This window comes from Thunnus thynnus, chromosome 12, assembly GCF_963924715.1.
Source record: "Thunnus thynnus chromosome 12, fThuThy2.1, whole genome shotgun sequence".
NCBI classification, from domain to species: Eukaryota; Metazoa; Chordata; class Actinopteri; order Scombriformes; family Scombridae; genus Thunnus; species Thunnus thynnus.
In genome coordinates this window covers 32844548-32916636 of record NC_089528.1, presented here as the reverse complement: position 1 = coordinate 32916636, position 72089 = coordinate 32844548, and the positions used below count along the sequence as shown (strand labels likewise).

Sequence of the window (72089 nt, the reverse complement as noted above, 5' to 3'; positions counted from 1 at the left end):
TCAATAAGTTATTTATAAAGATTTGTTTAAACTTACTTAATGTTGCACATGTTGTCATTTCTTCACTACAGTTGCTCTATAGATTAACTCTCTTTGTTGTGATACAGTGAAGTTTTGCATTTGTCTTCACTAATTGTTTTTTGAACATACATCTTCCTCTGAAATCATATTTACTTTCCCTCATTTGAAGCAGCCTTTGGATAATGTTTGTTTGGTAACTGCTGATATTTTTTACTCTGTACATGATTTGAATAGTTTTGAAATCAACCAGGTCCTTAAATATCAGTGCATTTAGTTTGATGAAGAGTTTGTTGGTTTGTTGGTTCTCTGTTAGTGGTTTTATTTATGATTCTTATGGCTCTTTATTGGAGGATGATAATGGGATCCGTGTTTGTTTTGTATGTGTTCCCCCACACGTCCACACAGTCGGTAATGTATGAGAGTATGAAGGAACAGTACAAGGTGTATAGTGATGGTTGATTTAGAAGATCTTTGACTTTGTATAATATTTCAGCTGACTTTGATATTTTTGCTTTAATATAATTTATTTGTGGCTTCCATAATAATTTATTGTCTATTTTTACTCCAAGAAATTGATTTGTACATCATTTATCATGAGTTTCTTGCATGAGTTAATTGAATGATTCCCAAATATAAATTTTGCTTTGCTTAAATTTTGTGTTATTTTATTTGAATCAAACCATCTCTTCAGTTTCTTCAGTTCATTTCCTACTGTATCCAAAAGTTGTTCCAAGTTATCCCCACAGCAGAGTAAGTTTGTATCATCTACAAATAAAAGTGTTCTGGAAACCTCACATATATTATTAATGTACAAAATAAACAGCAATGGTCCCAACACTGAGCCTTGGGGAACCCCACACTTAACCTTCAGTGGTTGTGATTCAACATGATTAATTTGGAAATATTGACTCCTATTCTCTAGGTAACTGGTTAGCCAAGAAAGTGCTACTCCTCTGATTCCGTATTTTTGAAGTTTCATTAATAATAAGTCGTGGTCAACTGTGTGAAATGCTTTTTTCAGATCTAGGAATACTCCTACAGCATATTCTATATTTTCTATAGCAGTTATTATCTCCTCCACAATGTCCATGAGTGCATATGAAGTAGTCCTATTGTTTCTAAATCCATATTATTGATCATACAGTATATTGTGTTTTGTGATAAAGTCGTCTAATCTCGAATAAAATATTTTTTCCAATATTTTAGATAATTGTGAAAGCAAAGAAACAGGTCTGTAATATGAGAGTATGTGTCTATCTCCAGCCTTATATATGGGTATGACTTTAGCCGTTTTCATTTTACTCTGAAAAACACCATCAAACATAAAGTGACGTAAAATGGTGTTGAAAAACAAACCTGAAGTTACTCATCAGGTTGAAAAGTGAATGTAATGAAAATATGAGAATGTTTGTTTCATACTGTCAGTTTTTATCATGATCTGTTTCCATTAGACATTCAACAAGGGTGTCTGCTGCCTCCACTGTTTGAACTACGAGTGTGAATGAGATATGGTCACTGACTTCATGTTGTCTTCAGGTATTGTTTAATACTTAACTAGAATAACTGTGACCTTCTATCAGCAACACTCTCAGCAGACCACAGCAGGAGGACGAGCCGGAGAACATTAAAGCTTCATGAAGAAACACAAATGATGCTGCACATGAAAATCTGACATTCCAACAGGACCCAGTTATATTGTTGTGTTGTCATATTTCTATATGAACCCAGGCGCAAAAGAGTGCAAAACCTTCTTTATTTTGAGGCTCGTGTAGGCAAAAAACAAAACTGGCCGAGCTTAACAGAATACAAGACACGACTGGAATAGAAGAGACTCAACAATACAGAACAAACAAAGGATCCAACAAAGACTGAACAGAAAACCAGGACTTAAAAACTAACTGAACTAACGAGGAGACGAGGTGCAGGTGGGGAGATGGGTGGAGAAGCTCAGGAGAGGGGAGTGAGGTGACAAAACAGGAGAACAAACAGGGAGCTGATTGGCTGGAGAAACACAGAGCAGGGCAGGTGAGAGGAGGAACACACAAGGGAAACACAGAGCAAACCAAAACCAGAACACACAACACTCAAACCACAACCCAGCATAAACCAAACCGTCTCAGAACACATAAACCCAGGTCCACAACACCACAATCCAACCAAGAATGCAAGAAAGTCTTTCAACAAGCTAAACCAAATGATCCAAAGGACCAGGCAACATAAGTGTAACACAGTAAAACACAAAGAACACAAAGAGTCCCAAACCGTGAGTCCATGACAGAAAATCCTGAATATATTTTAATAAACACAGTAAAATATTGGTTGTTTTGCTAAAATAAAACTTCTTAAGAATAAATGAATTAAAAGAAAAGAGAGAAAACAAGAGATAAAAACAGTCAAAACATGTGTTTGATTGTTTGCTGGATGTTTTAGTGGATCATCAGAGTTTCCAGAGTTGAAGGTGGAGGAAGTGTAACTGAGAATAGAAATATCAGTTAGACTTTCTGTACAGTTTGCAGTTTGGACTTTTTGACTTGTCAGAAAGTTGTTTCTCTACAGATTGATTGTAGTGAATTTTCTGCAGATTCCTCCTTCAGTCTGACCTTCTTGGATGATGATGACTGCAGCATCACTGTCATTTCTAAAGCTTCCATCAGCCTGAATGTAAACAGACCACAGCAAGAGGAGGAGCTACACAACTGAATATGAAAGGCTTCATTTGGAACTGAAGAGATACTGTGTTCTTTCTATTGTTCATTCACTACAAGTCAAATAATGTTACTTCATTTCATTTGGATGATGATGCTCACTTTTCATACTGGTAAGTACTCAGGACACCAATCAGCATGTAACAAGAGATGATAGACATCATTCAATAAACAATTATTAACTTTTTCTTTTTTTTTTTTTTTTTTACAACTAAACTTATTTTAAAGACAATTCATCATTTTGAAAATAGAAATTTTTAGGTAAAATATATATTTGTTGTTTTCAGGATCCTCTGAGGATTTACTGAAACCATTTAAAGATGTAATGCTGGCTTTGGAAGGAGACAATGTGACTCTCTCCTGCAACTATTCTGGTGTTGTACAAAACCTCTACTGGTATCAACAGAAGTCCAGTTCGTCTCCACAGCTGCTCATCATGGAACATTCAGAGAAAGAAGGGTTGTCTTTGAAACATGAGAGAGAAAGAAAGACATTTCATCTGGAGATCTCCTCTGCTGCAGTGTCTGACTCTGCTGTGTACTACTGTGCTCTGCAGCCCACAGTGACAGGAAACACCAAAACTCTGTACAAAAACCTTTGGAGCAAAGACAACAGAATACTCCTCAACATCCACTAGAGGGAGTCACACACTGTTAAACTTCAGTGGTTTCTTATCAAACAGTCTAGAGTTATTGTGGTGTACTACAGGGTTCAAACTGAGGTCCTCTCATCTTCAATTTACACATTTCCTTTGGGTTAAGATTTGTGGTTTAAAACAATAATTTCAGTTGTTTTTAACTTGATGGTATATTACATTAAAATACAGTCATTATGGCAGCTGGTGTGTTACATGTTAAGTGCTGCTGTTTCAGACTTTCCTACAGTTCAGTGATTCTAGAACTGAGATCCTTCAACTTGTGAAAATTCTGTCAACAAGTTGAAATCAAACCTTGTTCAGCTGTCCATTAATGTGAAGCATATTGCTCATAGTCTGTGTATAATATCTGATGCTGAGCTTTCCTTTCATTATCAGCTGACTTCAGTTGTACAATGATGCAACAATTTTGTCTCTACTGTAGGAGCATAACATCAGGTCCTTTGTGTTTTTGTAAACCCTGAAAAGGTGATCCATCCTTTAAATAATCACAGCTACATGTCTGGAACTCCCTGTATAAAGGGGTCACTAAAAAACATTTCCCTCTTCCAGCTGATATAAAATCATGCTAACAGTCTGTTAACTGTGAGCAGGAATCTTTGGGAAACTCACAGTTTGGGTTGAACATCCACCACAGGTGTCCTCTCTCTCTCTCTCTCTCTCTCTCTCTCTCTCTCTCTCTCTCTCTCTCTCTCTCTCTCTGCTGTTTATCCTTCAAACTGAAACTGGTTCACAGAACCTGAAGGTTTTGGCCCAGAGGACAAATAAGACACATAATGATCACTGATTACTTTTATAAAAACATGAGGCAATTCTCTGCATGTTGACGGTGTTCCTCAGTGACGGCGTATAAATTCAATCTGTGTTTCTCTTGTTGAAGCAAATGTGTGATGTGGACGCTACAGACAATAAACTTTATATCCAACAGGCAGAGTGACATTCAAGAGTTAACAGAATGATGCCATGATGGCTTCTTATCCATATTTTACATTTATTCTCATCATGCATAAAATATTAAATGGCTATACTCAAAGAAAACTAATATCATTTTTCCTCTGAGTGATTTATAAATTAATCAGATAGGTTTCCTCATAATTACTAAATAATTACTACCTCATACACCTATTTCCTTTATCTATTTAATCTCTAATGAAAATTGTCATTTAGTACAAGTCTCCTGACTGAACTGTTACTGAGGATGAAGTGATGATGTGAAAAATATATTTCTGTTATAAACTGAAATTATTTTAATGTAAAATCACTTTTTGTATCCAACATGAGTGAAACATGATTTATATGATGGTGACTGCAGCATCAGAGTTTCCAGAGTTGAAGGTAGAGGAAGAGTAACTGAGAGAAGTGAAAATACAGATCTAAGAGGAGACGGAGAGATTCAGGGAGGAGCTAAGCTGTTACTGAACTATAGAAGAGAGACGAACTTCCATATTCAGCAGAGTTCAATACACAAACCACAAACATTACCTTCATTCAACATGCTGGCATTGGACTATTATGTATTTTCTTTACTGTTTCTAGTCATTCTGACAGGTATGAAAGTTTCTGCATGAAAAAATTCAGTTCCACTTTTGTCTGAATGTGATTCCTTGATCGTGACTTTAACATGTTATAACAGAGAAACATGAAAACATTTTGTATTATGAAAATATTGTACATGTGTTTCTGAGATAATGATTACAGTCTAATCTTTCTCTCCACTGCTGTTTTACTCTAAACAGTTATACGTTCAAATATTAATTTATTATGAACTATTGCATTAAAGTCATCAGTTAGCATCTGTGAAATATAAGAGACCCTCTCTGGAAACTAATGTTTTTAGCATATCACACACTTAAAAACATTTCAACTTATGAATTGAAGAAGTAAATATTTTAATGGAGCAGTATCTGCTGCAAAATAATGATCACATTAATGTCTGAAAACATGTAGATTGAAGCCAAAGTTTATTACGTTCACTGTTCTCACAAAGAAACATTTAAAAATTTAATGAACAAGCTACAAAGTCTGATAATTATCCTTTTATCACCTGATCGTAGTTATATAATATCCTGAAGAGGAAGACAGCAGCAGGAAGAAAAAACAGCTGAGAGCTGAGAGGAGGGAGGAGAAAACCTGAGACTGAAGAACAGAAAAGACACAAACTTTCACTGTGGACTTTAACACAAACACGGTTGGTTTTTAAGATGCTGTCAGTGCACTTTAGTCTGTTTCTGACTTTGTTTCTCGTCACACTGACAGGTAGGTGAGCAGATGAACTACTAAATAATATTTTCTACTATTGACTTTAAAGGAGTTTTACTGATAAACATGAAGTAAAACAGAGTTATCTCTTCCTTTAGGTGTCAGCTGTGAAGAACTCACTCCAGTCAACAATGAAGAGAACAGTTTAGAAGGCAGCACTGTTACTCTGTCCTGTAAATATACTAAAGGAGCTGCTGATTATTTCTTCTGGTATCGACAATATCCAGGAAAAACACCAGAGTTCCTCATCTCTCACACAGTGACAGGGGCTTTACTATCAGATCCAGTATCTAGACTCTCTGTTAATGTCAGTAAAGATAAAACCCAAATGGATCTGCAGATCTCCTCTGCTGCAGTGACAGACTCTGCTCTGTACTACTGTGCTGTGAGGCCCACAGTGACAGCAAACCCACAGTCTCTGTACAAAAACACAAGCTGACACACTGACAAGCTGCTGGAAGCCTTTTTTCCACACTGTTGTACTGAACTTTTTACCTCCACTAGAGGGCCACATTATCAAGTAGGCGGTGCACTACTTCTGCACTGTGTTCAACCATTCTGTCAATAATAACTGCTGCTGTGAAGAGAACAATTCTCAGACTGAATGTTGAACATCAGATAGTTTCTCCTGTTGATTTAAACCTTGTTGTACAGATGGAACATTGGCTGTGGATTATTCTTGCTGCTCTTTTCTTTGGTAGGACAGAAAGCAGAATGTGTTTCCTTTCTCAACAGTTTTTAACACACAACTGATCTATAAGTGCTTTTAATGTCCATCATAGAGGGAACATTTATAACTTTTTTAGAAAAAAAGATGTAGTTCAGTCTGACAGACAGCAGTCAGTAGAAACAGACTATTCTAGATGTGTCAGTGTCTGCTAGGTAACTCTTTAAAGCTGCTGATTGTTCTCCTTTAATCAATCATCTTTATTGATTCATCTCTTCCTCTGCATGTTCTGTTCTTCCCCAGAGTGTAAAGGACAAGACAGCGTGACCCAGCCAACAGGAGATGTCATTGCTGCTGAAGGAGACACAGTTACACTTCCTTGTACATTTAAGACCAGTGACCCAAGTCCATACTTATTCTGGTACAAACAAGAAGTAAATGATTCCCCGAAGTATATGCTGCAGCGTTACATGTCTGGAGGAGGAGATAATGCTGCTGAGTTCCAGGAAGACAGATTTGATGCTACAGTGAACAAACCATCAGTTCCTCTGAAGATCCAGAAGCTGCAGCTGTCTGACTCTGCTGTGTACTACTGTGCTCTGCAGCCCACAGTGACAGGAAACACCAAAACTCTGTACAAAAACCTTTGGAGCAAAGACAACAGAATACTCCACAACATCCACTAGAGGGAGTCACACACTGTTAAACTTCAGTGGTTTCTTATCAAACAGTCTAGATTCTTTTCCCTCATGAGACACAGTTGTGATGAAGAGTTTTACAAATGAATGTCATTTGACATATGAGTCTCCTTCTACTGACTGCAGAGGTGGCTGCATGGCAGAGAGCTGTTTGATTCCAGCTGTGAACATCAGACCAAACACAACTCACAAAACCACTCAACACTTATTCAAACTCAACATTCACTTACAGCATTTCACTTGTGTAACCATGGAAACACTGGCTGGCATTTTACTGTTTTCAGCTCTTGTAGGTACGTATGTTTTTGTCATTGTGTGATATTTTCCAAATGATGGATATTTGACTCTGGAACAGAACTTTAATACAACATGTTTCCTTCACTAGGTAACACCTTGGAAGATGATTTCTATAGAAATCAGTCAAATGAACAGTTGATCAGTTTGTGTCCACAGAGTAACACTGTACAGTTGACATTTTCCACTGTCTTCTCCTCTCAGCCTCATGAACAATGTTAGTCTAATGGCTTCATTTTCTCTACTTTTTCCAGGACTAATAGCTGGAGACACAATCTCTCCTGTACGAGATGAAGTCAGTGGAAGAGAAGGAGAATCTGTCACACTCACATGTACCTATGAGACAAGTGCAGAGGGTGCTGTTTGGCTTTACTGGTACAAACATCATTCTGACCTTCAGGCACCTCAGTTTATACTCAAGAAAGGATCACTGGGCAAAAATCAATATATTCCTGATGAACGATATAAATCCCAAACATCAGCTACATCAACTGAGCTGACCATACAGAGTCTAACCTTGGCAGACACAGCTCTCTACTACTGTGCTGTAGACACACAGTGATAGAAAGTGTAGAGGAGGCTGTACAAAAACCTGAACACAGATATCTGACTACTCTTCAAAGAGGAGGGAAGTGGTATTCAAACCACAGCTTCATATCAGATGGATTCTGCTAATTCCTGTTTTATCAGAGTCACTGTGGTTACAGCTGCTAATGAAACACTGTGGGAGGATTCACATGAGCAGCAAATCCACATCAATGACAAACCAGCTGGATGATGCTTCAAACACAAGACACCATCAAACATAAAGTGACATAAAACTGTGTGTTGAACAAAAACCTGAAGTTACTCGTCGGGTTAAAAAGTGAATGTAATGAAAATATGAGAATGTTTGTTTCATACTGTCAGTTTTTATCATGAGATGTTTCCATTAGACATTCAACAAGGGTGTCTGCTGCCTCCACTGTTTGAACTACGAGTGAATGAGATATGGTCATTGACTACTGAGCATGTGCAGGAACACTATTCTGTTAACAGAGCTTCGCTAGCTTCTTGTGCTACATATCACCATCTATTAACATGGTACTACATTATGAATTTCTTGAAGAATTTCAGTACAAGTTACAGTACATTTCTCAAACAGGTTGTAGCCACTGTAGGTCTTTGGTTATTGGCCATGATTAATGCTTCTTAACTGTTTAAAGTTAACTAGTGTGCAGTGTCTGCTTAACAAACCTGATCTGGATCCAACTGTATGCAATCATTTCAGGTCTAGCTCAAAATGACCTTTTATTTCAAAAAATATTTTGAGTTGTTGGATCTTAGCTCAGATTTCGATACAGTGGATCATGGAGTCCTCAGTGACAGGCTACAACGGTGGGTTGGCCCATCTGTTTCTGATTTAAGCTGGTTTATATCATATTTATCAAATAAACAATTATTTGTGATGGTTGCTAATGATATGTCTGATGCTGCTGTCTTGAGTTATGGAGTGCCTCAAGGGTCTGTTATTGGCCCTATCTTATTTTCTATTCATATACTACTGTTTTAACATATCTTTTCACTTTTATGCAGACGACAAACAGCTGTACATTTCCCTCAGATGTGGCAATTTCAGCAAACTGTCTGATTTAAAGGATTGCCTGGACTCCATGAGAAGCTGGATGTTTAAAAACTTCTTTAACTTTCTTATTCAGTGATGATACAACAGAGGTTTTGATGCACTATTTAACTACATGACTAAATCTTTACTTCAAGATTCAAGATTTAGTTTATTGACATTTTCTTGTGTATTTGCATACACAAAAAACAAAATGCTGTTCCTCCCAGCTCACAGCAATGTAACAACAACAGAGAGAATAAAGATATACTGTGTATGCAAAAATTCTATTTAAAAAAGTACAAAAAGGACAAAAAGTACTGCGAAAGTGCCCTCTAAGGTGCCCGAACAAAGGAGAAAACATGCAGAAGTCCTGTAATGACTGTCTAGTTATGGGTAAATCAGGATGAAATGCTCTATAGAGCCTCTATATGTGACAATCTGGAATGACGTGTCCTCATGGTGCCTTTCAGTGGGAGAAAATGTGATAGTGCCCTGTGCCCTTAAAACAAGAAAATATGATGTGCCCTTTAAATGAAGAGGATGTAACGCAGTGCCCTGTGACGCTGTTGTAATGGACCATATTCACATGGTGGCCATTTTCCTCTGACATCATGCTCAGGGAGGGAAGCTGTCAAGTAAAGCCTGTGTGAGAATGGCGAGATGGTCGCTTGAACTTCATTTTTTATGTGTAAAATTGAACTAATAAGTGTTACATATTTTATTGACAAGGTCAATCAGGGCAAACATCTCACCCATGTCCAGTCCGCTTACTAGTGGCTCCTCCTTTTGTCCAGTGTCCATGGAGGATATAGCAGCCCTGTTAGGACAAATGAAACCCTCCTCAAGCCCACTAGATGTCTTACCAACCACTATGTTTTTAAAGATTTTTGCACAGCCAATATTATAAACCGCTCTCCTCTATCAGGGTGTGTCCCCAGATACTTTAAGCAGGCTATAGTTCAGCCTCTATTAAAGAAATCAAACCCGGACCCCTCCCTGCCAGAGAGCTACAGGTCCATTTCAAAACTCCCTTTCTTTTCCAAAATTTTAGAAAAGACTGTTGAGAAACAACTTGTTCAAACACTGGAATTGCACAGGGTGTTTGATAGATTTCAATCTGGTTTCTGTAAACTGTACTCCACTGAAGCAGCTCTACTTTAGGTCTCAAATGACATTTTAATGCCTGCAGATGCCGGAGACGGTTCTGTTCTAGTACTATTGGACCTTAGCGCAGCGTTCGATACTGTGGACCATCACATTCTGATCCACAGGCTAAATCACCTGGTGGGCATTTCTGGGACTGCATTGGAGTGGTTCTCCTCATATCTCATGGATAGATCTTTGTCAGTCTCTGTAGGTGAATTTGTGTCGGACATGGAAGCTTTGTCATGTGGTGTCCCCCAGGGATCAGTCTTGGGACCCATTTTATTCTCCATATACATGCTGCCACTGGGACAGATCATCAGCTGTTTCAAGAACATCTCCTATCAATTATACACTGATGACATCCAGTTGTACTTTTCATTTAAACCTAATGAGCTTCACAAACTCTCTGTACTTAACAACTGTTTAAACGCAATTAGGAATTGGATGGCAAATAATTTTCTGCAGTTAAATGCAGATAAAACTGAAGTCCTGATCTTTGGCCCTGATACTCTTCAGTCATCAATCAGGCAGAACCTTATCTTCATCTTATCGGTCTTGCCTGCACAATCTTGGTGTAATTTTCGACTAATCCATGGGTTTTGAAGCGCATGTTAAGACGCTAACTCGATCATGTTTCTTTCACCTGAGAAACAGCCAAACTCCGGTCTGTGGTATCAAGAAACGAAATGGAGATGTTAATACATGCTTTTATATCATCACGTTTGGACTACTGTAACTCTCTTTTTACCTGCCTTAATAAATCTTCCATACACTGCTTACAAACTGTCCAAAATGCTGCTGCTAGGCTTTTAACACAATCCAACAGATGGTCACATATAACTCCTATTTTAATCTCATTGCACTGGCTTCTAGTAAATTTTAGAAGTCATTTTAAATATTTGGTGCTCACTTATAGAGCCCTACATGGCTCCACAGTACATTACAGTCCTTCTGCACCCCTACACCACTAGTCGAGCTCTTAGATCCTCCACCCAGGGCTTTCTAAATGTATCTTGTACACACTTTAAGACCCACGGAGATCATGCTAAGCTTTGGAACAGTTTTCCAACAAGCTTAAGGTCCTTGGATAATGTAGACTCCTTTAGTAGTATGTGCTATTTTATCTTAATTTGTCTATTTTATCTGCTCTTCTTGTATATTTTATCTGGTGTCTTTTCTTTTTATTTATTCTGATTGCATTTTATTTTATTTTATTTTATTTCTTTGACTGTGAAGCACTTTGTGACTGGTGTTTGTGAAAGGTGCTATATAAATAAACTTTGTTTGCTCACTTTCTTACAGTCCAGATGAAGTGAAAGCTGAGCGGGAGACATCTACTCTTCCATAGAGTCCAGATGATTCATAAAACCTGAAGCTTCCACAACAACTCCACCATCTTTACATTTGACCTCTGATGGCTGCAGAGGACCAAAATACACTAAACTGTCAATTTACATTCAAGAGGAAATAAATTCTGAGAAGAACTTAAAAAGTCATAAATTGTTCAAATATTCATTCTCAGTTTTCAGCTTTTAAGATGAAAAATATTAAAGGAGCAGCAGCAGGTTCAGGAATATTATTACCTTTTATATGTTGAGGATCAAATTGCGTCTGCACCAGATGTAAAACAGGAAACATTCAATCTCCAGTGATGACTACATACAAGACAAGCTATGCTAGGAAAGGAGAGAGGCACAAACATGTGTTTAGTGTAAAGTTGTCAGTAGGAGGAATAACACAGGGCTGTGAATGAGCTCTGTCACTGTGATCAGACTCCTCCTTTAAATCCACCAACTAGTGTTGATGAAGACTAAACAGAGATCAGAGTCTTCTTTATACTCGCTGTAGCTCAGAGTTACTCAACACTGCAGATATGACGTCTCTGTTCATCTCAGTGTTGCTGGCTGCTATGTGCCTTGGTATGAACACAGCTCTGTTTCTGTCATATCAATCCAACATTGACATGATTCTTTAACAGCTCACTGATACTGTTTGTTGCTGTTTTACAGAATGCAGAGCACAAAAAGACAACGTGCTGCAACCAAAAGGAGATGTGACTGCTGCTGAAGGAGAGGCAGTAACACTTGACTGTCAATATAACAGCAGTGGTACAAATTATTACCTCTTCTGGTACAAACAGGATGGAAACAACAGCCCCAAATTCATCCTGAGCCGCTTTAATATTGGCACAGGAAAAACAGAGGACGAGCTTAAGGAAAGATTTTCATCCACGTTGGATTCAACCTCAAAATCAGTTCCTCTGCAGATCTCCTCTGCTGCAGTGTCTGACTCTGCTGTGTACTACTGTGCTCTGCAGCCCACAGTGACAGGAAACACCAAAACTCTGTACAAAAACCTTTGGAGCAAAGACAACAGAATACTCCACAACATCCACTAGAGGGAGTCACACACTGTTAAACTTCAGTGGTTTCTTATCAAACAGTCTAGATTCTTTTCCCTCATGAGACACAGTTGTGATGAAGAGTTTTACAAATGAATGTCATTTGACATATGAGTCTCCTCCTACTGACTGCAGAGGTGGCTGCATGGCAGAGAGCTGTTTGATTCCAGCTGTGAACATCAGACCAAACACAACTCACAAAACCACTCAACACTTATTCAAACTCAACATTGACTTACAGCACATTTCACTTGTGTAACCATGGAAACACTGGCTGTCATTTCACTGTTTTCAGCTCTTGTAGGTACGTATGTTTTTGTCATTGTGTGATATTTTCCAAATGATGGATATTTGACTCTGGAACAGAACTTTAATACAACATGTTTCCTTCACTAGGTAACACCTTGGAAGATGATTTCTATAGAAATCAGTCAAATGAACAGTTGATCAGTTTGTGTCCACAGAGTAACACTGTACAGTTGACATTTTCCACTGTCTTCTCCTCTCAGCCTCATGAACAATGTTAGTCTAATGGCTTCATTTTCTCTACTTTTTCCAGGACTAATAGCTGGAGACACAATCTCTCCTGAACAAGAACAAGTCAGTGGAAGAGAAGGAGAATCTGTCACACTCACATGTACCTATGAGACAAGTGCAGTGGGTGCTTTGCTTTACTGGTACAAACATCATTCTGACCTTCAGGCACCTCAGTTTATACTCAATAATCTATATATTCCTGATAAACGATATAAATCCAAAAAAACAGCTACATCAACTGAGCTGACCATACAGAGTCTAACCCTGGCAGACACAGCTCTCTACTACTGTGCTGTAGACACACAGTGATAGAAAGTGTAGAAGAGGCTGTACAAAAACCTGAACACAGATATCTGACTACTCTTCAAAGAGGAGGGACGTGGTATTCAAACCACAGCTTCATATCAGATGGATTCTGCTAATTCCTGTTTTATCAGAGTCACTGTGGTTACAGCTGCTAATGAAACACTGTGGGAGGATTCACATGAGCAGCAAATCCACATCAATGACAAACCAGCTGGATGATGCTTCAAACACAAGACACCATCAAACATAAAGTGACATAAAACTGTGTGTTGAACAAAAACCTGAAGTTACTGGTCGGGTTAAAAAGTGAATGTAATGAAAATATGAGAATGTTTGTTTCATACTGTCAGTTTTTATCATGAGCTGTTTCCATTAGACATTCAACAAGGGTGTCTGCTGCCTCCACTGTTTCAACTACGAGTGTGAATGAGATATGGTCACTGACTTCATGTTGTCTTCAGGTATTTACATTTGTTGACATAAGAACTGTCAGTTGTCAGTGTTTTACTATTATCTACCTGATAAAAGTTTTAAGTTATGTAAACCAGGACAGAAAAGACTCAAACTTTCACTGTTTCCAGGTTTTCAAGCCTCTCATGAGCTGTTCTGGATAAGAACGTCAGCAGAAAAGACTGTTACAAGGATGTTTAATATAGAAAAACAGGGAACTCATCTTCATCTTTACCCAAAGTTGTGGGATATTAAATATGTAGATGAAGTATTTCTTACCTTTCCTTCCCTGTTATTAGCGGTGTTCCTCAGGGCTCTGTCTTGGGCCTCCTTCGTTTTATCATTTATCTCTTACCACTTGGCCATATTCTCAGAAAATTTGGAATACAGTTCCGCTGCTATGCAGATGACACCCAGCTCTACCTGTCTACCAAACCTACTTCCACTCTTGCATCCTCTTCCTCTTCCACTTGCCTGCTGGAAAACAAATCCTGGCTTTCACATAATTTCCTCAAACTTAACAGTGATAAAACAGAGATTCTCCTCATGCGTACAAAATGTATTTTATCCAAACTCACCAGTTTTTCACTGACTATTGATTATTCCACAGTCACCCCTTCCCCCCAGGTTAAGAGTCTGGGCGTCATCCTTGACAGCACATTATCCTTTGAGCCACACATCAATAATATCACCCTGTCTGCTGACTTCCACTTACACAATATCTCTCATCTTTGTCTGTCTCTTACATCCAACAGTACTGCCATTCTCACTCATGCTCTGATTACATCCTGTATTGATTACTTCAACTCTATCCTTTCTGGTCTTCCTCACAAGTTCCTCCATAAACTTCAACTTGTTCAAGATTCTGCCGCCTGTATCATTACCAGAACCTCTTCCAAAGAACATTTCACCTCTGTTCTCCAGCAACTATACTGGCTTCCCGTTAAACACCGTATTGACTTTAAGATTCTACTTCTCACCTTCAAGGCCCTTCATAACGTAGCACCTCTGTATCTCTCTGACCTCCTTCACACTTTCACACCCTCCTGTACTCTCAGATCATCCTCTGCCATTCTCCTCACTACACCTCCTGCCTGCTTGACAACCATGAGGTCCAGAGCCTTCAGCTGTGCTGCCCCTCACCTCTGGACCTCTGTCTCCCAGACATACACAACACTGATTCTCTCCCAACCTTAAAATCCCATCTCAAAACGCACCTTTTCAAAGTGGCTTATTCCCTCTGATTGCTTTATTCAAATCAACTTTGCATTGATGATAATTTTATACTTCTATTTACTATTTTAACCCTATTTTGTATGATGCTGCTTTGTTGGATTTATTGATGTTGTTTTCACTGCTGTGTGTTTGTAAGGTTTCCTTGTGGCAGTGGCAGGAAACACCAAAACTCTGTACAAAAACCTTTGGAGCAAAGACAACAGAATACTCCACAACATCCACTAGAGGGAGTCACACACTGTTAAACTTCAGTGGTTTGAATCTTCACATATTTGACTCAGCCCTACAAAAGACTCATCTGTATCCAACATGTGTGAAACCTGGATTATGATGGTGACTGCAGCATCAGTGTCATTTCCACAGTTGAATCACAGAAGTGTAACAGAAGGGATGAATGGGTCCGACTCTTTCTCTCTTGATAAGGATTCCTGTCTCTCAGCTCAGAGTATCTGCTGATGCAGAGCACTGATCCCATAGCAGTGCTCTCTTTCTCCCACATTCAAATCTGTGAACCCCACTGCTTGAAACTCATTGGAACAACTTCAACATGAGGTCACATGAGGTCATGGATTGCTGACGTGACTGAATGAATATAACTGGTAGTGAAAACACTGAAGTATTATAATGACATGGAAGAAGAGACTGTATTACATGTAGATTGGTCTCATCATGGCAGATACTTGATCTGATGAATCACCTGAGTATTACTGCAGATACTGATGTAGTGTGTCAGTGTTTGTCTGTTCAAGGCTCCATTCTGGGGCTTTTTCTCTTCAACATCTACATGCTGCCACTAGCTCAGGTTATGGAAAACAACTAAATATGTTACTAGTTATGCAGATGATACACAAATTTACATAACCATATCACCAGGGGACTATGGTCCAATACAAGCACTGAGTAAGTGCACTGAACAAATCAATGATTGGATGTGCCAGAATTTTCTTCAATTAAACAAATATAAAACTGAAGTAATTGTTTCTGGAGCCAAGGAAGAACGTTTAAAAGTCAGCACTCAGCTTCAATCGATAATGTTAAAAACTACAAACCAAGCCAGAAATCTTGGTGTAGTCATGGACTCAGACCTGAATTTCAACAGCTACATTAAAACAATTACAAAGTCAGACTACTATCACCTGAAGAATATATCAAGAATTAAAGGACTTATGTCTCAGCAGGATTTGGAAAAACTTGTCCATGTATTTATCTTCAGTAGACTCGACTACTGTAACGCTGTCTTCACAGGTCTCCCTAAAAAACAATCAGACAGCTGATTCAGACGGTGCTGCTCGAGTCCTCACTAAGACCAAGAAAGTGGATCAAATCACTCCACTTCTCAGATCTTTACACTGGCTTCCTGTCTGTTAAAGAATTGATGTCAAAATACTGCTGTATGTTTATAAAGCACTGAATGGTTTAGGGCCAAAATACATTTCTGATCTGCTGCTTCATTATGAACCATCCAGACCTCTCAGGTCGTCTGGATCAGGTCTGCTTTCTGTCCCCAGAGTCAAAACTAAACATGGAGAAGCAGCGTTCAGTTTTTATGCTCCAAATATCTGAACAAACTCCCAGAAAACTGCAGATCTGCTGCAACTCTCAGTTCTTTTAAATCACAGCTGAAGACTTTTCTGTTTGACTTTTATTAAACCAAATTTAAGGGTCAATATTTTACACTGCACTGTAACTTTTATTCTCCTGTTTTATCTGTCTTATTCTTTTTTAGCTTCTTTTTATTTCCAAATTTAACACATTTTAATTGTATTTAAATGTCTTTTCACTTGTGTTGCTTTTATATTCTGTCTTGATGCCTTTTATGCTCTATGTAAAGCACTCTGAATTGCCTTGTTGTTGAAATGTGCTACACAAATAAACTTGCCTTTCCTAACAGAGAGAACTATAAATACAGAACTACAAAGAGACGGAGACATTCAGGGAGGAGCTAAACTGTTACTGAACTATAGAAGAGAGACGAACTTCCATATTCAGCAGAGTTCAATACACAAACCACAAACATTATCTTCATTCAACATGCTGGCTTTGCAATACTCCGTATTTTACTTACTATTTCTGGCCATTCTTGCAGGTATGTTGGATTCTGTATTTTATAAAAGTTTAATACTAATAGTATCTGAATGTGATTCATTTACTGAGACTTTAACAACATGTTATAACAGAGTTATCTCTTCCTTTAGGTGTCAGCTGTCAAGAACTCACTCCAGTCAACAATGAAGAGAACAGTTTAGAAGGCAGCACTGTTACTCTGTCCTACAACTACTCCAAACAAGCTGCTGGCACTGATTATTTCTTCTGGTATCGACAATATCCAGGAAAACCACTAGAATTCCTCATCTCTCACACAGGAACGAGGGATCCAATATCAGCTGCAGTACCTAGATTGTCTTTTAATGTGAGTGAAGATAAAACCCAAATGGATCTGCAGATCTCCTCTGCTGCAGTGTCTGACTCTGCTGTGTACTACTGTGCTCTGCAGCCCACAGTGACAGGAAACACCAAAACTCTGTACAAAAACCTTTGGAGCAAAGACAACAGAATACTCCACAACATCCACTAGAGGGAGTCACACACTGTTAAACTTTAAGGATATTAAACAACAAATGTTTGACAGACATGTGTCCTCTCTCTCTCTCTCTCTCTCTCTCTCTCTCTCTCTCTCTCTCTCTCTCTCTCTCTCTCTCTCTCTCTCTGCTGCTGTTTATCCTTCAAACTGAAACTGGTTCACACAACCTGAAGGTTTTTGTCCAGAAATTTTAATTTTTAATTTTAATATAATGAAACTAAAGTTTTACACTCTTGCTAACGGGTGATTTTTGAAATGATGAAGATGTAAACTATTAGTCTGGTTGTTGAAAATGATACATTGGAGTAAGAGAGAGCGCTTTCAACTTTTTATCTTTAGTACTGAAACCTGTCTGTTGTCATGGTTCAGCAGTGATGCCTCTCTGTTGCCATGGTTACTGAGCTCAAAGAGGAAAGTGAAACACTGAAGAGCAGAAATGTGATCAGTCTCTCTCCCTGCAGTGGGTGGAGACGCCCCCACCCTGACTTGTTGCCTAAACCCAACTACACACGGGACTCAGGATGCAAACCCGGGTCTCTGCTGCCAGAGTCCTGCATGTTGTACGCCTGCCATCCACTCCATCCTCCTCCTTCTGACTTCACAGCCATATATACCATACCATCATAAGGATGATACAGTTTAATACTAATGTATGTCAATGTTTAGTTGAGTTTTTTTCCTTCTCAAACACACTACTGGTCGGCTCTTTCATGTGATATCTTTCCATGCAGATAGGTCTGTGAAAATGACTCCCTGTGTGTCTCAAAACCTGCACAAATAAAATATTTGATATTAAGGAAACAGCTTAACCACCTTGATTTTTTTCCCGCCCAAATACCTGACATGTTTCTGTTCCTTAATGATCTTGTTACAACATGTGAGCTGTTGTTACATATGTAATAACCACAGTATATCACCTGTTTTGATGGTTTTGGTTAAAGGTCATCAGCCATACTGAGCCATGGCTCACCAACAGTAGCAGACTGGTATAATCTCTCTTTTCAAAGAGGAAACACTGAGCTCATAATTAATGACAAACATGGGATCATTGTTGAGTTGATGCTAAGAAGCTGTGATGGTAAACTTCATTGATTTCAGAGGAATCTCCCTATAAATAAAACTGTTTGTGTGAGTCCTTTATTTCATTGTTTGAATATAGTTTTAGTTTTGACACACTTAATAAAGTGCGTGTGTGTGTGTGTGTGTGTGTGTTCAGTGAACTGTATCAGTCAGTTTCTGTTCAGTCTGACTGAGGGAGGTTTTTGTACGACGCTTTTTCACTGTGTGAACACATCCCGCCTGTTGATATAGTGAAAACTCTGACAGTAATAAACTGCTGCATCTTCAGCCTGAACTCCACTGATGGTCAGAGTGAAGTCAGAGTTTGATCCACTGCCTGTAAAACGACCTGGAATCCCTGATGCTCGATTATTAGCATCATAAATGAGACGTTTAGGAGTTTCTCCATCTCTCTGTTGGTACCAGGCTAAGAAGTGGTAGATGCTCCCCTCATTGCTCCAACTATAAACATCCTGACTGGTCTTACAGCTGATGGTTGCGGAGCCTCCCAGAGCAGATGTCACTGCTGCAGGCTGAGTCACTGTGACCTGGCCTCTGGACTCTGAGGATACAGAGACAAAAACATAAAGCAGCGTCATGGTTTTGATGGTTTTGTGGGCTTCATTTCAGAGGGACGGATGTTCATAGAGGAGAGGAGTTTGATTCTCTGGACTTTACCTGTGAAGCAGCAGCAGAGGAGAGTCCAGATGAGGACGGAGATCAAAGTCATGTTGTTGATGAGGAGGATTTCTGTGGCTTCTGTTGTGATGAAGGACAGCTGTCAGTCATCCAGTGTTCAACTCTCAGGACTATAAACTCTCCCAGAGCACTGGAGCATGGTGCCGCTGATGCAAAGTGGCTCTCTATGGAAATGCTCTGACTGACTCCAACAGGGACTTGGATTACTCTGATGATGCTGTTTCATCAATGGATCAATCAACTTATCACAGTATTGATTAGGATGTGTCAGTGATTATTTTTATGTGGTTTGGACTTCATGTGTATTGACGACTGTTTTCTTTCAGAATGTATTTTGTTACAGTTAAATTTATTACAACACAAATTTAACATTAATTTAAATTAATACATATGAAATAAAATCACATATTCATAAATTGGCGGCTCTGTGTTGTTGTAAGTTTTCGAGTTATTTCAGTTATTTTACTTCATTTTGGTGAGTTTGTTTGTGTCAAAGTCAGAGAGCCGTGTCTCTCTACACTGAGAGGTTTTTGTACGGCGGCTCAATGAGTTTGTATCACTGTGGTACACATTCGGTGGAGGAACCAGACTGGATGTTGGAAGTAAGTTTCTGCTAAAATATTAAATACTGTATCATCAGTTAAGTTTATAATTTCTACGTCTGAACATTTGTAGTAGATATAAGTTTCCACTGTGCTGATCTAAAACACTTTAAAGTCTCAGTTTTATTGTTTGTTCCTCTTGTGTTTCCTTAAAGTTGAACTCAAAGCAGCTTTACTGAACTTTTTTTGAAATGTTCAAGTTAATTTGTTAAATGTGAACAGCTTGAACTGCAGGACAGAGTAAAAAACAACAATCCTACTTTAAAAATGATTTTAATTTCAGCCTTTAATTCTCTGTTTTAATTTAATAATTTAAATTCAAAGAAGATAAACAATGTGAAATGCTGTGAATCTCTGATCATTTAAAATGTCTCCAGTTGTCTTTTAACCTCAGTCTGAAATCATTTTGACAGTTTTTTGAGGGTTTTTCATTTTTTGAATGTCTCAACATTTTCCGTATATTACGGTGGTCTGTTAGTTTTGACTGATGAATCTGATTAACTGTTGATCTTTTGATAGTTTTGAAAGTAAATATGTTGTTATAAATTCAAACTAAATCATAGATGTCTGAATTATATATTCAAACTTTATGTCCTTATTTGTATATAGTGTATAGTGTAAAATAAAATACATTAAACAGTCATATAAACGACTTAAAGGAGTTTCTGTCAGATGTTTTTTCTGCTCCACCAGTCACTCACTGACACACTGTTTCACTTCCCTCTGAGAAACCTCTCATGCATATCAGCACAGAAAGAGTCCTCATATGGCTCCACCCTCTCACAGTAAAGGTGTCCAAGTGTCTGGTGTTGGATTGACAGCTGTCCTCTAATCTGATTGGTGTCTCCTAGGTGTTGTCTGTCCCACCCTGACGGTGCTGCCCCCCTCCAGCGAGGAGCTGCAGCAGGGGAAGGCCACGCTCATATGTCTGGCCAACAAGGGCTACCCCTCAGACTGGAGTCTGGTCTGGAAGGTGGACGGCAGCAGCAGCAGCGGGGAGGAGAGCAGGAGCCCCGGGGTGCTGCAGAAGGACGGCCGCTACAGCTGGAGCAGCACCCTGAGGCTCCCTGCAGACCAGTGGAGGAAGGTGGGCTCTGTGACCTGTGAGGCCACCCAGGGCTCCCAGACTCCAGTCTCAGAGACACTGAGGAGAGACCAGTGTTCCCAGTCCTGACCTGACTCATTGGGACTCTGCTACTGGTTTTACTCTGCTACTGCTTTCAGTCTGCACTTTGTCTGTTTCTTTCTCTCGTTGCATGTTTCAACATTTAAGTGTTCTGGTTTGCTGTAATGTTGAATGTTTCAAAGTTTTAAAACAATAAAGTTTCATCAAAAATGCAACTGTCAAGGTGTATTTTACAATAAGAGTGACATGTCGTTTGACCTTTTTTCTATTCCATATATAGAATCCATTAGGAGCATTAACTCAGTTAATATACACATCCACAATAGAAACAAGTCAGTCCTTTTTCCCAGATCACCTTTTAATTCCATTGTGTACCATGGAATATGTTCTTCATGTAGCAGTATCATCTCTATTGATGCAAAGGTAATCCACCAATCTAGGGTATCTGTCACCACTAAATATCTGGTTAAAAACATGGATCTTCTTGAAGAGGGACATGTTTTTTTCATTTTCAACATTAGATAGAGAAATCAGGGTATCATCAGCATCATGTGATATAAAATGTCTCTGATCTGAGATTTAAACCAAGTCATAAGTAAGTTCCACTTCAGCGACAGACTGAGAGAAGAAGATAGCACAGTCTCTCTCTCTGTCAGCAGTCTTCACATTATCTTTTTTATTTCTTGCAGTAATATTGATGTGCTTTATATGTTAAAACTATGCAGATCTATACATCAAATCAGTTGTGTCCATATTATTAAAAATATAACCGTTGTTATACTGTATGTTACTATAACTACTGAAAACAGATATATTTCATCCACGCACACAGAATTTGGTTAAAGGTTAAGGTCACAAGGATTTCAGGTGATGATTTTACAAAGAAATAATGCTCCAGGCCTTGCCCGCCACTGGATTCTACTGTATTAGTTTGTTGAGATTACGTGTTGCGATTATTATTCTCCACAATGAATCACAATATGAACTACAAACACACAAAAAATGTTAAAAGTTACAAATATTACTATGCAGTTTAAGAGAGCATGAATCAGTTTGAGATAATAAAGCTTCTGACTTTTTTAAAAGTAGAACAAAGATGAAAAGAGAAGCTTTTACTTCTTTTAAATTTTACTCCCAAATGTATTAATTTATTGATTGTGTTCGGTTACTAACACTGTAATGTTTTGATAACTTGCATTATAAAAATTCCACAAAGAGTAACTTTAAATGTACACTGATGTAAAACATGAACAATATCATCATGCTGAAAGTTTAATGAGTTTTTAGTGTTGGTGTTCTACCATAAACTGTAATTTAATCAAACCTCTAGTGATTAAATCTCTGTGCAGCTTGAGTCAGATCAGTTCCTCTCCAGCTAAGGGAGGTTTTTGTATGATATTGTATCACTGTGTGAACAGAAAACTGTCACACTGCTGAATGTAGTAAAATCCTGAATTTCCTGTAATAAACTCCTGACAGTATTAAACTCCTGTATCTTCAGTCTGAACTCTACTGATGGTCAAAGTGTAGTCAGTCTCATATCCGCTTCTACTAAAATGGTCTGAAACTCCAGACCGATGATTTGTAGCCTGATAAATCAGGAGTTTGGGTCATTCTCCATCTTTTTGAAGGTACCAGATGAGGTAGGCACCAACACTTGAACTGGTTTTACATGTGATAGAGACTTGTGAAACAAAAGCAGTGAACACTCCTGGTATTTAATTTCATATTATTTTCATTTAATTTAGCTTTAAAATTAAAGGAGGAAATTATTACTTCTAATTTTAAATGGTTTCTGAGTGTGTTTACTATTTCAGAGGTTAAAAGCTATATAGCCTTCATACTCTATACCAACTTATATTAGAGTGTGGTATTGTACTGTGTTAAAGGGTTAGTACACTCAATTGTTTGTTACACTGTGGTCTTACAATAAGGTATATTCAAGAGGTATAGGATTTCCAAAGTGACCCAAGCAAAAAACATTAAATTAATCAGAGATAATATAACAAAGGAAATTAGGATAAAGAACTCAGGGCCCCATCTACATAATATAGAGGGTAGACGGGCTACACTCATATTAGAGTAGGTATAATAACAGGGAAATAGTCCTCCTTGTTGGCCGCACAAGAAAGGTCAATTAGTATTATGATTGTTATTAATATTAATTATGATTTTGCAAGAGTATAAGGTCTTTTAAGGTTAAGTGACTAACATGCAAGCACAAGACAATAGAAACAAGTTCACTTTAGTTACATTCACATTTATTACTAATAATAGTACTAAACACTACAACATTTTACAGACAAGACACAAGAGGGAAAGAGAAACTGGTACACAAGGCTATGGCTAGTGAATGATTGAAATGCATGATGCAGAGTTATCTATTGTGTAGTTGGTATGAGAGACCTGATAAACAGATGAGATGACTGTTACCTGAGAAGCAGTGAGTCAAATCAGTGGTACCACAACTGAGTTCTGAATTGTCAATTGAAATGAGAAATCATGAAAGCACCAGGGTTTAAGCAAGTTGGTGAAGGTTTTGTATGAATACTTGCTTGCTCTCTGGGGTGGCTTCTTACGGAGAATCGAGTCTGATGTGCTGGGGTGAGGAGCTGGAGTCTGGATCTTGTAATGATGAGTAAATCGGCCAGTCCGAACTTGAAGGGTTCCCATTGGAAGAGAGCTCCTGCTTTATGCTCTCATGCTCTCCTAGGCTTGACCCTCAACTCATGATTCTAGATTCCAATGGTGGTGGTCTTTTATCCAGATGGTACCATCAGTTCACATTGGGGTGTGAATTGGTCTCTCCATCTTACTGGCTCTTGTAGCTTGAAGGATCAAAGATGGTTTGGGTCAGTGGTCTGGTTTGGTGACCATGCAAGAGATGGGGGTTCATTATCTGATCCTTTCTGTTTGCAGGAGGTGGTTTAGATGATCTGGTCAGTGAGGAGTTTGGGACTCTCACTTATATATTATTGGCCAGCATTCCTGGGGGGTTGAAGACAGAGTTGGTCTGTTGCTTGAGGATTGTGCTGTCTGCCTTCAAAACATGCAGGGACTTTACCCTACATCTTTAAGACTATGTTGACGTCTTCACATGTCCTGTTCGGTCTGATTAGCAGTCTGACAACCAAAGAAATCCAGTGTATGATCATGTATGACACAGAAAAGCTTCAGATCCTCACATTTAAGAAGCTGCAACCATCAAATATTTGGTACTTCTGTTGAAAAAATGGCTGAAATTATTATTTGATTATCAAAATACATGCTGATTAATTTCCTGTTGATTGACTGGTTGATTGATGGCTGCAGATCTATTCCAAACACTGAGGGAGTGTTTGCTGTATGGTATAACACTGAGGCCTCTAGTTTCATGGTGGGAAACTGTTTTAACAGAATCTCCCCTTTGTGCTGGTCCAGCACTGCTTTTTCCACACAGTCCTCCTGAACAACAGAACGCCTCCTGCTGCTTCCATGACACAGAAATATAACGAACATAATCAGTAACAAGTTTTAGTTCAGGCAAGCTGTTCTTTTTCATGCACACAGAAAGACATTTTCTGACATTTTAAATAGTTGGAGCGAGTGTTTGGCCTGAGATAACTGTCAGGAGCTCCAAGTAAATATGATGAGTTTGTCAGGAGGCTGATGGATCTCAGTGTTCAACTCAAACTTAACAGAACTGAAAGCCATGTTAAACTGTGATGAAGTTCATGATGTCATTGATGGTTCAACAACCTATAGAGGTGATTTCCTGGCCCCGCCCACTGAGGTTCAACTCAACCAATGAGATTATTTCTGTCTGCAGAGCAGAAATGTTTGAGGAAGTAAAATCCCAATCAGCTTGATGCTGAGGAGAAGGGCTGTGCAGCAGAGAGGCTGTTTAGTTTCTTCATTCTACTGCAGTGGAAGAACATTGATCATCTGCTTTCTGTTTGGTATCAACAACTCCAAAGACATGTTGCTTTACCTCTTTATACTTTTATCTCACTTTATAGGTGAGTGTTAGAACAGAGATGAAAGTCTCATTTTACCTGATGTATTAACCAGATATCTGTTTTTCATAGCTGGATGATTTTGTGGAAGCTAATTCACAAACAGAAAGAACATGTTGGGTTTTTAATGTATTTAAAAATGATCAAAGATGACAGTAAAAGTCAAGAACCTCTGTTGAGTCTCTTTTAAAATCTCTTGCAGACTAACTGACATGAATGACTCATTTTGCAGCCATGGGTTCCATGAACAGCATAAAGCCAGAAAATACTGAAGAACGTGTTGCAGAGGAAACATCAACCTGACCTGTAAATATGAGGGTTCTATCAGAAATATCCAGTGGTACCGACAATACCAGAGATCCAGACCAGAGTTCCTGCTCTACATCACTGAGGGGGGGATTGATTCATCCAACTGTTTCTGATTTCTCAGCTCACATTAACAAAACAGAGAAAGAGAAACGTGTTGATCTGCAGATCTCCTCTGCTGCAGTGTCTGACTCTGCTGTGTACTACTGTGCTCTGCAGCCCACAGTGACAGGAAACACCAAAACTCTGTACAAAAACCTTTGGAGCAAAGACAACAGAATACTCCACAACATCCACTAGAGGGAGTCACACACTGTTAAACTTCAGTGGTTTCTTATCAAACAGTCTAGATTCTTTTCCCTCATGAGACACAGTTGTGATGAAGAGTTTTACAAATGAATGTCATTTGACATATGAGTCTCCTCCTACTGACTGCAGAGGTGGCTGCATGGCAGAGAGCTGTTTGATTCCAGCTGTGAACATCAGACCAAACACAACTCACAAAACCACTCAACACTTATTCAAACTCAACATTGACTTACAGCACATTTCACTTGTGTAACCATGGAAACACTGGCTGTCATTTCACTGTTTTCAGCTCTTGTAGGTACGTATGTTTTTGTCATTGTGTGATATTTTCCAAATGATGAATATTTGACTCTGGAACAGAACTTTAATACAACATGTTTCCTTCACTAGGTAACACCTTGGAAGATGATTTCTATAGAAATCAGTCAAATGAACAGTTGATCAGTTTGTGTCCACAGAGTAACACTGTACAGTTGACATTTTCCACTGTCTTCTCCTCTCAGCCTCATGAACAATGTTAGTCTAATGGCTTCATTTTCTCTACTTTTTTCAGGACTAATAGCTGGAGACACAATCTCCCCTGAACAAGATGAAGTCAGTGGAAGAGAAGGAGAATCTGTCACACTCACATGTACCTATGATACAACCGAGACTCGTGTTGCCCTTTACTGGTACAAACATCATTCTGACCTTCAGGCACCTCAGTTTATACTCTGGAAAGGAGCAAAATCATGGAGTGATGAAGAATTTATTCCTGATAAACGATATAAATCCAAAACATCAGCTACATCAACTGAGCTGACCATACAGAGTCTAACCCTGGCAGACACAGCTCTCTACTACTGTGCTCTAGACACACAGTGATAGAAAGTGTAGAAGAGGCTGTACAAAAACCTGAACACAGATATCTGACTACTCTTCAAAGAGGAGGGAAGTGGTATTCAAACCACAGCTTCATATCAGATGGATCAAATCCACAACAATGACAAACCAGCTGGATGATGCTTCAAACACAAGACACCATCAAACATAAAGTGACATAAAACTGTGTGTTGAACAAAAACCTGAAGTTACTCGTCGGGTTAAAAAGTGAATGTAATGAAAATATGAGAATGTTTGTTTCATACTGTCAGTTCTTATCATGAGCTGTTTCCATTAGACATTCAACAAGGGTGTCTGCTGCCTCCACTGTTTGAACTATGAGTGTGAATGAGATATGGTCACTGACTACTGAGCATGTGCGAGAATGCTATTCTGTTAACAGAGCTTCGCTAGCTTCTTGTCCTACATATCACTATTAACATGGTAATACTGTTGTATCAAATTGTTGCAGAAAAAGGTACCAGAGCAAAAAACTGTCTTTTGAAAATAAAAAGGGAGTCAGAGGTCCAAGCAGCAAAGTGTTCTTTAATGCCGGCAAAAAAGGGGAGCAATCAGCACTTTTACAACGAACCAAATCGCTCCAAAGGTCTTTTCTTTGGGGCATTGTTTTTATGCCCTTGGGTCAGCTTAGGTCACACCTTATCATCCACCCTCCCTAATTTTTGACCAATTATTATGTTACTTTTATCTCTGTCACTCGTTGTTGGTCAAAACTCTTCAAAACAGGTTTTGAGGTGTTTGAGGATATGTACTGGCATATTCAATTCTACCTGATTATATCCAATTTTTATATAAGTATTGGGAATCATTTTACACCATTATTGCCAAGTTGTCTTCTGGCCTTTTATTTTTTATAAGTTATTCTAGTCATTTTACACCCTTATTTCTTGATCTCCTCCAGAGAGTATTTTTTTAAAAGGTGAGGACTTTAGCAGACCCAAGCAAAGTGACATGTAATACAAACGCACTCAAATTTCTCCAGTGTATGATTATGATTCTTCTACCGTGCCTCTATACGTACAGTGTGATTAAATATGGTTCATGAGATTATAACTACACCAATACAAATTGTATCACACTAGCCCTTATTACTTATAAACTTATAAAATCAATCTGCATAGCTTAATATTGTCTTTAAGCACACCAATGACTTTTAATGAAAATACACCACAATACATTATGAATTTCTTGAAGAATTTCAGTACAAGTTACAGTACATTTCTCAAACAGGTTGTAGCCACTGTAGGTCTTTGGTTATTGGCCATGATTAATGCTTCTTAACTGTTTAAGTTAACTAGTGTGCAGTGTCTGCTTAACAAACCTGATCTGGATCCAACTGTATGCAATCATTTCAGGTCTAGCTCAAAATGACCTTTTATTTCAAAAAATATTTTGAGTTGTTGGATCTTAGCTCAGATTTCGATACAGTGGATCATGGAGTCCTCAGTGACAGGCTACAACGGTGGGTTGGCCCATCTGTTTCTGATTTAAGCTGGTTTATATCATATTTATCAAATAAACAATTATTTGTGATGGTTGCTAATGATATGTCTGATGCTGCTGTCTTGAGTTATGGAGTGCCTCAAGGGTCTGTTATTGGTCCTATCTTATTTTCTATTCATATACTACTGTTTTAACATATCTTTTTACTTTTATGCAGATGACAAACAGCTGTACATTTCCCTCAGATGTGGCAATTTCAGCAAACTGTCTGATTTAAAGGATTGCCTGGACTCTATGAGAAGCTGGATGTTTAAAAACTTTTTTAACTTTCTTATTCAGTGATGATACAATAGAGGTTTTGAGGCACTATTTAACTACATAACTAAATCTTTACTTCAAGATTCAATATTTAGTTTATTGACATTTTCTTGTGTATTTGCATACACAAAAAACAAAATGCTGTTCCTCCCAGCTCACCGCAATGTAACAACAACAGAGAGGATAAAGATATACTGTGCATGCAAAATTTCTATTGAAAAAAATGATAAAAACACATAAATCCCAAGAGAAAAAAACAAAAAACGAATGAGCAGTTAGCAGCACAGTGTATTAAAGTGCATTTAGAGAGAAAAGTACATGTCTCAATTGGATGTAGACAGCTCTTGCATGTCAACGACTGACCAGCACTGATGGGGGAGTTATATAATCCATTATGCTGTCCAGAGAACATTTGGCAACATGATTGTTGTTGTATGACTGGTATGTATAGGTTAGCAGTTAGCCTAGCTTGCACTCATCTGCGCTTGCTTTGGGTCCACTGGGTGCAGCAGACCAAACGCCATCAGCTGATTTAGCTCCCAGCCAGTATTTCTCGAAGCAAAAGTCTTTGTCACAAATGTCCAAAAAAACTGATATAGACATATTATAGACATATTTCCCCTACACTCCACAGGATGTCACAGACGTAGACGTACATGGACAACGATACTGCAAGTCGGAACTACAAGAGGCCACTGCAAACGTTGGTTGTGCCACCATCACACCAGTTCATGGAGAGAGAATACCACCAACAAGGACCCCTTAATTTCTCTTCTTGTCTCTTTCTCTTCTTCACAAAATAACTCTTCTGTTAGCTTCCTCAGTGCAGTTTCTCCTTTGGAATGTAGGTAACAGTAGCAGGTAGCAGTTGACAGCTAGCTAGCTGTTTTGATTTAAAAATATATCTAAAGATGATATTTCCTCTACTGTTAATTAATTTTGTTACCTCTTCTGTAGAGTATCTTCTGAAGAGTATTTGAAGGTTATTTTGCAAAATGTCCCACTTTGTAGGTCCAAGTTTGAGATGTATTCAGGAGCCCATCTCTGGTGCAGCCACTCTCTGAGCTGTGAGAGCAGGGAGGAGGAGATTAAGGGAGGAGCAAAACTGTCACTGAAGTACAGAAAGACACAAACTTTCACTGTGGTGTTTCATACTAAACAACACAGACAGTTTCTTCTTATCTTCAAGATGGTGTCAATGCAATTAAGTCTGTTTTCAACTTTGTTTCTGATCACACTAACAGGTAGGTGACACACTTCATATTTACTTCTATTGATGTTTGATTGAAAACTGAGCATGAAGTTGTATGTATTCATGTTATGAGTCTTTGACAACATGTTATAACAGAGTTATCTCTTCCTTTAGGTGTCAGCTGTCAAGAACTCACTCCAGTCAAAAATGAAGAGAACAGTTTAGAAGGCAGAACTGTTACTCTGTCCTACAAATACTCCAAACAAGCTGCTGGCACTGATAATTTCTTCTGGTATCAACAATATCCAGGAAAACCTCCAGAGTTCCTCATGTACATCTCAGGGCTAAATCAAACGAGACCAGCAGATTCTCTGAAGTCAGAAACAAGATTCTTTACTGATCTGTTTGAAGACAAGCGTGGAGTCAAACTGCAGATCTCCTCTGCTGCAGTGTCTGACTCTGCTATGTACTACTGTGCTCTGCAGCCCACAGTGACAGGAAACACCAAAACTCTGTACAAAAACCTTTGGAGCAAAGACAACAGAATACTCCACAACATCCACTAGAGGGAGTCACACACTGTTAAACTTCAGTGGTTTCTTATCAAACAGTCTAGATTCTTTTCCCTCATGAGACACAGTTGTGATGAAGAGTTTTACAAATGAATGTCATTTGACATATGAGTCTCCTCCTACTGACTGCAGAGGTGGCTGCATGGCAGAGAGCTGTTTGATTCCAGCTGTGAACATCAGACCAAACACAACTCACAAAACCACTCAACACTTATTCAAACTCAACATTGACTTACAGCACATTTCACTTGTGTAACCATGGAAACACTGGCTGTCATTTCACTGTTTTCAGCTCTTGTAGGTACGTATGTTTTTGTCATTGTGTGATATTTTCCAAATGATGGATATTTGACTCTGGAACAGAACTTTAATACAACATGTTTCCTTCACTAGGCAACACCTTGGAAGATGATTTCTATAGAAATCATTCAAATGAACAGTTGATCAGTTTGTGTCCACAGAGTAACACTGTACAGTTGACATTTTCCACTGTCTTCTCCTCTCAGCCTCATGAACAATGTTAGTCTAATGGCTTCATTTTCTCTACTTTTTCCAGGACTAATAGCTGGAGACACAATCTCTCCTGTAAAAGATGAAGTCAGTGGAAGAGAAGGAGAATCTGTCACACTCACATGTACCTATGATACAACTTCTAGCTATCCTTGGCTTTACTGGTACAAACATTCTGACCTTCAGGCACCTCAGTTTATACTCAGGAAAGGAGCAAAATTAGAGAGTGGTGTTGATTATATTCCTAATAAACGATATAAATCCCAAACATCAGCTACATCAACTGAGCTGACCATACAGAGTCTAACCCTGGCAGACACAGCTCTCTACTACTGTGCTCTAGGCACACAGTGATAGAAAGTGTAGAAGAGGCTGTACAAAAACCTGAACACAGATATCTGACTACTCTTCAAAGAGGAGGGAAGTGGTATTCAAACCACAGCTTCATATCAGATGGATTCTGCTAATTCCTGTTTTATCAGAGTCACTGTGGTTACAGCTGCTAATGAAACACTGTGGGAGGATTCACATGAGCAGCAAATCCACATCAATGACAAACCAGCTGGATGATGCTTCAAACACAAGACACCATCAAACATAAAGTGACATAAAACTGTGTGTTGAACAAAAACCTGAAGTTACTCGTCGGGTTAAAAAGTGAATGTAATGAAAATATGAGAATGTTTGTTTCATACTGTCAGTTTTTATCATGAGCTGTTTCCATTAGACAGGCTGTGATACTTTTACTCACAGAATCAACTCTGTGAGGGAAATATTTAATGTTAGGATACAGATAAAATCTAAAAATAAAAACAATTTACCCTGGTTTAATGAAAATTTGTGGAAACTAATGAAATCTAGAGATGCTGCACTAAGGACGGCAATTAAAACTAGAAGTGACACCGACATGCTGATTTATAAAGGTTTAAGGAACAAAGTTATCCAAGAGCTAAGAGAAGCTAAATCTCGTTTTTATCTCAATATTTTGAATGAGGCAAAAGGCAACAGTAAATTGATCTGGAAAAACATCGATGATCTCACAAGGAGGGACAGAAAATTTTAAACTCAAAGTACAGGGAAAGTTAATTGAAGATCATCTTACTGTTGCGTCTGTATATGAGTTAGGAAAAAAATGTATGAAAAGGAAACTGGATATTGTTCCTATAGATGCTACAGGTCAGGTTTTCGAGCTGGTAGAAACTAATGAGTTACAGGTAAACAAAATCATCAGCTCCTTATAAAGCTTTAAATATAGAGATGCTTTCCAATTTGACACCATGTTTGTCAAATCACACAAAGGTATTTTAACTCCCCCTATTGCTCATTTAATTAACTTGTCTTTTAAACACAGCTCCTTTCCTGATGACTGGAAACGTGCCGTTGTCACGCCTGTTTTTAAATCTGGAGACCGCCTTGAAACCAGTAACTACAGACCAGTAAGTATACTGCCAGTACTCTCAAAGGTTGCTGAGAAAGTTGTTATTAAACAACGGACAACATTTCTTAATACAAACATTTTTGGTCTACATTGTATGCAATTTGGCTTTAGAGCAAATCATTCCACTGAAACTGCTACCTTGTACTTAATAGAGCAAATTAAATCAAGACTTGACAAAGGAGGAGTAGTTGCTGCTGTATTTTTAGATCTGCGTAAAGCATTCGACACAGTCAATCATGATGTTTTAATATCAAAACTCTCTAAATGTAACTTCTCATCTAGAGCACTGGCATGGATGTCTTCATATTTATCTAATAGGAGACAATGTGTTAAAGTTGGTGACGCACTGTCCAGTAACATGAAGTGCACAACGGGTGTTCCACAAGGGTCAGTGTTAGGTCCCCTATTATTTAGTCTATATATTGATGATCCCCCTCAACAGTGTCATGATGCAGAGCTACAAATGTATGCAGATGACAACGTTGTGTACACACATGCAAAAACAGCTGAGTTAGCTGCTGCTAAGCTAACGATTGTATTGGAAAGGATCACACACTGGCTTGATCAATCATGTCTGAGTCTAAATGTAAACAAGACAAAGGGTATGTTTTTCTCTAAGACTATGGTACAACCTCCTAACACTGATATTCTCATCAAAGGTGAAAAAATTGACATAGTTACTGATTTTAAATATCTTGGTGTGACACTGGATCCAAATTTAAACTTTGAGAAACATGTTAAAAAAACGGTTTAAACCATAAAGTACAACTTAGCAAATTTTAGACACATTAGAAACTGTCTCTCTTTGGACGCTGCAGATATTTATGCAGCTATGATTCTTTCCCAGATGTCTTATTGATCACATGTTGGGGGCAGGCTGGAGAAACAGCCATAAAACATCTTGAGTCCTTATACAAACAAACTCTAAAAACTCTGGACAAAAAGCCAATGCATTTCCATCACTGTAGGGTTCTGGAGAAATACAATTTACTGAGCTTTGAGAAGTTTAAATTATTCTCAAATTTGTGCCTAGTTTATAAATGTTAAATGGTTTGGCCACCTCCACTATGTGACTTTGTGTTCACTCGCTCAGTAAGTTCTATTAGATCCTCCAGAATATCCTCTACACAAGATTGTACCATTTAATCACACTGCATTTGGACAATCAGCTTTCTCTGTGAAAGCCACAACTCAGTGGAACGTCCTACCTGATGATATGAAGAACTGTAGTTCAATCAATACATTCAAGGCCAAATTAAAAAATCTACTAAAGACCAATCAGCTGTGTGACCATTGAGTCTAAACTCCATCTATGGTCTTCTCATTAGCGCAGGTAGTCTTGCTTTTAATCTGACAAATTTACATTATTAATTTCTGATTGACATTGTGGGTGTATGTGATGTGCTGTGTGTGGCTTTGTATTTTCTATTTGGTATGGTGTATTCTGTGTGTTTTGTTATGTTTTTTTTTTGCTTTGTACTGTTTGTTGATGTGCTGTTGTATGTTTTTTGTCAGGACGAGGGATGCAAATTAGCTTCGAGCTAACTCTGGTGCATCTTCAATGTTTAAAACTGCACACTGTCCCAGTCAATAAATAAATCAATCATTATATGTTGAGGATCAAAGTGAGTCTGCACCAGATGTAAAACAGGAAACATTCAATCTCCAGTGATGACTACATACAAGACAAGCTATGCTAGGAAAGGAGAGAGGCACAAACATGTGTTTAGTGTAAAGTTGTCAGTAGGAGGAATAACACAGGGCTGTGAATGAGCTCTGTCACTGTGATCAGACTCCTCCTTTAAATCCACCAACTTAGTGTTGATGAAGACTAAACAGAGATCAGAGTCTTCTTTATACTCGCTGTAGCTCAGAGTTACTCAACACTGCAGATATGACGTCTCTGTTCATCTCAGTGTTGCTGGCTGCTATGTGCCTTGGTATGAACACAGCTCTGTTTCTGTCATATCAATCCAACATTGACATGATTCTTTAACAGCTCACTGATACTGTTTGTTGCTGTTTTACAGAATGCAGAGCACAAAAATACAACGTGCTGCAACCAAAAGGAGATGTGACTGCTGCTGAAGGAGAGGCAGTAACACTTGGCTGTCAATATAACACCAGTTCATCAAATCATTACCTCTTCTGGTACAAACAGGATGGAAACAACAGCCCCAAATTCATCCTGAGCCGCTTTAATATTGGCCCGGGGAAAACAGAGGAAGAGTTTAAGGAAAGATTTTCATCCACGTTGGATTCTTCTTTAAGATTAGTTCCTCTACAGATCACCTCTGCTGCAGTGTCTGACTCTGCTGTGTACTACTGTGCTCTGCAGCCCACAGTGACAGGAAACACCAAAACTCTGTACAAAAACCTTTGGAGCAAAGACAACAGAATACTCCACAACATCCACTAGAGGGAGTCACACACTGTTAAACTTCAGTGGTTTCTTATCAAACAGTCTAGATTCTTTTACCTCATGAGACACACTTGTGATGAAGAGTTTTACAAATGAATGTCATTTGACATATGAGTCTCCTCCTACTGACTGCAGAGGTGGCTGCATGGCAGAGAGCTGTTTGATTCCAGCTGTGAACATCAGACCAAACACAACCCACAAAACCACTCAACACTTATTCAAACTCAACATTCACTTACAGCACATTTCACTTGTGTAACCATGGAAACACTGGCTGTCATTTTACTGTTTTCAGCTCTTGTAGGTACGTATGTTTTTGTCATTGTGTGATATTTTCCAAATGATGGATATTTGACTCTGGAACAGAACTTTAATACAACATGTTTCCTTCACTAGGTAACACCTTGGAAGATGATTTCTATAGAAATCAGTCAAATGAACAGTTGATCAGTTTGTGTCCACAGAGTAACACTGTACAGTTGACATTTTCCACTGTCTTCTCCTCTCAGCCTCATGAACAATGTTAGTCTAATGGCTTCATTTTCTCTACTTTTTCCAGGACTAATAGCTGGAGACACAATCTCTCCTGAACAAGATGAAGTCAGTAGAAGAGAAGGAGAATCTGTCACACTCACATGTACCTATGAGACAAGTAGAACTTATATTTACCTTTACTGGTACAAACATCATTCTGACCTTCAGGCACCTCAGTTTATACTCTGGAAAGGAGCAGGATCAGAGAGTCATAAAAAATATATTCCTGATACTCGATATGATTCCCAAACATCAGCTACATCAACTAAGCTGATCATACAGAGTCTAACCCTGGCAGACACAGCTCTCTACTACTGTGCTCTAGACACACAGTGATAGAAAGTGTAGAAGAGGCTGTACAAAAACCTGAACACAGATATCTGACTACTCTTCAAAGAGGAGGGAAGTGGTATTCAAACCACAGCTTCATATCAGATGGATTCTGCTAATTCCTGTTTTATCAGAGTCACTGTGGTTACAGCTGCTAATGAAACACTGTGGGAGGATTCACATGAGCAGCAAATCCACATCAATGACAAACCAGCTGGATGATGCTTCAAACACAAGACACCATCAAACATAAAGTGACATAAAACTGTGTGTTGAAGAAAAACCTGAAGTTACTCGTCGGGTTAAAAAGTGAATGTAATGAAAATATGAGAATGTTTGTTTCATACTGTCAGTTTTTATCATGAACTGTTTCCATTAGACATTCAACAAGGGTGTCTGCTGCCTCCACTGTTTGAACTACGAGTGTGAATGAGATATGGTCACTGACTTCATGTTGTCTTCAGGTATTTACATTTGTTGACATAAGAACTGTCAGTTGTCAGTGTTTTACTATTATCTACCTGATAAAACTTTTAAGTTATGTAAACCAGGACAGAAAAGACTCAAACTTTCACTGTTTCCAGGTTTTCAAGCCTCTCATGAGCTGTTCTGGATAAGAACGTCAGCAGAAAAGACAGTTACAAGGATGTTTAATATAGAAAAACAGGGAATTCATCTTCATCTTTACCCAAAGTTGTGGGATATTAAATATGTAGATGAAGTATTTCTTACCTTTCTGTCCACTGTTTTATCCTTCAGGAGCTGCTGTGAAATATAGGTGATCCCTCTGGAAACTAAAAATAAACTAAACAAGACACATAAATAAATGACCAAAAAACCTCTTCCATGGACGACCTGAACAAGTTCTGCTGTAAAATTATAAGTTGACATTAAAGTCAATCTTTGTCTTTGTAGGTAAAATATAATGTTCAGGTTTTCTTTCATGCAGCTGGTCTTTTAACAGGAACACTAGTGAGAGCAGCTTTCCCCCGTACTGGCCTCCCTCCACTTTTTAAGGATTGATTTGAAGATTTTATTGTTTGTCTAGAAATCATTAAATGAGCTAGCTCCAATCTGTCTCTCTGATCTTTTACAACCACATGTCCCATCAAGGTCACTCAGGTCTGCTGACCAGTTGCTTCTGGTTGTTCCAAGATCCAGGTTGAAGCACAGGGGAGATGGTGCCTTTGCAGTTGTAGCCCCCAAACTCTGGAACCAGTTGCCTCTGCATGTTAGACTGGTTCCCACACTGCCTGTTTTTAAATCCCGTCTTAAAACACATTTTTATTCCTTGACTTTTAACTCAGTATGAGAGTTGCATTGCGTTGTCTTTTTGTCTGTTAAACTGGTCTTTGTGTCTTCATTGTGTTGTTTATGGCTTTTGTTATCTTGATTGTTCAGCACTTTGGTCAACTTGTTGTTTTTAAATGTGCTTTATCAATAAATTTGAGTTGTATGTGTTTATTAGTCCTGACATGTAACACAAATACAACATTACTGATATTTGTGTTTGACTAAAATGTTCAATATTATATCTTAATTGATTATAAATAGCATTTTCTTATTGATTGATATTATATCAATCTGAAAAGCACATTGAACACATTATTAGTCAGAGCTGTGAGAGCAGGGAGGAGGAGATTAAGGGAGGAGCAAAACTGTCACTGAAGTACAGAAAGACACAAACTTTCACTGTGGTGTTTCATACTAAACAACACAGACAGTTTCTTCTTATCTTCAAGATGGTGTCAATGCAATTAAGTCTGTTTTCAACTTTGTTTCTGATCACACTAACAGGTAGGTGACACACTTAATATTTACTTCTATTGATGTTTGATTGAAAACTGAGCATGAAGTTGTATGTATTCATGTTATGAGTCTTTGACAACATGTTATAACAGAGTTATCTCTTCCTTTAGGTGTCAGCTGTCAAGAACTCACTCCAGTCAACAATGAAGAGAACAGTTTAGAAGGCAGCACTGTTACTCTGTCCTACAAATACTCCAAACAAGCTGATGGCACTAATTATTTCTTCTGGTATCGACAATATCCAGGAAAACCACCAGAGTTCCTCATGTACATCTCAGGGCTAAATCACACAAGACCAGCAGATTCTCTGAAGTCAGACAAAAGATTCTTTACTGATCTGTTTGAAGAAAAGCGTGGAGTCAAACTGCAGATCTCCTCTGCTGCAGTGTCTGACTCTGCTGTGTACTACTGTGCTGTGAGGCCCACAGTGACAGGAAACACCAAAACTCTGTACAAAAACCTTTGGAGCAAAGACAACAGAATACTCCACAACATCCACTAGAGGGAGTCACACACTGTTAAACTTCAGTTGTTTGGTATCAAACAGTCTAGAGTTATTGTGGTGTACTACAGGATTCATCCTGATCTATCCTGTACACACATATTTTTGTACAAGGGTCTATACAACGAAAATATGAAATGATCCGACTGTGGAACCGTCTAATCAAAATGTCAGAGGACAGAATAAATAAAAAGTATTTATGTGGAGTAAATTCTACAGTTCTCCATGGGCAAAAGAGCTTCACTCAATTTTAGATGAGGTGGATATGCTGTATATCTATAGGAATAATCTGTGTGTAACTCCATTTGAAAACGTTCTGTCAAAACCAAAACTAAGGACATATATGCATATCAAACAGAATTTTGGCCCTGAATTATATGTAACATCTTGTTTATCTAGAAACCAAAGATCTTTGGCTGCACAGTTGAGAGCTGGTATTCCTCCTCTGGCCATTGAGGTTGGTCGATTCAAAAATATTCCAGAGGAAAACAGATTGTGTGAGAATTGTGATTAAGGTGAAGTGGAAAGTGAGTCCCATTTTCTATTGTACGGTACAAATTATGAAGACTTAAGAGAGCTACTGTTTCATGAAATTGCTCGACTAAACCCTGAAATATTTTGGTGTTCAGATGAGCAAAAACTGGAAAGGTTGATGTATTTAAGTTCGCTAACTTTGTCTCAAGAGCTTGGAGAAGAAGGCAAGATAGACTGTTTGATTAGTATTTACTTAGACATTTCAGTAATATATGGTAAGCTTCTGATAGTAAATTAGAATGTCTGTACTATCTAAAGATGGTCTCTAGGTTTGAAGGTGAAAGATTTTCTTTTTACAGTATATACGTTGTACTCTGGTCTGTACTGTATTGTTGCATACTTTGTGTCTTTACTGTCATCTCTGGTAGCGGTCTATTTACCTTACACTAGTGGATTCTTGTATTTATATCTGTGTATATTTATTATAAGTTGCACAGACAAGGTTTCTTTATTGAGATTTACTGAGTGTTTGATTTCTGAACTTTTTGGATACAGGTCTGTTTACTATGTGTTTTAACACATCATTGAATCCTGAACTTTAGATATACAGAACTATGTACACTACCAGGAGGAAGTTTATACTTTTCTTCGTACCTCTGTGTGTATTTTTGTATGTACATATTGTTACCCCTGGGATGTGTTTGGGTCACATGGGAGTTTACATTCAAATAACCACGTCATGTGACTTTTATTCATGTAAATATCTAAGATGGCATCTTGCTGTTGTCACTTGAGTCTAATGAAGAGCAGGTTTGCTCGAAATGTCACCTTGGGGCAGTAAATTCCAGTGGACATTGGAGCCCTGCCGTGTTCGCGCTATTTCTTTGTTTTTTTCACTAACTTCATGTTGTCTTCAGGTATTGTTTAATACTTAAAGGTCCAAAATATGATAATCAGCCCCACTAGATGTCGCACTAGAGCAGCAGCATCTAGACCAAAACAACGAAGGTTGTTTACTCAGTTAAGTTGGAAAATACATTAAAAGAAAGCGACATTCGAACACATAGCTCACAAAACTCAGATCAAACTGTCAAACTAGTCAGTGCTGATCAAATATGGATCAAGACTGTGTTACTGTATTGCCAATTTTTTGCCTCAAATGTTTTCAGAAACTGTTTGGCTGTAATATGATTAAGTTTGTGACACGGCCGCCATCTTGAAAATGGACGCAGGGAGTACAGAGAATGAGTCACATGCACTAACATGCACATGCAGCTGGACCAGCTACCATAACAAAGACCAGAGAGTCTCAGATTACAACACACACAGAGGGAGTGTGACTTCATCCACTGCTCAGGTAGCCATTACTCCACTATATCTTTACATAGCAAATAGTTGTTTACTGACATCTAGTAGGGCTGAATATCTTATTTTGCACCTTTAACTAGAATAACTGTGACCTTCTATCAGCAACACTCTCAGCAGACCACAGCAGGAGGACGAGCCGGAGAACATTAAAGCTTCATGAAGAAACACAAATGATGCTGCACATGAAAATCTGACATTCCAACAGGACCCAGTTATATTGTTGTGTTGTGATATGTCTGTTTAAACCCATGTGCAAAGGAGTGCAAAAAAGTAGAAAATCCTGAATATATATTTAATAAGCTGAATACAATATTGGTTGTTTTGCTAAAATGAACATTCTCAGGAACAAGTGAATGAAAAGAAAAGTCAAAACAAAAAACATCTTTGATTGTTTGCTGGATGTTTGCGTGGATCAACAGAGTTTCCAGAGTTGAAGGTAGAGGAAGAGTAACTGAGAGAAGTGAAAATACAGATCTAAGAGGAGACGGAGAGATTCAGGGAGGAGCTAAGCTGTTACTTAACTATAGAAGAGAGACGAACTTCCATATTCAGCAGAGTTCAATACACAAACCAAAAACATTACCTTCATTCAACATGCTGGCATTGGACTATTATGTATTTTCTTTACTGCTTCTAGTCATTCTGACAGGTATGAAAGTTTGTGCATGAAAAAAATTCAATTCCACTTTTGTCTGAATGTGATTCCTTGATCGTGACTTTAACATGTTATAACAGAGTTATCTCTTCCTTTAGGTGTCAGCTGTGAAGAACTCACTCCAGTCAACAATGAAGAGAACAGTTTAGAAGGCAGCACTGTTACTCTGTCCTACACATACTCCAAAGCTGCTGCAGCTAATGAATATTTCTTCTGGTATCGACAATATCCAGGAAAACCGCCAGAGTTCCTCATCTCTCATTATGGAACACAACTAGAAAAGAATTTAACAAACTCGAGGTTATCTGTTAAAGTGACTGAGGGTCGAACCCAAATGAATCTGCAGATCTCCTCTGCTGCAGTGTCTGACTCTGCTGTGTACTACTGTGCTCTGCAGCCCACAGTGACAGGAAACACTAAGACTCTGTACAAAAACCTTTGGAGCAAAGACAACAGAATACTCCACAACATCCACTAGAGGGAGTCACACACTGTTAAACTTCAGTGGTTTCTTATCAAACAGTCTAGATTCTTTTCCCTCATGAGACACAGTTGTGATGAAGAGTTTTACAAATGAATGTCATTTGACATATGAGTCTCCTCCTACTGACTGCAGAGGTGGCTGCATGGCAGAGAGCTGTTTGATTCCAGCTGTGAACATCAGACCAAACACAACTCACAAAACCACTCAACACTTATTCAAACTCAACATTCACTCACAGCACATTTCACTTGTGTAACCATGGAAACACTGGCTGTCATTTTACTGTTTTCAGCTCTCGTAGGTACGTATGTTTTTGTCATTGTGTGATATTTTCCAAATGATGGATATTTGACTCTGGAACAGAACTTTAATACAACATGTTTCCTTCACTAGGTAACACCTTGGAAGATGATTTCTATAGAAATCAGTCAAATGAACAGTTGATCAGTTTGTGTCCACAGAGTAACACTGTACAGTTGACATTTTCCACTGTCTTCTCCTCTCAGCCTCATGAACAATGTTAGTCTAATGGCTTCATTTTCTCTACTTTTTCCAGGACTAATAGCTGGAGACACAATCTCTCCTGTAAAAGATGAAGTCAGTGGAAGAGAAGGAGAATCTGTCACACTCACATGTACCTATCAGACAACCGATGCTGGTCCTGCACTTTTGTGGTACAAACATCATTCTGACCTTCAGGCACCTCAGTTTATACTCTTGAAAGGAGCAAAATCACGGAGTTATCTAGAATATATTCCTGATGAACAATATAAATCCAAAACATCAGATACAACAACTGAGCTGACCATACAGAGTCTAACCCTGGCAGACACAGCTCTCTACTACTGTGCTCTATACACACAGTGATAGAAAGTGTAGAAGAGGCTGTACAAAAACCTGAACACAGATATCTGACTACTCTTCAAAGAGGAGGGAAGTGGCATTCAAACCACAGCTTCATATCAGATGGATTCTGCTAATTCCTGTTTTATCAGAGTCACTGTGGTTACAGCTGCTAATGAAACACTGTGGGAGGATTCACATGAGCAGCAAATCCACATCAATGACAAAAATAACAGCAAACTTTCAGTAAACCACACAAATAATAACCTTTCAATGTTCGAAAAGGGTGCAGGATGAAGTAGAGAACTTTTCTAGTCCTACTTCTTTTTTATTTCATTTTATTTTTTATTTTTTAATTGACTTTATTGATCAAGTCAAAGCCAAAAAAACATTCAGAACAACACAAGAAAATAAATATAACTTGCATGGAAACAATAACAACAAATAAAAACAACACAAGTCAAAAAGACACTCTGTACCAAATCATATTGTTCCACCTCTTTGTTCATTCATTCTATATCTGTTCAATAAGTTATTTATAAAGATTTGTTTAAACTTACTTAATGTTGCACATGTTGTCATTTCTTCACTACAGTTGTTCTATAGATTAACTCTCTTTGTTGTGATACAGTGAAGTTTTGCATTTGTCTTCACTAATTGTTTTTTGAACATACATCTTCTTCTGAAATCATATTTACTTTCCCTCATTTGAAACAGCATTTGGATAATGTTTGTTTGGTAACTGCTGATATTTTTTACTCTGTACATGATTTGAATAGTTTTGAAATCAACCAGGTCCTTAAATTTCAGTGCATTTAGTTTGATGAAGAGTTTGTTGGTTTGTTGGTTCTCTGTTAGTGGTTTTATTTACGATTCTTATGGCTCTTTATTGGAGGATGAAAATTGGATCCGTGTTTGTTTTGTATGTGTTCCCCCACACGTCCACACAGTAGGTAATGTATGAGAGTATGAAGGAACAGTACAAGGTGTATAGTGATGGTTGATTTAGAAGATCTTTGACTTTGTATAATATTTCAGCTGACCTTGATATTTTTGCTTTAATATAATTCATTTGTGGCTTCCATAATAATTTATTGTCTATTTTTACTCCAAGAAATTGATTTGTACATCATTTATCATGAGTTTCTTGCATGAGTTAGTTGAATGATTCCCAAATATTATAAATTTTGCTTTGCTTAAATTTAGTGTTATTTTATTTGAATCAAACCATCTCTTCAGTTTCTTCAGTTCATTTCCTACTGTATCCAAAAGTTGTTCCAAGTTATCCCCACAGCAGAGTAAGTTTGTATCATCTACAAATAAAAGTGTTCTGGAAACCTCACATATATTATTAATGTACAAAATAAACAGCAATGGTCCCAACACTGAGCCTTGGGGAACCCCACACTTAACCTTCAGTGGTTGTGATTTAACATGATTAATTTGGAAATATTGACTCCTATTCTCTAGGTAACTGGTTAGCCAAGAAAGTGCTACTCCTCTGATTCCATATTTTTGAAGTTTCATTAATAATAAGTCATGATCAACTGTGTGAAATGCTTTTTTCAGATCTAGGAATACTCCTACAGCATATTCTTTATTTTCTATAGCAGTTATTATCTCCTCCACAATGTCCATGAGTGCATATGAAGTAGTCCTATTGTTTCTAAATCCATATTGTTGATCACACAGTATATTGCGTTTTGTGATAAACTCGTCTAATCTTGAATAAAATATTTTTTCCAATATTTTAGATAATTGTGAAAGCAAAGAAACAGGTCTGTAATTTGAGAGTATGTGTCTATCTCCAGCCTTATATATGGGTATGACTTGCGCTGTTTTCATTTTACTCTGAAAAACACCATCAAACATAAAGTGACATAAAGTTGTGTTGAAAAACAAACCTGAAGTTACTCGTCGGGTTAAAAAGTGAATGTAATGAAAATATGAGAATGTTTGTTTCATACTGTCAGTTTTTATCATGAGCTGTTTCCATTAGACATTCAACAAGGGTGTCTGCTGCCTCCACTGTTTGAACTACGAGTGTGAACGAGATATGGTCACTGACTTCATGTTGTCTTCAGATATTGTTTAATACTTAACTAGAATAACTGTGACCTTCTATCAGCAACACTCTCAGCAGACCACAGCAGGAGGACGAGCCGGAGAACATTAAAGCTTCATGAAGAAACACAAATGATGCTGCACATGAAAATCTGACATTCCAACAGGACCCAGTTATATTGTTGTGTTGTCATATGTCTGTTTAATCCCATGTGCAAAGGAGTGCAAAAAAGTGGTAAATCCTGAATACATTTTAATAAGCTGAATAAAATATTGGTTGTTTTGCTAAAATGAACCAATATTTTTCATTCACTTGTTCTCAGGAACAAGTGAATGAAAAGAAAAAAGATAAAACATGAGTTATGAGAAAAAATTGGAGTCAAAACAAAAAACATCTTTGATTGTTTGCTGGATGTTTGTGTGGATCATCAGAGTTTCCAGAGTTGAAGGTAGAGGAAGAGTAACTGAGAGAAGTGAAAATACAGATCTAAGAGGAGACGAAGAGATTCAGGGAGGAGCTAAGCTGTTACTGAACAATAGAAGAGAGACGAACTTCCATATTCAGCAGAGTTCAATACACAAACCACAAACATTACCTTCATTCAACATGCTGGCATTGAATAGCTCTGTATTTGTATTGCTGTTTCTCTGCATTTTAGCAGGTATGTTTGATTTATCCATTAAATATTTTAATGTTTTCTAAATGTAATTCATTTATTGAGACTTTGACAACATGTTATAACAGAGTTATCTCTTCCTTTAGGTGTCAGCTGTGAAGAACTCACTCCAGTCAACAATGAAGAGAACAGTTTAAAGGGCAGCACTGTTACTCTGTCCTACAACTACTCCAAAGCAGCTGCAGCTGATGAATATTTCTTCTGGTATCGACAATATCAAGGAAAACCACCAGAGTTCCTCATCTCTCATTATGGAACACAACTAGAAAAGAATTTAACAAACTCAAGGTTATCTGTTAAAGTGACTGAGGGTCGAACCCAAATTAATCTGCAGATCTCCTCTGCTGCAGTGTCTGACTCTTTAACTTTCTTATTCAGTGATGATACAACAGAGGTTTTGAGGCACTATTTAACTATATAACTAAATCTTTACTTCAAGATTCAAGATTTAGTTTATTGACATTTTCTTGTGTATTTGCATACACAAAAAACAAAATGCTGTTCCTCCCTGCTCACAGCAGTGCAACAACAACATAAAGGATAAAGATATACTGTGTATGCAAAAATTATATTTAAAAAAATGATAAAAACACATAAATCCCAAGAAAAAAAAACAAAAAAAGAACGAGCAGTTAGCAGCAGAGTGTATTAAAGTGCATTTAAAGAGAAAAGTACATGTCTCAATTGGATGTAGACAGCTCTTGCATGTCAACGACTGACTAGCACTGATGGGGGAGTTATATAATCCATTATGCTGTCCAGAGAACATTTGGCAACATGATTGTTGTTGCATGACCGGTATGTAAAGGTTAGCAGTTAGCCTAGCTTGCACTCATCTGCACTTGCTTTGGGTCCACTGGGTGCAGCAGACCAAACGCCATCAGCTGATTTAGCTCCCAGCCAGTATTTCTCGAAGCAAAAGTCTTTGTTACAAATGTACAAAAAAACTGATATAGACATATTATAGACATATTTCCCCTACACTCCACAGGATGTCACAGACGTAGACGTAGACATGGACAACGATACTGCAAGTCGGAACCACGTGAGGCCGCTGCAAACGTTGGTTGTGCCACCATCACACCAGTTCATGGAGAGAGAGAATACCACCAACAAGGACCCCTTAATTTCTCTTCTTGTCTCTTTCTCTTCTTCACAAAACAACTCTTCTGTTAGCTTCCTCAGTGCAGTTTCTCCTTTGGAATGTAGGTAACAGTAGCAGGTAGCAGTTGACAGCTAGCGAGCTGTTTTGATTTAAACATATATCTAAAGATGATATTTCCTCTACTGTTAATTAATTTTGTTACCTCTTCTGTAGAGTATCTTCTGAAGATTATTTGAAGGTTATTTTGCAAAATGTCCCACTTTGTAGGTCCAAGTTTGAGATGTATTCAGGAGCCCATCTCTGGTGCAGCCACTCTCTGAGCTGTGAGAGCAGGGAGGAGGAGATTAAGGGAGGAGCAAAACTGTCACTGAAGTACAGAAAGACACAAACTTTCACTGTGGTGTTTCATACTAAACAACACAGACAGTTTCTTCTTATCTTCAAGATGGTGTCAATGCAATTAAGTCTGTTTTCAACTTTGTTTCTGATCACACTAACAGGTAGGTGACACACTTAATATTTACTTCTATTGATGTTTGATTGAAAACTGAGTACAAAGTTGTATGTATTCATGTTATGAGTCTTTGACAACATGTTATAACAGAGTTATCTCTTCCTTTAGGTGTCAGCTGTCAAGAACTCACTCCAGTCAACAATGAAGAGAACAGTTTAGAAGGCAGCACTGTTACTCTGTCCTACAACTACTCCAAACAAGCTGATAACTTTGATCATTTCTTCTGGTATCGACAATATCCAGGAAAACCACCAGAGTTCCTCATGTACATCTCAGGCAGTAACATCACAAGACCAGCAGACTCTCTGAAGTCAGACAAAAGATTCTTTACTGATCTGTTTGAAGAAAAGCGTGGAGTCAAACTGCAGATCTCCTCTGCTGCAGTGTCTGACTCTGCTGTGTACTACTGTGCTCTGCAGCCCACAGTGACAGGAAACACCAAAACTCTGTACAAAAACCTTTGGAGCAAAGACAACAGAATACTCCACAACATCCACTAGAGGGAGTCACACACTGTTAAACTTCAGTGGTTTCTTATCAAACAGTCTAGATTCTTTTCCCTCATGAGACACAGTTGTGATGAAGAGTTTTACAAATGAATGTCATTTGACATATGAGTCTCCTCCTACTGACTGCACAGGTGGCTGCATGGCAGAGAGCTGTTTGATTCCAGCTGTGAACATCAGACCAAACACAACTCACAAAACCACTCAACACTTATTCAAACTCAACATTCACTTACAGCATTTCACTTGTGTAACCATGGAAACACTGGCTGTCATTTTACTGTTTTCAGCTCTTGTAGGTACGTATGTTTTTGTCATTGTGTGATATTTTCCAAATGATGGATATTTGACTCTGGAACAGAACTTTAATACAACATGTTTCCTTCACTAGGTAACACCTTGGAAGATGATTTCTATAGAAATCAGTCAAATGAACAGTTGATCAGTTTGTGTCCACAGAGTAACACTGTACAGTTGACATTTTCCACTGTCTTCTCCTCTCAGCCTCATGAACAATGTTAGTCTAATGGCTTCATTTTCTCTACTTTTTCCAGGACTAATAGCTGGAGACACAATCTCTCCTGTAAAAGATGAAGTCAGTGGAAGAGAAGGAGAATCTGTCACACTCACATGTACCTATGATACAACCGAGACTGGTGTTTACCTTTACTGGTACAGACATAATTCTGATCTTCAGGCACCTCAATTTATACTATTGAAAGGAGCAAGATCAGAGGATGGTTATGAATATATTCCTGATAAACGATATAAATCCCAAACATCAGCTACATCAACTGAGCTGACCATACAGAGTCTAACCCTGGCAGACACAGCTCTCTACTACTGTGCTCTAGACACACAGTGATAGAAAGTGTAGAAGAGGCTGTACAAAAACCTGAACACAGATATCTGACTACTCTTCAAAGAGGAGGGAAGTGGTATTCAAACCACAGCTTCATATCAGATGGATTCTGCTAATTCCTGTTTTATCAGAGTCACTGTGGTTACAGCTGCTAATGAAACACTGTGGGAGGATTCACATGAGCAGCAAATCCACATCAATGACAAACCAGCTGGATGATGCTTCAAACACAAGACACCATCAAACATAAAGTGACATAAAACTGTGTGTTGAACAAAAACCTGAAGTTACTCGTCGGGTTAAAAAGTGAATGTAATGAAAATATGAGAATGTTTGTTTCATACTGTCAGTTTTTATCATGAGCTGTTTAGGTTCTGCTGTAAAATCATAATGACATTAAAATCAATCTTTAAAATGTTCAATATTATATTTCAGTATCATATTAGCTATGAGCTAATCAGTATGATGTGATATGAGCACATTGAACACATTATTAGTCAGAGCTGTGAGAGCAGGGAGGAGGAGATTAAGGGAGGAGCAAAACTGTCACTGAAGTACAAAAACCTTTTTTAGTGTCAAAATTAAAAATATTCACCTGCAACTGACCTATTCAAGAAATATAACATGCAGTTCACTTTATCCACCAGTCTGTGCTCCCCATCTTCTACACTCTCTAGTTTTAAACTACCAACTGTTGCTGAAATATCTGGCCTCATTCGAAAATCCAAATCTTCTGCCTGCAAACTAGATCTTCCTCCTACTCACTTGGTAAGAGCCTGTCTACCCCACCTGTCCTCTCTAATAACCGACATCGTACATTCCTCCCTTATTTCTGGTCTTGTTCCTTCATCTGTCAACACAATTTGAATAATTTCCAATCAATATCAAATTTACCATTTCTCTCTTAAATACTCAAAAGAACAGTTGCAGCTCAGATTCAGGCTCACTTGTCAGACAATAACCTGTATGAACATTTTCAGTCTGGTTTCCGTCCCTCCCACAGTACAGAGACAGACTTGGTCAGAATCACCAATGACCTGTTGATAGCAGCAGTCTCTGGCCTCTCAACCATACTTGTCCTCCTGGATTTGAGTGCAGCCTTTGACACCATGTCACATACCATCCTCCTTGACAGATTAGCTTCCACTGGAATCACTGGTATCCCACTTTCCTGGTTTCATTCATATCTCTCTGGTCGCACTCATTTTGTCCAACTTAAAAATCTAAAATCCCAGTCCTTCCCTGTTATTAGCGGTGTTCCTCAGGGCTCTGTCTTGGGCCTCCTTCGTTTTATCATTTATCTCTCACCACTTGGCCATATTCTCAGAAAATTTGGAATACAGTTCCGCTGCTATGCGGATGACACCCAGCTCTACCTGTCTACCAAACCTACTTCCACTCTTGCATCCTCTTCCTCTTCCGCTTGCCTGCATGGAAATCAAATCCTGGCTTTCACATAATTTCCTCCAACTTAACAGTGATAAAACAGAGATTGTCCTCGTGGGTACAAAATCTACTTTATCCAAACTCACCAGTTTTTCGCTGACTATTGATTATTCCACAGTCACCCCTTCCCCCCAGGTTAAGAGTCTGGGCATCATCTTTGACAGCACATTATCCTTTGAGCCACACATCAATAATATCACCCTGTCTGCTGACTTCCACTTACACAATATCTCTCATCTCTGTCTGTCTCTTACATCCAACAGTACCGCCATTCTCACTCATGCTCTGATTACATCCTGTATTGATTACTTCAACTCTATCCTTTCTGGTCTTCCTCACAAGTTCCTCCATAAACCTCAACTGGTTCAAGATTCTGTCACCTGTATCATTACCAGAACCTCTTCCAAAGAACATTTCACCTCTGTTCTCCAGCAACTACACTGGCTTCCTGTTAAACACCATATTGACTTTAAGATTCTACTTCTCACCTTCAAGGCCCTTCATAAGTTATCACCTCTGTATCTCTCTGACCTCCTTCACACCTTCACACCCTCCTGTACTCTCAGATCATCCTCTGCCATTCTCCTCACTACACGTCCTGCCTGCTTGACAACCATGGGGTCCAGAGTCTTCAGCTGTGCTGCCCCTCACCTCTGGACCTCTGTCTCCCAGACATACGCAACACTGATTCTCTCCCAACCTTAAAATCCCGTCTCAAAACGCACCTTTTCAAAGTGGCTTATTCCCTCTGATTGCTTTATTCAAATCAACTTTGCATTGATGATGATTTTATACTTCTATTTACTATTTTAACCCTATTTTATATGATGCTGCTTTGTTGGATTTATTGATGTTGTTTTCACTGCTGTGTGTTTCATTTTAGTTTGTGTTTGTAAGGTTTTTTTGTGGCAGTGACAGGAAACACCAAAACTCTGTACAAAAACCTTTGGAGCAAAGACAACAGAATACTCCACAACATCCACTAGAGGGAGTCACACACTGTTAAACTTCAGTGGTCTAAGTGTTTGTTTTATAAAACTGAAACTCTGATGTTAATGAGCTGCACATGAATATCAGAGATATGATGCAGCAACAAACAACCAGACAGTTATACATATATAATAACAGTATAATTAACACAAAGTAGTTTATTTGTGTTGACTGTTCAACTCAGTGATTTTTGAGATGTAAAAAAATAACTTTCTGATATCAGTTAAACTCAAAGAGGAACAACAAGATCCTCCAGTGTGGACAAAAGTGACAACAGAACATCTCAGATACAGTTTGGATCATTTCTCAAAGGCACTTTTGTTATTAACACACAAAAAATGTGATTGTTGGAGTTGAACCTCACTGATCACAGAATGTCAAAAGCTGGTTTCAGAGCCCCGTCCACTGAAGTTCAAGTTTGTTATGAAACAGTCTGGATTTGTTCAAATGATAAAATTCTCAGGAAAAGTGCAGAAATTAAGATGAAAGAATGATGGAGAGTGATAAACTTACTACTTAAATACCCTTTAATAATTCAAATTCAAAAGTCAGACATCAAATTTAAGAGTTGAACAAAGATAAGAGTCCCCTCTGCCAGCTGGTCCTGAAGCTCTGCCCTCACACACCAGGGCTTCAGGACAGACACCAAACAATCTGGCCCAACTCAATCATCTCAAAACAACAAGAAGATGATATCAAATATTGGAACCAAACCACCGAATCACAAAGTAAATTAGAATTGTATTTGACCCTAAAGAGAGAGTACATGGCGGCAGAGTACCTGACCACCGTGACTGATAGAAAACTAAGGAAAACACTGACAGACTGAGTGGACACAGCCGGGCCATAGAAACAGGTCGTCACAGGCAGAACAGGCTCCCCAGGGAGGCCAGGCTGTGTTCACTTTGTCATAAAAGAGAGGTTGAGACAGCATCTCACTTCCTGTTATACTGTGAGAAATATAGAGATTTAAGAGAGAAAAAATAAATCACATATATCCTGAGTTGATCCATCTCCCCGACCCTCAGAACCTGCCTCTATGTGGGGAGAGAAGTCAGTGTGCAGTAATAGCTGCAAAATATGTTAAATATTGTCATACTTTAAGAGAAACAAGCTCTGTACTACATGTTTCTGTGTGATTACATCTGTAAAAAAAAAGCCTTTTATTATATTGTATTTGATATGATTGTTGATATTTGCATATTGTATATTTATCGCTAATCATCTGTCAATGTTAATAATTTTCTGTAGTGTTTTGGTAATATAGGTTTGTGATCTGTCATGTCAATAAAGCTTATTTGAATATGAATTTGATATGTAGTTGTATGGTGCAACACTGATGACAATAAGGTTTTGGGATGTTAACTTTGTATGTGAGCTATTGTTGACATAAGTGAGAGTATCACACAGTAACTCTTCAGACAACTAATCTAACAACAGAGAGGAAACCACCAAGGATGTCCTTTCTCTCCACTGCTGTTTTATCCTTAAAGCTCAAACTGCTTCACACAACCTGACAGTTTGGTCCAGAGGATAAAAAACAAGACACAGGATCAATAATTATTTTCATTGATTATCTAAAAGCAACAGATTTAGGTTGAAGCTGATATTTAACTGCGTAAATTCCAGCAGGTACAATGACATTCACCAAAGTAGAGAAGTTGTCCTGTAACACTCATTGAGACATTGTGTGTATTTGAAGTAAACTAACACTCAAGACTTTATATAATGTCAGAATTCAGAAGCTCAGTTTCTTTAAGTTTCCTCAGAGACACTTTGCTTTTCATCTCTCCCTGATCTCACTTTGGTTGGTTTGGAACAAGAATCATCAAAAATCATCAACTGTTATGTAATTTCATCTCAACACTTCCATAATCAGTAGAGCAAATCATTTCTACATGAGACTTTTTTATAGTTTGTATGTTGGTTTCATATGTTTGACTCAATGATGATGAAGAAACAAACACTATTTATATCCAACATGAGTGAAACATGATTTATATGATGGTGACTGCAGCATCAGAGTTTCCAGAGTTGAAGGTAGAGGAAGAGTAACTGAGAGAAGGGAAAATACAGATCTAAGAGGAGACGGAGAGATTCAGGGAGGAGCTAAGCTGTTACTGAACTATAGAAGAGAGACGAACTTCCATATTCAGCAGAGTTCAATACACAAACCACTAACATTACCTTCATTCAACATGCTGGCATTGCAGTATTATGTATTTTCTTTACTGTTTCTAGTCATTCTGACAGGTATGAAAGTTTCTGCTTGAAAAAAATTCAATTCCACTTTTGTCTGAATGTGATTCCTTGATCGTGACTTTAACATGTTATAACAGAGTTATCTCTTCCTTTAGGTGTCAGCTGTCAAGAACTCACTCCAGTCAACAATGAAGAGAACAGTTTAGAAGGCAGCACTGTTACTCTGTCCTACACATACTACAAACAACCAACTGGTAGTGATGAGTTTTACTGGTATCGACAATATCCAGGAAAACGACCAGAGTTCCTTATTTCCCATTTCGGTTCAGGGGATCCAATATCAGCTGCAGTACCTAGACTGTCTTTTAAAGTGAGTGCAGATAAAACCCAAATGGATCTGCAGATCTCCTCTGCTGCAGTGACAGACTCTGCTCTGTACTACTGTGCTGTGAGGCCCACAGTGACAGCAAACCCACAGTCTCTGTACAAAAACACAAGCTGACACACTGACAAGCTGCTGGAAGCCTTTTTTCCACACTGTTGTACTGAACTTTTTACCTCCACTAGAGGGCCACATTATCAAGTAGGCGGTGCACTACTTCTGCACTGTGTTCAACCATTCTGTCAATAATAACTGCTGCTGTGAAGAGAACAATTCTCAGACTGAATGTTGAACATCAGATAGTCTCTCCTGTTGATTTAAACCTTGTTGTATAGATGGAACATTGGCTGTGGATTATTCTCGCTGCTCTTTTCTTTGGTAAGATAGAAAACAGAATGTGTTTCTTTTGTCAACAGTTTTCTACACATAACTGAGCTATTAGTGCTTTTAATGTCCATGTTTACACAGAAAATGACAATATATGATTTCTGCTGCCATTTTTATAGAAAACAATATGTGTTTTTTACTGACAGACAGCAGTCAGTAAAAAAACAGACTATTCTAGATGTGTCAGTGTCTGCTAGGTAACTCTTTAAAGCTGCTGATTGTTCTACTTTAATCAATCATCTTTATTGATTCATCTCTTCCTCTGCATGTTCTGTTCTTCCCCAGAGTGTAAAGGACAAGACAGCGTGACCCAGCCAACAGGAGATGTCATTACTGCTGAAGGAGACACAGTTACCCTTGGCTGTCAATATAAGAGCAGTGCATCAAATCCATATCTGTTCTGGTACAAACAAGAAGTAAATGATTCCCCAAAGTTTATACTGCGACGTAATAATTATGGAGCTGAACATAATGCTGCTGAGTTTGAGAAGAATAGATTTGATGCTACATTGAACAAAACATCAGTTCCTCTGAAGATCCAGAAGCTGCAGCTGTCTGACTCTGCTGTGTACTACTGTGCTCTGCAGCCCACAGTGACAGGAAACACCAAAACTCTGTACAAAAACCTTTGGAGCAAAGACAACAGAATACTCCACAACATCCACTAGAGGGAGTCACACACTGTTAAACTTCAGTGGTTTCTTATCAAACAGTCTAGAGTTATTGTGGTGTACTACAGGGTTCAACCTGAGGTCCTCTCATTTTCATTTTACACATTTGCTTTGGGTTAAGATTTGTTGTCTAAAACAACAATTTCAGTCGTTTTAGTGATAAAACTTGATGGTATATTACATTAAAATACAGTAATTATGGCAGCTGGTGTGTTACATGTTAAGTGCTGCTGTTTCAGACTTTCCTACAGTTCAGTGATTCTAGAACTGAGATCCTTCAACTTGTGAAAATTCTGTCAACAAGTTGAAATCAAACCTTGTTCAGCTGTCCATTAATGTGAAGCATATTTCTCATAGTCTGTGTATAATATCTGATGCTGAGCTTTCCTTTCATTATCAGCTGACTTCAGTTGTACAAGGATGTAACAATTTTGTCTCTACTGTAGGAGCATAACATCAGGTCCTTTGTGTTTTTGTAAACCCTGAAAAGGTGATCCATCCTTTAAATAATCACAGCTACATGTCTGGAACTTGTGAAGCAGATAATCTGATTTTAACTTTGTGTTTAACATCAAGTTATCTCTTCCTTTAGGTGTCAGCTGTGAAGAACTCACTCCACTAGAGGGAGTCACACACTGTTAAACTTCAGTGGTTTGTTACCAAACAGTCGAGATTCTTTTCACTGGTGAGAAAAATGAAAGAACAATGAAGGCAGAAAGATAGAAGAATGATGTAGACTGTCCTGATAGCTATGAAGTATGGTTCACATCAATGAGAGAGTATCACACAGTAACTCTTCTGACAACAACACTAACAGCTGAGAGGCTCCCACCAAGGGTCCACTTTCTCCTCACTGCTATTTTATCCTAAATACTCAATCAATATACAACACAGTCATTAACTCCATGTGGTAAAACTGTCAGCTGTCAATCAGTGTAATGCTATTAGCTATGAGCTAATCAGTATAATGTGATATAAAGCACATTGAACACATTATTAGTCAGAGCTGTGAGAGCAGGGAGGAGGAGATTAAGGGAGGAGCAAAACTGTCACTGAAGTACAGAAAGACACAAACTTTCACTGTGGTGTTTCATACTGAACAACACAGACAGTTTCTTCTTATCTTCAAGATGGTGTCAATGCAATTAAGTCTGTTTTCAACTTTGTTTCTGATCACACTAACAGGTTGGTGACACACTTCATATTTACTTCTATTGATGTTTGATTGAAAACTGAGCATGAAGTTATTTGTATTCATGTTATGAGTCTTTGACAACATGTTATAACAGAGTTATCTCTTCCTTTAGGTGTCAGATGTCAAGAACTCACTCCAGTCAACAATGAAGAGAACAGTTTAGAAGGCAGCACTGGTACTCTGTCCTACAAATACTCCAAAGAAGCTGGTTTTAATGATTATTTCTTCTGGTATCGACAATATCCAGGAAAACCTCCAGAGTTCCTCATGTACATCTCAGGGCTAAATCAAACGAGACCAGCAGATTCTCTGAAGTCAGAAACAAGATTCTTTACTGACCTGTTTGAAGACAAGCGTGGAGTCAAACTGCAGATCTCCTCTGCTGCAGTGTCTGACTCTGCTGTGTACTACTGTGCTCTGCAGCCCACAGTGACAGGAAACACCAAAACTCTGTACAAAAACCTTTGGAGCAAAGACAACAGAATACTCCACAACATCCACTAGAGGGAGTCACACACTGTTAAACTTCAGCGGTTTCTTATCAAACAGTCTAGATTCTTTTCCCTCATGAGACACAGTTGTGATGAAGAGTTTTACAAATGAATGTCATTTGACATATGAGTCTCCTCCTACTGACTGCAGAGGTGGCTGCATGGCAGAGAGCTGTTTGATTCCAGCTGTGAACATCAGCCCAAACACAACTCACAAAACCACTCAACACTTATTCAAACTCAACATTCACTTACAGCATTTCACTTATGTAACCATGGAAACACTGGCTGTCATTTTACTGTTTTCAGCTCTTGTAGGTACGTATGTTTTTATCATTGTGTGATATTTTCCAAATGATGGATATTTGACTCTGGAACAGAACTTTAATACAACATGTTTCCTTCACTAGGTAACACCTTGGAAGATGATTTCTATATAAATCAGTCAAATGAACAGTTGATCAGTTTGTGTCCACAGAGTAACACTGTACAGTTGACATTTTCCACTGTCTTCTCCTCTCAGCCTCATGAACAATGTTAGTCTAATGGCTTCATTTTCTCTACTTTTTCCAGGACTAATAGCTGGAGACACAATCTCTCCTGAACAAGATGAAGTCAGTGGAAGAGAAGGAGAATCTGTCACACTCACATGTACATATGAGACAAGTTATTCTGTTTACCTTTACTGGTACAGACATTCTGACCTTCAGGCACCTCAGTTTATACAACGTAAATACCAAACATCAGCTACATCAACTGAGCTGACCATACAGAGTCTAACCCTGGCAGACACAGCTCTCTACTACTGTGCTGTAGACACACAGTGATAGAAAGTGTAGAAGAGGCTGTACAAAAACCTGAACACAGATATCTGACTACTCTTCAAAGAGGAGGGAAGTGGTATTCAAACCACAGCTTCATATCAGATGGATTCTGCTAATTCCTGTTTTATCAGAGTCACTGTGGTTACAGCTGCTAATGAAACACTGTGGGAGGATTCACATGAGCAGCAAATCCACATCAATGACAAACCAGCTGGATGATGCTTCAAACACAAGACACCATCAAACATAAAGTGACATAAAACTGTGTGTTGAACAAAAACCTGAAGTTCAGGTATTTATAAATGGACACTGACTGACTGACTTCATCCTCTTTGTTCCCTGTTGGCCATCAGGTCACAATCAGCTCCTTCCATTGTTCACTATCCTTGACAACATGTTGAGCTTCACCCCAAATACACACTGAAGCATTAAAACTCTGAAATCACTGCTCGTTTATATCTTCACACATGAAAAACTCAACAGAATCACTTTAACAGCTGAAGCTTTAGAATCAGCTGATTCATAAAAACTGAAGCTTCCACAACAACTCCACCATCTTTACATCTGACCTCTGACAGCTGCAGAGCACCAAAAGACACAAAATTATCAAATTTATATTCAAGAGGAAATAAATTCTAAAAAGAAAACAAAAAATCAGTTTTTCAAATATTCATTCTCAGTTTATAATAGAAATATTAAAGGAGCAGCAGCAGGTTCACAAAAATGAACCTTTTATATGTTCAGGAAGAAAGTGAGTCTGCAGCAGATGTAAAACATTCATTTATTCAAAGACAAATAAAGAGGCAGCAGCAGGTTTTAAAAGAGTCAGAGTATTTTACCAACTAGTATTTTTTAAAACAAAGTACAACGTTTCCCTATCCAAGTTGTTTTAGTGCCCTAACCTAATCAAACCTTAACCATCGTGTGGTCACATCATAAAAAGGTTTGATTTTTGAAACAACAATTTTGTCCAGATAGTGACTTTAAAAAAATACTTATGTGTCATTCTGGAGGGCATGGACCTACGATGTATTCTGGTGTTTAATCTGGAAGACTTTTTGGAAATCCAACATGGTTTATTTGATATCTGATCAGGTTATTAATATTACATGTGTGTATTTATAAGTTTTGGGCAGTAAGACTGAGCATTCAGCAGCCATACCAACATGTAACCTGTTTCTGCTGAATGACTGAAGCTAAGCAGGTGTGGGTTTGGTTAGTACTTTGATGGGAGACCTCCTGGAAAAGCTAAGTTGCTGCTGGAAGTGGTTTTGGTGGGCCAGTAGGGGCCAGTCTTCCCTCTGGTTCTAATAAATCCTGCTACCCCAGTGCAGTAACGGGACACTGTGCTGTAGGAGACGCCGTCCTTCAGATGAGACGTTAAACTGAAGTCCTGACTCACTGTGGTCGTTAAAGCTCCCATGTGACCCCAGTTTCCTGGTAAAATTCCCAACCTGACTCTCTCCATCTGGCCACCTGATCATCCCCCAGTGTAACTGGCTCAATGATTCCCTTCCTCTCCACTTCAAGATGATGTGTGGTGAGCGTTCTGGTGAAAATGGCTGCTGTGCATCACCCAGGTGGGTGCTACATATTTGTGGTTGTTGAGGTGAGTTTCATGTTTCATGTTATAGGAATGTGATGACTGTTTTTCACTACTTTGAAGTGTAAGAGATTACAACTTTACTCTCACTAATTACATTACACTCACTAAGCTCAGTAACACTCTGTTACTTTGACTCTTTGGGTGTTCAACTTGTTTGTGTCTCACCTGCAGTTAGATGTAGAATAGATATCAGTTTTGTCTGTGTGTTCAGTGGAAGGACTGGTTCACAGTGTGTTACCATGGTGCAGGATATGCACGTTAGTTAAAATACTCTACATACAGTTCAATAGTCAGAATATATATTTATTATATAAATGTACTATTTTTATATTAAAATGTAGTTCATATGTATACCAAGATTTATGTAAACATGAATATTAATTAAAGTGTTCCACAATGTCTCATGTGAGATTCCTAGTTTCCTTCGTGCATGATGAGTTTTGAGTCTCTAATTATTCAGCAGTTTAATACATTTAGTCTGGAGAACGATGACATAGTAACGGGTTTATCTTTGTGGGCTTCAAACAAACAAATAAACAGATACATACATATACAGAGAGACAGATGTAGAGGTCTTGTCTTGGTGCTTATAACATTGGCATGAGAGGAGGAATAGGTGGAGGGAGGGGCGACTCACAGAAGAAGAGAACAGAAGAAGACTCCCGTTGTCAGAGGCAGTCGATACCTGAACCACTAAACACAGATACTGTCTGTCAGATGTTGTCACTGCATTGTTGTGATATTTTGTTGTTTTTTGTGACTGTACTAAAAGGGAGGTGAAACAATACAGGAATAATAAATGTCTTTAACAATGTGAGAAACTTGTGGAGCAGATAATCTGATTTTAACTTTGTGTTTAACATCAAGTTATCTCTTCCTTTAGGTGTCAGCTGTGAAGAACTCACTCCACTAGAGGGAGTCACACACTGTTAAACTTCAGTGGTTTGTTACCAAACAGTCTAGATTCTTTTCCCTCATGAGACACAGTTGTGATGAAGAGTTTTACAAATGAATGTCATTTGACATATGAGTCTCCTCCTACTGACTGCAGAGGTGGCTGCATGGCAGAGAGCTGTTTGATTCCAGCTGTGAACATCAGACCAAACACAACTCACAAAACCACTCAACACTTATTCAAACTCAACATTGACTTACAGCATTTCACTTGTGTAACCATGGAAACACTGGCTGTCATTTTACTGTTTTCAGCTCTTGTAGGTACGTATGTTTTTGTCATTGTGTGATATTTTCCAAATGATGGATATTTGACTCTGGAACAGAACTTTAATACAACATGTTTCCTTCACTAGGTAACACCTTGGAAGATGATATTACTGCCAGCAGTGCTGAAGTGTTTTCATCAGAGGGCAGTAGTGTTACTCTGTCCTGTAACTATTCAGTTAAAGCTAATAATCTCCAGTGGTATCGACAAGATCCTGGATCAGCTCCTCAGTTCCTTCTCCTGATCATTGAATCAACATCTACTGTTGTGAATGCAACACCACCACACCTTCGACTGACTGTTAAACTGAATAATGAGAGAAATCGAGTTGATCTGCAGATCTCCTCTGCTGCAGTGTCTGACTCTGCTGTGTACTACTGTGCTCTGCAGCCCACAGTGACAGGAAACACCAAAACTCTGTACAAAAACCTTTGGAGCAAAGACAACAGAATACTCCACAACATCCACTAGAGGGAGTCACACACTGTTAAACTTTAAGGATATAAAACAACAAATGTTTGAGAAACATCCACTAAAGGTGTCCTCTCTCTCTCTCTCTCTCTCTCTCTCTCTCTCTCTCTCTCTCTCTCTCTATCTCTCTCTCAAATTCAAATTCAAAATAGCTTTATTGGCATGAATAAAAGAAAAACATGTTGTTGCCAAAGCAGTTTACAGAGGATTCATATATTACATATTTCATATAGACATTAAATATACAGGTGTCACATGCAGGTTCTATATCACACTGATGCAGTCCATTCTTTGATTGCAATACAACACAGTTTTATAGAATTTGATGCAGTTACTTAGTATCTTATAAATATAGATTTTCCAGTGATTGTGAGTCCCTCAGGCTGTGGCAGGCAGATACATATTTAGCTGCTAGAGGAGCTGCTGTCTCTTCACCAGGAGAACGGCCAGTTTCTCCTCTGGAGTTAACATCTGGAGGTTTGGTGTTTTCTTGGCTATTTCCTGGTAGTGGAAGTCTCTTACTGAAGAGAACTTCTCACAGTGGAGGAGGAAGTGCATCTCTGTCTCTACCTCCCCTGTCGAGCAGTGAGCACATGCACGCTCCTCTCTGGGCGCCATGTCTGTCTGTAACTTCCTGTTTCTACTGCCAGCTGGTCACTGAGCCTGTGATTGGTCAGGATCCGTCTCTGCTTGGTATCTCTGACAGACTGGAGATACTCAGCCAGTTTATATTCTCTGTTTAGAGCCAAATAACAATTTAGTCTACTTTGGCTTTTTGTTTCATTGCTCCAATGTTCTAAATATTGATCTTTTGATTGATTCATAATTAGTTTTATTCTGTTGTGTTGTTTTGAATCAGTGCTGATGGAACCTGGTTGGTTAGTTTCATCATCAGCTGACTGAGGGGGCTGTTTTCAGGGTTCAGCTCTTGGGTTTTTTAGTGATTTGAAAGGAAGTGTGTCTTTTGGGCTTGAATTTAGATGTTTCCAAAATGTTATTGCCAGTTTTTGTTTATTTAATAGTCTCTCTCTCTCTCTCTCTCTCTCTCTCTCTCTCTCTCTCTCTCTGCTGTTTATCCTTCAAACTGAAACTGGTTCACACAACCTGAAGGTTTGGTCCAGAAATTTTAATTTTTAATTTTAATATAATGAAACTAAAGTTTTGCACTCTTGCTAACGGGTGATTTTTGAAATGATGAAGATGTAAACTATTAGTCTGGTTGTTGAAAATGATACATTGGAGTAAGAGAGAGCGCTTTCAACTTCTTATCTTTAGTACTGAAACCTGTCTGTTGTCATGGTTCAGCAGTGATGCCTCTCTGTTGCCATGGTTACTGAGCTCAAAGAGGGAAGTGAAACACTGAAGAGCAGAAATGTGATCAGTCTCTCTCCCTGCAGTGGGTGGAGTCGCCCCCACCCTGACTTGTTGCCTAAACCCAACTACACACGGGACTCAGGATGCAAACCCGGGTCTCTGCTGCCAGAGTCCTGCATGTTGTACGCCTGCCATCCACTCCATCCTCCTCCTTCTGACTTCACAGCCATATATACCATACCATCATAAGGATGATACAGTTTAATACTAATGTATGTCAATGTTTAGTTGAGTTTTTTTCCTTCTCAAACACACTGCTGGTCGGCTTTTTCATGTGATATCTTTCCATGCAGATAGGTCTGTGAAAATGACTCCCGCTTCCTTTGTTGGGCTGACAAATCTCAGAGCTGTGTGTCTCAAAACCTGCACAAATAAAATATTTGATATTAAGGAAACAGCTTAACCACCTTGATTTTTTTCCCGCCCAAATACCTGACATGTTTCTGTTCCTTAATGATCTTGTTACAACATGTGAGCTGTTGTTACATATGTAATAACCACAGTATATCACCTGTTTTGATGGTTTTGGTTAAAGGTCATCAGCCATACTGAGCCATGGCTCACCAACAGTAGCAGACTGGTATATTCTCTCTTTTCAAAGAGGAAACACTGAGCTCATAATTAATGACAAACATGGGATCATTGTTGAGTTGATGCTAAGAAGCTGTGATGGTAAACTTCACTGATTTCAGAGGAATCTCCTTATAAATAAAACTGTTTGTGTGAGTCCTTTATTTCATTGTTTGAATATAGTTTTAGTTTTGACACACTTAATAAAGTGTGTGTGTGTGTGTGTGTGTGTGTGTGTGTGTGTGTGTGTGTGTGTTCAGTGAACTGTATCAGTCAGTTTCTGTTCAGTCTGACTGAGGGAGGTTTTTGTACGACGCTTTTTCACTGTGTGAACACAACTTGACTGTTGATATAGTGATAACTCTGACAGTAATAAACTGCTGCATCTTCAGCCTGAACTCCACTGATGGTCAGAGTGAAGTCAGAGTTTGATCCACTGCCTGTAAAACGACCTGGAATCCCTGATGCTCGCAGATTAGCAGAGTAAATGAGAAGTTTAGGAGTTTCTCCATCTCTCTGTTGGTACCAGGCTAAACCTTGGTAGCTGCTCCCACTATAAGTCCAAGTATGAACATCCCGACTGGTCCTACAGCTGATGGTTGCGGAGCCTCCCAGAGCAGATGTCACTGCTGCAGGCTGAGTCACTGTATACTGGCCTCTGGACTCTGAGGATACAGAGACAAAAACATAAAGCAGCGTCATGGTTTTGATGGTTTTGTGGGCTTCATTTCAGAGGGACGGATGTTCATAGAGGAGAGGAGTTTGATTCTCTGGACTTTACCTGTGAAGCAGCAGCAGAGGAGAGTCCAGATGAGGACGGAGATCAGAGTCATGTTGTTGATGAGGGGGATTTCTGTGGCTTCTGTTGTGATGAAGGACAGCTGTCAGTCATCCAGTGTTCAACTCTCAGGACTATAAACTCTCCCAGAGCACTGGAGCATGGTGCCGCTGATGCAAAGTGGCTCTCTATGGAAATGCTCTGACTGACTCCAACAGGGACTTGGATTACTCTGATGATGCTGTTTCATCAATGGATCAATCAACTTATCACAGTATTGATTAGGATGTGTCAGTGTTTATTTTTATGTGGTTTGGACTTCATGTGTATTGACGACTTTTTTTTTCAGAATATATTTTGTTACAGTTAAATTTATTACAACACAAATTTAACATTAATTTAAATTAATTTATATGAAATAAAATCACATATTCATAAATTGGCGGCTCTGTGTTGTTGTAAGTTTTCGAGTTATTTCAGTAATTTTACTTCATTTTGGTGAGTTTGTTTGTGTCAAAGTCAGAGAGCCGTGTCTCTCTACACTGAGAGGTTTTTGTACGGCGGCTCAATCAGTTTGTATCACTGTGGTTGACTTTTGGTGGAGGAACCAGACTGGATATTGGAAGTAAGTTTCTGCTAAAATATTAAATACTGTATCATCAGTTAAGTTTATAATTTCTACGTCTGAACATTTGTAGTAGATATAAGTTTCCACTGTGCTGATCTAAAACACTTTAAAGTCTCAGTTTTATTGTTTGTTCCTCTTGTGTTTCCTTAAAGTTGAACTCAAAGCAGCTTTACTGAACTTTTTTTGAAATGTTCAAGTTAATTTGTTAAATGTGAACAGCTTGAACTGCAGGACAGAGTAAAAAACAACAGTCCTACTTTAAAAATGATTTTAATTTCAGCCTTTAATTCTCTGTTTTAATTTAATAATTTAAATTCAAAGAAGATAAACAATGTGAAATGCTGTGAATCTCTGATCATTTAAAATGTCTCCAGTTGTCTTTTAACCTCAGTCTGAAATCATTTTGACAGATTTTTGAGGGTTTTTCATTTTTTGAATGTCTCAGCATTTTCCGTATATTACGGTGGTCTGTTAGTTTTGACTGATGAATCTGATTAACTGTTGATCTTTTGATAGTTTTGAAAGTAAATATGTTGTTATAAGTTCAAACTAAATCATAGATGTCTGAATTATATATTCAAACTTTATGTCCTTATTTATATATAGTGTATAGTGTAAAATAAAATACATTAAACAGTCATATAAACGACTTAAAGGAGTTTCTGTCAGATGTTTTTTCTGCTCCACCAGTCACTCACTGACACACTGTTTCACTTCCCTCTGAGAAACCTCTCATGCATATCAGCACAGAAAGAGTCCTCATATGGCTCCACCCTCTCACAGTAAAGGTGTCCAAGTGTTTGGTGTTGGATTGACAGCTGTCCTCTAATCTGATTGGTGTCTCCTAGGTGATGTCCGTCCCACCCTGACGGTGCTGCCCCCCTCCAGCGAGGAGCTGCAGCAGGGGAAGGCCACGCTCATATGTCTGGCCAACAAGGGCTTCCCCTCAGACTGGAGTCTGGCCTGGAAGGTGGACGGCAGCAGCAGCAGCAGGGGGGAGGAGAGCAGGAGCCCCGGGGTGCTGCAGAAGGACGGCCGCTACAGCTGGACCAGCACCCTGAGGCTCCCTGCAGACCAGTGGAGGAAGGTGGGCTCTGTGACCTGTGAGGCCACCCAGGGCTCCCAGACTCCAGTCTCAGAGACACTGAGGAGAGACCAGTGTTCCCAGTCCTGACCTGACTCATTGGGACTCTGCTACTGGTTTTACTCTGCTACTGCTTTCAGTCTGCACTTTGTCTGTTTCTTTCTCTCGTTGCATGTTTCAACATTTAAGTGTTCTGGTTTGCTGTAATGTTGAATGTTTCAAAGTTTTAAAACAATAAAGTTTCATCAAAAATGCAACTGTCAAGGTGTATTTTACAATAAGAGTGACATGTTGTTTGACCTTTTTTCTATTCCATATATAGAATCCATTAGGAGCATTAACTCAGTTAATATACACATCCACGATAGAAACAAGTCAGTCCTTTTTCCCAGATCACCTTTTAATTCCATTGTGTACCATGGAATATGTTCTTCATGTAGCAGTATCATCTCTATTGATGCAAAGGTAATCCACCAATCTAGGGTATCTGTCACCACTAAATATCTGGTTAAAAACATGGATCTTCTTGAAGAGGGACATGTTTTTTTCATTTTCAACATTAGATAGAGAAATCAGGGTATCATCAGCATCATGTGATATAAAATGTCTATGATCTGAGATTTAAACCAAGTCATAAGTAAGTTCCACTTCAGCGACAGACTGAGAGAAGAAGATAGCACAGTCTCTCTCTCTGTCAGCAGTCTTCACATTATCTTTTTTATTTCTTGCAGTAATATTGATGTGCTTTATATGTTAAAACTATGCAGATCTATACATCAAATCAGTTGTGTCCATATTATTAAAAATATAACTGCTGTTATACTGTATGTTACTATAACTACTGAAAACAGATATATTTCATCCATGCACACAGAATTTGGTTAAAGGTTAAGGTCACAAGGATTTCAGGTGATGATTTTACAAAGAAATAATGCTCCAGGCCCTGCCTGCCACTGGATTCTACTGTATTAGTTTGTTGAGATTACGTGTTGCGATTATTATTCTCCACAATGAATCACAATATGAACTACAAACACACAAAAAATGTTAAAAGTTACAAATATTACTATGCAGTTTAAGAGAGCATGAATCAGTTTGAGATAATAAAGCTTCTGACTTTTTTAAAAGTAGAACAAAGATGAAAAGAGAAGCTTTTACTTCTTTTAAATTTTACTCCCAAATGTATTAATTTATTGATTGTGTTCGGTTACTAACACTGTAATGTTTTGATAGCTTGCATTATAAAAATTCCACAAAGAGTAACTTTAAATGTACATTGATGTAAAACATGAACAATATCATCATGCTGAAAGTTTAATGAGTTTTTAGTGTTGGTGTTCTACCATAAACTGTAATTTAATCAAACCTCTAGTGATTAAATCTCTGTGCAGCTTGAGTCAGATCAGTTCCTCTCCAGCTAAGGGAGGTTTTTGTATGATATTGTATCACTGTGTGAACAGAAAACTGTCACACTGCTGAATGTAGTAAAATCCTGAATTTCCTGTAATAAACTCCTGACAGTATTAAACTCCTGTATCTTCAGTCTGAACTCTACTGATGGTCAAAGTGTAGTCAGTCTCATATCCGCTTCTACTAAAATGGTCTGAAACTCCAGACCGATGATTTGTAGCCTGATAAATCAGGAGTTTGGGTCATTCTCCATCTTTTTGAAGGTACCAGATGAGGTAGGCACCAACACTTGAACTGGTTTTACATGTGATAGAGACTTGTGAAACAAAAGCAGTGAACACTCCTGGTATTTAATTTCATATTATTTTCATTTAATTTAGCTTTAAAATTGAAGGGGGAAATTATTACTTCTAATTTTAAATGGTTTCTGAGTGTGTTTACTATTTCAGAGGTTAAAAGCTATATAGCCTTCATACTCTATACCAACTTATATTAGAGTGTGGTATTGTACTGTGTTAAAGGGTTAGTACACTCAATTGTTTGTTACACTGTGGTCTTACAATAAGGTATATTCAAGAGGTATAGGATTTCCAAAGTGACCCAAGCAAAAAACATTAAATTAATCAGAGATTATATAACAAAGGAAATTAGGATAAAGAACTCAGGGCCCCATCTACATAATATAGAGGGTAGACGGGCTACACTCATATTAGAGTAGGTATAATAACAGGGAAATAGTCCTCCTTGTTGGCCGCACAAGAAAGGTCAATTAGAATTATGATTGTTATTAATATTAATTATGATTTTGCAAGAGTATAAGGTCTTTTAAGGTTAAGTGACTAACATGCAAGCACAAGACAATAGAAACAAGTTCACTTTAGTTACATTCACATTTATTACTAATAATAGTACTAAACACTACAACATTTTACAGACAAGACACAAGAGGGAAAGAGAAACTGGTACACAAGGCCATGGCTAGTGAATGATTGAAATGCATGATGCAGAGTTATCTATTGTGTAGTTGGTATGAGAGACCTGATAAACAGATGAGATGACTGTTACCTGAGAAGCAGTGAGTCAAATCAATGGTACCACAACTGAGTTCTGAATTGCCAATTGAAATGAGAAATCATGAAAGCACCAGGGTTTAAGCAAGTTGGTGAAGGTTTTGTATGAATACTTGCTTGCTCTCTGGGGTGGCTTCTTACGGAGAATCGAGTCTGATGTGCTGTGGTGAGGAGCTGGAGTCTGGATCTTGTAATGATGAGTAAATCGGCCAGTCCGAACTTGAAGGGTTCCCATTGGAAGAGAGCTCCTGCTTTATGCTCTCATGCTCTCCTAGGCTTGACCCTCAACTCATGATTCTAGATTCCAATGGTGGTGGTCTTTTATCCAGATGGTACCATCAGTTCACATTGGGGTGTGAATTGGTCTCTCCATCTTACTGGCTCTTGTAGCTTGAAGGATCAAAGATGGTTTGGGTCAGTGGTCTGGTTTGGTGACCATGCAAGAGATGGGGGTTCATTATCTGATCCTTTCTATTTGCAGGAGGTGGTTTAGATGATCTGGTCAGTGAGGAGTTTGGGACTCTCACTTATATATTATTGGCCAGCATTCCTGGGGGGTTGAAGACAGAGTTGGTCTGTTGCTTGAGGATTGTGCTGTCTGCCTTCAAAACATGCAGGGACTTTACCCTACATCTTTAAGACTATGTTGACGTCTTCACATGTCCTGTTTGGTCTGATTAGCAGTCTGACAACCAAAGAAATCCAGTGTATGATCATGTATGACACAGAAAAGCTTCAGATCCTCACATTTAAGAAGCTGCAACCATCAAATATTTGGTACTTCTGTTGAAAAAATGGCTGAAATTATTATTTGATTATCAAAATACATGCTGATTAATTTCCTGTTGATTGACTGGTTGATTGATGGCTGCAGATCTATTCCAAACACTGAGGGAGTGTTTGCTGTATGGTATAACACTGAGGCCTCTAGTTTCATGGTGGGAAACTGTTTTAACAGAATCTCCCCTTTGTGCTGGTCCAGCACTGCTTTTTCCACACAGTCCTCCTGAACAACAGAACGTCTCCTGCTGCTTCCATGACACAGAAATATCACGAACATAATCAGTAACAAGTTTTAGTTCAGGCAAGCTGTTCTTTTTCATGCACACAGAAAGACATTTTCTGACATTTTAAATAGTTGGAGCAAGTGTTTGGCCTGAGATAACTGTCAGGAGCTCCAAGTAAATATGATGAGTTTGTCAGGAGGCTGATGGATCTCAGTGTTCAACTCAAACTTAACAGAACTGAAAGCCGTGTTAAACTGTGATGAAGTTCATGATGTCATTGATGGTTCAACAACCTATAGAGGTGATTTCCTGGCCCCGCCCACTGAGGTTCAACTCAACCAATGAGATTATTTCTGTCTGCAGAGCAGAAATGTTTGAGGAAGTAAAATCCCAATCAGCTTGATGCTGAGGAGAAGGGCTGTGCAGCAGAGAGGCTGTTTAGTTTCTTCATTCTACTGCAGTGGAAGAACATTGATCATCTGCTGTCTGTTTGGTATCAACAACTCCAAAGACATGTTGCTTTACCTCTTTATACTTTTATCTCACTTTATAGGTGAGTGTTAGAACAGAGATGAAAGTCTCATTTTACCTGATGTATTAACCAGATATCTGTTTTTCACAGCTGGATGATTTTGTGGAAGTAAATTCACAAACAGAAAGAACATGTTGGGTTTTTAATGTATTTAAAAATGATCAAAGATGACAGTAAAAGTCAAGAACCTCTGTTGAGTCTCTTTTAAAATCTCTTGCAGACTAACTGACATGAATGACTCATTTTGCAGCCATGGGTTCCATGAACAGCATAAAGCCAGAAAATACTGAAGAACGTGTTGCAGAGGGAGGAAACATCAACCTGACCTGTAAATATGAGGGTTCTATCAGAAATATCCAGTGGTACCGACAATACCAGAGATCCAGACCAGAGTTCCTGCTCTACATCACTGAGGGGGGATTGATTCATCCAACTGTTTCTGATTTCTCAGCTCACATTAACAAAATAGAGAAAGAGAAACGTGTTGATCTGCAGATCTCCTCTGCTGCAGTGTCTGACTCTGCTGTGTACTACTGTGCTCTGCAGCCCACAGTGACAGGAAACACCAAAACTCTGTACAAAAACCTTTGGAGCAAAGACAACAGAATACTCCACAACATCCACTAGAGGGAGTCACACACTGTTAAACTTCAGTGGTTTCTTATCAAACAGTCTAGATTCTTTTCCCTCATGAGACACAGTTGTGATGAAGAGTTTTACAAATGAATGTCATTTGACATATGAGTCTCCTCCTACTGACTGCAGAGGTGGCTGCATGGCAGAGAGCTGTTTGATTCCAGCTGTGAACATCAGACCAAACACAACTCACAAAACCACTCAACACTTATTCAAACTCAACATTCACTTACAGCACATTTCACTTGTGTAACCATGGAAACACTGGCTGTCATTTTACTGTTTTCAGCTCTTGTAGGTACGTATGTTTTTGTCATTGTGTGATATTTTCCAAATGATGGATATTTGACTCTGGAACAGAACTTTAATACAACATGTTTCCTTCACTAGGTAACACCTTGGAAGATGATTTCTATAGAAATCAGTCAAATGAACAGTTGATCAGTTTGTGTCCACAGAGTAACACTGTACAGTTGACATTTTCCACTGTCTTCTCCTCTCAGCCTCATGAACAATGTTAGTCTAATGGCTTCATTTTCACACAATCTCTCCTGTACGAGATGAAGTCAGTGGAAGAGAAGGAGAATCTGTCACACTCACATGTACCTATGATACAACCGAGACTCGTGTTGCCCTTTACTGGTACAAACATCATTCTGACCTTCAGGCACCTCAGTTTATACTCTGGAAAGGAGCAAAATCATGGAGTGATGAAGAATTTATTCCTGATAAACGATATAAATCCAAAACATCAGCTACATCAACTGAGCTGACCATACAGAGTCTAACCCTGGCAGACACAGCTCTCTACTACTGTGCTCTAGACACACAGTGATAGAAAGTGTAGAAGAGGCTGTACAAAAACCTGAACACAGATATCTGACTACTCTTCAAAGAGGAGGGAAGTGGTATTCAAACCACAGCTTCATATCAGATGGATCAAATCCACAACAATGACAAACCAGCTGGATGATGCTTCAAACACAAGACACCATCAAACATAAAGTGACATAAAACTGTGTGTTGAACAAAAACCTGAAGTTACTCGTCGGGTTAAAAAGTGAATGTAATGAAAATATGAGAATGTTTGTTTCATACTGTCAGTTCTTATCATGAGCTGTTTCCATTAGACATTCAACAAGGGTGTCTGCTGCCTCCACTGTTTGAACTATGAGTGTGAATGAGATATGGTCATTGACTACTGAGCATGTGCGAGAATGCTATTCTGTTAACAGAGCTTCGCTAGCTTCTTGTCCTACATATCACTATTAACATGGTAATACTGTTGTATCAAATTGTTGCAGAAAAAGGTACCAGAGCAAAAAACTGTCTTTTGAAAATAAAAAGGGAGTCAGAGGTCCAAGCAGCAAAGTGTTCTTTAATGCCGGCAAAAAAGGGGAGCAATCAGCACTTTTACAACGAACCAAATCGCTCCAAAGGTCTTTTCTTTGGGGCATCTGTTTTTATGCCCTTGGGTCAGCTTAGGTCACACCTTATCATCCACCCTCCCTAATTTTTGACCAATTATTATGTTACTTTTATCTCCGTCACTCGTTGTTGGTCAAAACTCTTCAAAACAGGTTTTGAGGTGTTTGAGGATATGTACTGGCATATTCAATTCTACCTGATTATATCCAATTTTTATATAAGTATTGGGAATCATTTTACACCATTATTGCCAAGTTGTCTTCTGGCCTTTTATTTTTTATAAGTTATTCTAGTCATTTTACACCCTTATTTCTTGATCTCCTCCAGAGAGTATTTTTTTAAAAGGTGAGGACTTTAGCAGACCCAAGCAAAGTGACATGTAATACAAACGCACTCAAATTTCTCCAGTGTATGATTATGATTCTTCTACCGTGCCTCTATACGTACAGTGTGATTAAATATGGTTCATGAGATTATAACTACACCAATACAAATTGTATCACACTAGCCCTTATTACTTATAAACTTATAAAATCAATCTGCATAGCTTAATATTGTCTTTAAGCACACCAATGACTTTTAATGAAAATACACCACAATACATTATGAATTTCTTGAAGAATTTCAGTACAAGTTACAGTACATTTCTCAAACAGGTTGTAGCCACTGTAGGTCTTTGGTTATTGGCCATGATTAATGCTTCTTAACTGTTTAAGTTAACTAGTGTGCAGTGTCTGCTTAACAAACCTGATCTGGATCCAACTGTATGCAATCATTTCAGGTCTAGCTCAAAATGACCTTTTATTTCAAAAAATATTTTGAGTTGTTGGATCTTAGCTCAGATTTCGATACAGTGGATCATGGAGTCCTCAGTGACAGGCTACAACGGTGGGTTGGCCCATCTGTTTCTGATTTAAGCTGGTTTATATCATATTTATCAAATAAACTATTATTTGTGATGGTTGGTAATGATATGTCTGATGCTGCTGTCTTGAGTTATGGAGTGCCTCAAGGGTCTGTTATTGGCCCTATCTTATTTTCTATTCATATACTACTGTTTTAACATATCTTTTCACTTTTATGCAGACGACAAACAGCTGTACATTTCCCTCAGATGTGGCAATTTCAGCAAACTGTCTGATTTAAAGGATTGCCTGGACTCTATGAGAAGCTGGATGTTTAAAAACTTCTTTAACTTTCTTATTCAGTGATGATACAACAGAGGTTTTGAGGCACTATTTAACTACATAACTAAATCTTTACTTCAAGATTCAAGATTTAGTTTATTGACATTTTCTTGTGTATTTGCATACACAAAAACAAAATGCTGTTCCTCCCAGCTCACAGCAGTGCAACAACAACAGAGAGGATAAAGATATACTGTGTATGCAAAAATTCTATTTAAAAAAATGATAAAAACACATAAATCCCAAGAGAAAAAAACAAAAAATGAACGAGCAGTTAGCAGCACAGTGTATTAAAGTGCATTTAGAGAGAAAAGTACATGTCTCAATTGGATGTAGACAGCTCTTGCATGTCAACGACTGACCAGCACTGATGGGGGAGTTATATAATCCATTATGCTGTCCAGAGAACATTTGGCAACATGATTGTTGTTGTATGACTGGTATGTATAGGTTAGCAGTTAGCCTAGCTTGCACTCATCTGCGCTTGCTTTGGGTCCACTGGGTGCAGCAGACCAAACGCCATCAGCTGATTTAGCTCCCAGCCAGTATTTCTCAAAGCAAAAGTCTTTGTCACAAATGTCCAAAAAAACTGATATAGACATATTATAGACATATTTCCCCTACACTCCACAGGATGACACAGATGTAGACGTAGACATGGACAACGATACTGCAAGTCGGAACTACGAGAGGCCGCTGCAAACGTTGGTTGTTCCACCATTACACCAGTTCATGGAGAGAGAGAATACCACCAACAAGGACCCCTTAATTTCTCTTCTTGTCTCCTTCTCTTCTTCACAAAATAACTCTTCTGTTAGCTTCCTCAGTGCAGTTTCTCCTTTGGAATGTAGGTAACAGTAGCAGGTAGCAGTTGACAGCTAGCTAGCTGTTTTGATTTAAAAATATATCTAAAGATGATATTTCCTCTACTGTTAATTAATGTTGTTTCCTCTTCTGTAGAGTATCTTCTGAAGATTATTTGAAGGTTATTTTGCAAAATGTCCCACTTTGTATGTCCAAGTTTGAGATGTATTCAGGAGCCCATCTCTGGTGCAGCCACTCTCTGAGCTGTGAGAGCAGGGAGGAGGAGATTAAGGGAGGAGCAAAACTGTCACTGAAGTACAGAAAGATACAAACTTTCACTGTGGTGTTTCATACTAAACAACACAGACAGTTTCTTCTTATCTTCAAGATGGTGTCAATGCAATTAAGTCTGTTTTCAACTTTGTTTCTGATCACACTAACAGGTAGGTGACACACTTCATATTTACTTCTATTGATGTTTGATTGAAAACTGAGCATGAAGTTGTATGTATTCATGTTATGAGTCTTTGACAAC

The 72089-nt window shown here is 38.5% G+C and overlaps 1 gene segment (V, D, J or C); it reads left to right on the top strand.

Annotated features, from left to right (window-relative positions):
* The first annotated feature begins 19545 nt into the window (after positions 1-19545).
* On the top strand, positions 19546-63761 carry LOC137194870 (Ig kappa-b4 chain C region-like). The segment is given in 3 exon segments: positions 19546-19567; positions 19842-19919; positions 63245-63761. Coding segments are annotated over 3 exon segments (426 nt in total).
* The last annotated feature ends 8328 nt before the right edge of the window (positions 63762-72089 follow it).